General features: G+C 34.4%; 4 protein-coding genes and 2 long non-coding RNA genes across 22 annotated transcripts; 3 read left to right on the top strand and 3 right to left on the bottom strand.

The window, feature by feature from the left end:
* Positions 1-20493: 20493 nt before the first annotated feature.
* On the top strand, positions 20494-25515 carry LOC112275962 (uncharacterized). 10 transcript variants are annotated; one of them, XM_024506802.3, is made up of 5 exons: positions 20520-20839; positions 21935-23244; positions 23362-24623; positions 24778-24820; positions 24919-25515. In XM_024506802.3, the coding sequence occupies exons 2-3, from the start codon at positions 22129-22131 to the stop codon at positions 24619-24621; spliced, it is 2376 nt and encodes a 791-aa protein (XP_024362570.1). In that variant the 5' UTR covers positions 20520-20839; positions 21935-22128; the 3' UTR covers positions 24622-24623; positions 24778-24820; positions 24919-25515. The 10 variants fall into 10 exon arrangements, 4 of the variants coding, with proteins under 4 accessions (XP_024362570.1, XP_024362572.1, XP_024362569.1 ...); XR_016500265.1 differs by having other exon boundaries at positions 20494-21751; positions 23362-24820; positions 25085-25515; XR_012216574.2 differs by having other exon boundaries at positions 20496-21751; positions 23362-24820; positions 24998-25515.
* A 9556-nt stretch (positions 25516-35071) lies between these two features.
* Positions 35072-36114, bottom strand: LOC112275801 (uncharacterized). Its single transcript, XR_002967865.3, has 2 exons — positions 35976-36114; positions 35072-35559 (listed from the first exon to the last, which is right to left on the bottom strand). It is a non-coding gene; the product is annotated as an uncharacterized LOC112275801 (long non-coding RNA).
* On the top strand, positions 35390-38471 carry LOC112275796 (uncharacterized). 4 transcript variants are annotated; one of them, XM_024506439.3, is made up of 12 exons: positions 35390-35530; positions 35628-35764; positions 35889-36038; positions 36157-36258; positions 36368-36532; positions 36692-36802; positions 36912-37006; positions 37180-37303; positions 37511-37600; positions 37740-37784; positions 37893-38207; positions 38309-38471. In XM_024506439.3, the coding sequence occupies exons 1-12, from the start codon at positions 35518-35520 to the stop codon at positions 38351-38353; spliced, it is 1392 nt and encodes a 463-aa protein (XP_024362207.1). In that variant the 5' UTR covers positions 35390-35517; the 3' UTR covers positions 38354-38471. The 4 variants fall into 4 exon arrangements, with proteins under 4 accessions (XP_024362207.1, XP_090102849.1, XP_090102848.1 ...); XM_090246723.1 differs by lacking the exon at positions 36692-36802 and having other exon boundaries at positions 35894-36038; XM_090246722.1 differs by lacking the exon at positions 36692-36802 and having other exon boundaries at positions 35449-35530.
* Positions 38472-38906: 435 nt separating this feature from the next.
* On the bottom strand, positions 38907-40481 carry LOC112275798 (uncharacterized). Its single transcript, XM_024506446.2, has 3 exons — positions 40229-40481; positions 39446-39528; positions 38907-39216 (listed from the first exon to the last, which is right to left on the bottom strand). Exons 1-3 carry the CDS (start codon positions 40464-40466, stop codon positions 39175-39177), a joined length of 363 nt encoding a protein of 120 aa, XP_024362214.1. The 5' UTR covers positions 40467-40481; the 3' UTR covers positions 38907-39174.
* Positions 40482-41382: 901 nt separating this feature from the next.
* On the top strand, positions 41383-46308 carry LOC112275797 (uncharacterized). Of its 4 annotated transcripts, XM_024506442.3 has the most exons (11): positions 41383-41420; positions 42149-42369; positions 42934-43029; positions 43303-43387; positions 43831-43952; positions 44199-44223; positions 44441-44524; positions 44925-44954; positions 45225-45330; positions 45663-45764; positions 45993-46308. In XM_024506442.3, exons 2-10 carry the CDS (start codon positions 42280-42282, stop codon positions 45727-45729), a joined length of 705 nt encoding a protein of 234 aa, XP_024362210.1. In that variant the 5' UTR covers positions 41383-41420; positions 42149-42279; the 3' UTR covers positions 45730-45764; positions 45993-46308. The 4 variants fall into 4 exon arrangements, with proteins under 4 accessions (XP_024362210.1, XP_090102850.1, XP_090102852.1 ...); XM_090246724.1 differs by having other exon boundaries at positions 45663-46308; XM_090246726.1 differs by having other exon boundaries at positions 41383-41584; positions 45663-46308.
* A 58-nt stretch (positions 46309-46366) lies between these two features.
* LOC112275800 (uncharacterized) lies at positions 46367-47783 on the bottom strand. 2 transcript variants are annotated; one of them, XR_002967861.3, is made up of 3 exons: positions 47590-47783; positions 47126-47200; positions 46367-46827 (listed from the first exon to the last, which is right to left on the bottom strand). It is a non-coding gene; the product is annotated as an uncharacterized LOC112275800 (long non-coding RNA). The 2 variants fall into 2 exon arrangements; XR_016500402.1 differs by having other exon boundaries at positions 47126-47195.
* Between the last annotated feature and the right edge of the window lie 24306 nt (positions 47784-72089).

Below are 72089 nucleotides of genomic sequence, written 5' to 3'. Positions count from 1 at the left end.
AACTTGGATGTTCCCGAAATTGGATCAAATTGGTCCTTCGCATCAGACTGGCTGAGGCCCGTAGTAAGACCTGGAGTTTTCCATAATTAGACTACATTGGGTTGCCCGACCAATGCAGGTCTCATATTGGGTAAGAGGACCCGGATTGGATTCTTGAAATTGGATCCAATTGGCTCTTCGAACCAGGCTCACCTGTCGTGTGAATTGGTCCTTTCTCTTCCTGCTGAATCCCGTTATTGGAATCGAATGGAACATTTCAGTATGCCCCGGCTGACTGTAACGGGGTGGCTGAACCTGGCCACTCAGTATTTGTACTGGAGTTGGTCGTTGCTCCCAATATTCGAGGTAACTGAACATTAATAAAAGTCCTCTTTCTTTATATTTTCACGATATACTCGTGTTACAACACGACATCCACCTCCTCTGAACCTGTGCATCCTCCGGTATATACCAATTTACCCGATTACTGTTTGACTCAGAATATATCCTCTACGTCTTTGTTCTGTTTGTCTTCGTCACCTTCATTATCCAAATCACTTTCATCTTCTTGCTGCTGAATCTCTACACCTTCATTAAGGTCTTCCATATTCATCTCCGCGTGTCTTCGTTTAAATATTTTTACTCGCTTCCTTGCAATTGGTATTTTCAATTTTGTACCATCTAACTTCCGTAACGAGTAAGTCGCATTATCATGAACTGTTGTTACCACACATGGTCCAAACCAACGTTTTGAAATTTTTTGCAAAGTACTATGTTGATTATCCACACTATTGTCATAAACAAGTACCCAGTCACCTTCCTCGATTGCTTTTGGTCTCAATCGATGTTGCTTATCGAATCGCGCCTTGTTTTGTAACCTTGTTCTTTTTAACCTTCCCAATGCTATCTGCACATCTTCCGTTCTTTGCTCCAATTGTCGAATCCTAATAGCCAGAAGTTCTTCTCTTGTCAATCCATCTTCCTATGGTAGCATACTCCAAGTAAGTACCTTTTCTTCAATCGGCATAATTGATTTTCGACCTGTCATAAGTTCTACTGGTATATATCCTGTCACCGAACTATGTGTTGTTCGATCAACCCATAATGCAAATGACAAAAGCCGTGGCCACTCTTTAACTTTCTCATTACAAGCTTTAACCAATGCTTTCACAATCGGTGGGTGACCGCGTTTGCTTTTTGCATTCCCTTCTGGATTATAAGCAGTAGTCAATGATAGTTTAACTCCACATCTTTCAAAGAACTTACAAGCTTCTTGTGCATTTAATTCTCCACGATTTGCAGTGATTTTTCCTACGCATCTGTAGCGGCAAATGACATCTTCAAGCAAAAACCTACAAATCTCCTCTGTAGATTTTGTCCTCAATGCTCTTCCTTCTACTTGATTTGATAAATCTTCACGAGCTAAAACCAAATATCTCATCTGCCATAATCCAACCGGCATAATAACCAAATCAACAACCCATTTAAAATGAATAGCCAGAGGGTACGTAGGATGAAGACCATCTCGATGTCGGATATTAGAATACGATTGACAGATTTCACATGACTCTACAAATGAGAGCACATCTCGATACATATTTTTCCACCAATATCGTTCCTTGAGTTTAGCAAAAGTAGCCCAGATTCCTCTATGCCCTGCCCATAAACTATTATGAAACTTCTTTAATAATTTTAGTTTTTCTTCCCTTTTGCCTATCACTCGTTGTGGCATCCCAATTCCTTTCTTCGGTCTCTTTCATAAGAATCCATCTCGAAGTAAAAATCCATATGCTTTTTTTCTTATTTGTTTGAATTTTTCTGTAGACCAATTCCCTTGCTTAGTCAAAGTATTCAAGTAATGATCAATATCCAATAATTCTCCTTCATAAGATTCTTGAAGAAATAGCTTGTCTTCTCTGTTGAGATTTGATATTGAATAGAATTTCAATCCGACGTCATCAATGTCTTCAACCATTTTGTCCTCTCTCTCGTATCTTGCTCGAGATAGCATGTCTGCTACTACATTGTTCTTACCAGTAATATGCTTAAATTTTGGATTTAGTGACTTAATATAAGCAATCCATCTCAACATTGCAATATCTGGCGTTGAACAGTTAATAATCATTCCAAGCAATGGCAAGCAATCTGTTTCAACTACTACTACTACCCCAATCAAATAATCCCTTTCAACTTTCATGGACGAAACGACTCCCCAAAGTTCTCTTTTGACTTGCGAATATGCACGCTGACGAATACTTAAAACTTTAGCCCCAAACCGAATTGCAAATCTATTCCCACTAGAATCATCTTGATCCACAGCCCATCCAATGGCAATTGGACTAGCGTCCACAGTAAGAATCACTGGTCTATTGCACTTATAATCAACCTTCCTCAATATTGGAGGTGACATCAATAATTTCTTCAATCTTTGCATTGCCTGAATATGCCTTTCTTCCCATTTAAATCGGTAACCCTTGCGTAACAGTTCATATAATGGATCCGCTATGTGAGCAAAATGAGGGATCCAGATTCGATAAAATACACATGCACCCAAAAACCTGCGAACCTCTGTTAAAGAATCACAATCCTCTTTCATCCTTCCAATTGCATCAACTTTAGTCGGATCTGGTTTTCTTCCGTAAGATCCATATAAATGTTCAATAATTACAACCTCTCATACTCCAAATATGGACTTCATACCCGATAATGTAAGATGAACTTCTCCCAGCCGAGTTAAAATCTTTTCACAATCTTGTATATGATCAAAAACATATCTACGACACCCCCTCGTATCTAAAGTTTCATCCTTGTCTCCTTCTCTGCACTCTTTTATAGGAACATCATCCAGAAAAGGCATAGTCTTTTCCGGAATAAAATCTCTCAATACCTTATTCATCCCATTCATCATATGCGCAACTGAGTTGGTCACACCTTGAGGAAGAGTGCACATTCTTACCAATCCAAGTGGTGTCCTTATCGTTGTCATATCTCTACTTCCTTCGGCAAGTTGAAATTGATCATAACCTGAATACAAATCACCCGTTGAATAGATCACCCTTCCAGCAAACGCCTCAGCAAATTCATCCACAATAGGTCCAATTCCTGCATTCCTGACAGTTACAGCATTCACCGGCTGCATAGCTTGAATAAACCGCAGTGACCCATTCTTCTTAGGTACCGTAAACCATCGACTAGAATACGACGCAAATCAAGGTTCCAATATTTTCATCTTTATCTTTTCTTTCAATAGTTCCACCAATTTAGGTAAATGTGCCCTCGGTACTGGAATCGGTCTTAGATTCGAAGGTACATGCGGTACAGTGAAGATAACCATAGGTGTTATAATATTTGGATCTACACACCCAATTTCATGAGATTCGAAGGCAAATGATCTACCTTGTTTAGCCAACATCTTTTTGAAGCAAGTAATTTCCTCCGACAATAAAGAACCATCAGAACTAATCTTCAATTCTTCAAAAGTCTCTTCAGTAAACTGATGTCCAATACTCATTGGATCTCTTAAACTTGCTTCTTTTGATGCTTCTCCCATTTGTTCTTTAGAATCCTCTGGAAATGGTCCTGCAATAGGCTTTACCTTCTTATCTACAGTTTTATATCTTGTCTCTACAGTGACTTCTGGTGCTTGAAAAGATTCAAGTATGGTATAAACCTCTCTCGAATGAATCTCAACAATCTTATCATTATTCCCTAACCCAATAGATGTAATCAATTCCAATGAATCTTCCAGTCCATTTTCTTCATAAACACCTAAAATCCTCTCATCATCTTGTAATGTACCTAACTTGCGTAATTGTCCTTCAATATCATATAATCTTTTTCTTTCTCTCTTTTAAAATCATCATCTTTCTTATACATAATATTTCCATTCTCCAATATACCAATAAAACTCGCATCAAAGGCACCTTCATCTCGCGAGAGTACCTCCTCTTTTGTACCTCCATAATCTCGCTTTACAATGGGTACCTCCCCAAAATCCTTAAATCCTTCAACAATCTTTGGCAATGGTTTCTCCCTCAACCTATCTCGATTCCGTTCATGGTTAGGACGTACTGTTAGAAATTGTATAGCTTTCCTCCCATCCTCGCTACGTACCCTTGCATAAGCAGAATCATCGTCAAATACTTTTATTTCCATCTGTGTTGCTGCAATATAAGGTTGTCCTAAAATCAACGGATAAGATGTTCTATCTTGAACGAAGAAATGTTGCTCCGTCGCAACATCTCCAATCCGAATTTTGACATTTGGACAAGCTCCATATAATTCGCCCCGTGAGTTATTAGCTGCTCGTATTGCCCATCCATGTTCCATATCAATTGGCCATTTTTGCTTCTTATAAAGATCTTTAGACATGAGATTTATTTCAGAACCATGGTCGACTAAAGCAACTATTGGTTCTTCTATATCTCCTACTTTCACCAATACCTCAGTAGTTGCTCTTGCCCAATGCTTTCGAGTATAATGGCTCAAAGTTTCCATTTCCTTGTCACTAAAATCTTTGAAACGTACTCGTTGATTATACCCATTCTTTTCATTTGTTGATTGCTTGTAACCAATATCAACCTCTTCTTCATCTCTATATATTCTTGCATCAATAGCATGACTCATTCCAGTTTCGTCCATTAATTGCCTCTTTCGCTTAATGTTGTCAATGATAACATCATGAAACTCCTTCTTTGCAATTCCCAAGACTTCTTTCAATGTGAATTCCACCTTAGCATTTAATATACGTTCTTCCAACACCCCTTTCAAATTTGTTGCCGCTTCAATGTCAGAAAGAAGTTTATAAGCAATTGATTTGCCTTTATCTTTTATCTCCTTTGTTGTTTGTCCCAATGATGTTGAGGTATCTTTTACAGGCAATTCTTGTGAAGCTGCCTCCCGAGCCTTGTCTCCTCGAGTTTGCCTCTTAGAAGAATTTCCTTCTCTAGTATCATCAAAATTTCCTCGTCTCTTTTCTTCCATCAAAGCTTCATGTTGGCTCTTAGCAATATATGCATGAACTGAAAGAGACTCAACAGGATCCTCCCAACTTGTTCTACCTCGTATTGTAGCTGCAGTCCTTAATAACGCTTCTTGAGGTAATTTCCCTTCTTGCATTGTAGAAACGGCAGAACCCCAAAACTCACTAGTTTCCGTACTTCCACCAATTTCATCATCTACTCTAGCACCATAACTTGCACTTTCTCGTGCTGCTGTTTCATGCTCTTTTAGGTAATCTTGAACCCATGCTCTCATTCGTCCTTTGCCAAAATTGGTTTGAAGAAGATCCTCTCTATTTTTCAATGCTATCTTCCCATCTTTCCAGCAAATAATTCCCTGCCGTATCATATTATTAAATTCATTGCAATCTTTTCTAGTGTGTGAAGCATCATCACACCAAATGCATCTTTGTACATATCCTTATTTTGAAACATTCTTCGAATTGTTTATAGAAGTATTCTCTTCAAGTCTTGCCAATTTGATTTGAAGATCTCGCATTCCTCGTATAATTTCTTCCATCCCCATATCTGCTTTCTTTGATAAGGATGTCGAAGGTTGAACTGTAGGCATTGTTGGTGGTGTTGTACGTACTGGAGCTTTGGGTACTTGTACTGTTTTTAGAATATTGATCCTATCCTTCTTCCTTTCTTTTTTTGTAAGCAACCCCACCGCATCTTTAACGTTCTTCCACTTCGTTGTCAATCCTTCATCTTCTTCTTTGTCTTCAAGAAGGAGTTCTAATTTTCCTTGCAATTCTCCATCAGCAGCTTGAAGAAATAGATCAACTTTGTTCGGCTCCAATGTCAATTTTTCTACCTTCGACAATTGAGAGTACTGCCTCTCAAATTCCCTTAGTAGCTCTCTTACTTACAAATTCTTATTGGGCCGTTCAATCCATTTGAGAAACAGCTTCTTAGTAACGCGATCAACATCTTCCAAGAAATATTCGTCTTTCAATGCATGTGAAAAAACCTCCCATGAATTCCCATAACGATCCGTAATCGATGTAATGTGGTCTCTTATCTCCGGTATCATGGCAAGTCCAAATAATTCAACCATTTTCTTCTCAGAAATCCGATTTAATTCCATTTCACGAACATAACATCTTAAATACCTTGAAATATTCCTTCCATCAAATTGATCAATTTTATTGACCACTGCTTGCAATGCTTTGGTTGCCAAAGCTTCCTTTTGATCATTGCTTTGCTGTTGCTGCATTGATAATGAGAAGGCTTGAAATATACTAGCAATAGATGGATCCATGTGCATACCTTGTCCTTTAGAAGAATCCCCACCAGAAACTCCTCCCAAAAATCCTTCAAAATTTTTATTTTCGTTTTCCATAAAATAAAGATAAAATCAACCGAAGTCTAATACCTTCCTCCTCAAGCTTTCATGTCGGGTTCACCACTTTTGTCGTATTACATGCTTTCCTGCTCGAGAATGCGCCGGACGTCTGGCTGTAGAAGGTAGTATGCAGATTTGCCAATATTCAAGCGATTTATCGGTTTTTGTCTGTTGGAATACAAACAACTGCAAGAATAGACCGTAAATCTATACGAATGCCCTTCGACTGCTTGTTGAAGTCCTTTTTGCCTCAGCGGGTACGTCTCTAGACATTACAGAGAACCCTAAACAACCCAAACTGCTAATCTTCGATACCGCTTTATACTCACGATCTTGTATCCACTGACTGTCTTCTTAGATTAACCCAATTAATTTCATTCACTCCGCATACTCAACCCTATAGACACCCTTTTAACTCTTCATCATAGACGTAACTCGATTTCACAAAACAGTCAAGAGTAATCAAACCCACTTCATTAAAAATCCCGATTCACTATTACAACACTAACTTCAGCAACGATTGCCTCAGTCTTCCCAAAACCCTATGAAGAAAAAAAATCCAATTCTTTATCTTCTTTCCCCGCCCGAAGCATGAAGCTAGCTCTCTGATTCTTCAAAAAAACTCTCCAAAAAATTTATTCCCTCCCTTAACCTTATCCTCTGAATTTCTTCAATCTTCCGTCTTGGATCCGAAATTGGCTCCCACAGTCAGAGCTTTCTCCCCCGTTTTTACCTCTAAGAGATCCTTTTACCGAAAACAACATTCTTTAAAATGGCATAGAGAACAGGACAGCCTGAAACAGAATCGAAACCCCATAATCGGGACCACATTGAGTCGCCCGACCTATTCAGGTCTCATATTGGCTAAGAGTCTAGTAGTAAGACCTAGATGTTCCCATAATTGGATCAAATTGGTCCTTCATGTCAGATTGGCTGAGGCTAGTAGTAAGACCTGGATTTTTCCGTAATTAGACTGCATTGAGTTGCCCGACCAATTCAGGTCTCATATTGGGTAAGAGGACCTGGATTGGATTCTTGAAATTGGATCCAATTGGCTCTTCGAACCAGGCTCACCCGTCGTGTGAATTGGTCCTTTCTCTTCCTGCTGACTCCTATTATTGGAATCGAATGGAGCATTTCAGTATGCCCCGGCTGACTGTAACGGGGTGACTGAACCTGGCCACTCAGTATTTGCACTGGAGTTGGTCGTTGCTCCCAATATTCGAGGTAACTGAACATTAATAAAAGTCCTCTTTCTTTATATTTTCACGGTATACTCGTGTTACAATACGACAGCGTCATTATTAGGAAGGTGCCTTGACTCTAGTCACTATGTATATAAATTAGAAGAACCACAAGTATTTCATGTCAGCATATATTTTAAATCGTTGCCAAGCTTGTTAGAATATGTCTTTATCAAGGTTTGATTTTAAGATCACTTATTGATCCAAATAACAATAAGATTTGATAGATGTCTTTTTTGGATATTTTCATCTTGGACCAAAATAAGAAGATGTATCTTTTGATTAATTAAGAACAATTCTCTTGAAGTGGGAGTATTTTCACCTTTGAGTAATAAAATCAACATTGACTATTAATTCAATCTTTATCAAGTAAATTCAATCAACTATGTCCTATGATCTTCTTATCCATGATATCAAGAAAAATTCTTCTAAGTCTCATGATACTTCCAAATTCAAGTTCAATAATAACCTACTCTATTTTAAGGAACAATTATACGTTCTAAAAGGTGGGACATAATTATGTGTTTTTCAAACTCATCATGACTTTCTAGCAGCCGGACATTTTGGATACAACAAGACTTTGGAGCTAATATTGAGAGATTTTTGGTGGCTTCAAATATGGAAGGCATTCAAAGACTTTGTATAATCATGTGATATTTATTTAAGATCCAAAATTCCTTGCCATTGATCTTATAGACTTCTTCAACCATTACTTATTTTAAAACAATCATGGTCTTTTGTTTCTATGGATTTTATCATGGATCTTTCAGTTTTAAGTTTGTATGATTCTATATTCATGGTAGTTGATTTTTTTATAAAGATAACACATTTTATACTATGTACAAAATCAATCATATGTAAAAAAATAACTAAGTTTCTTTTTAATAATATCTATTTCTATCACGGATTGCCTGAAGATATTATATTAAATAAGAGGACTTAATTTATATCAAGATTTTGAAAAATCCTTTTTAAAAATTTAAAAGTAGAAATAAAACTCTCTTTGGCTTTTTTTCTTCAAATTGTTGGACAAATAAAATGAATGAATTAAGTTTTGAAGCAATACTTGAGATGTACCATTAAGTATCATCAAGATGATTGGAAAACTCTTTTATTATTGGCAAAGTTTGTGTACAATAATTTACTACATTCTTCTACTTGATAAACATATATTTTGATTAATTATAGTTATCATTGACAACTCAAAGTAATTTTACTTGATTGAGGTGCAATCTGATATTGATGCCCCAACACTTGTATGAATCATCTTTAACACTATCTTTTGTCACCATAGGTTATCTTGTGTCATTGTTTTAAATTAAGATCCACACTTTATAAGGAGTTTTTGACAGGCCTTATTCAGGCTACTAGGTATACGACTTGCTATGTCTACAACCTTTTATCTTCAAATGGATGGACAAATAAAGTTGATAAATCGGACCTTAGAAGATATATTAGGGGCATTCATGGTGGTTCACTATAATGACTAGGATGAATATTTGATGTTCTTAAAATTTGCTTACAATGATAGTAATTAAACAAATATCAATTATTTATTATTTTTCTTTAACACTGGTCAACATCCAATTATATCAAGAACTCTCTATTACTCCATTGATATCAACAAGCTAACAACAAAAGAGTTTATACAACGGCTTACAATTGCCTTGCAAGAAATATAGCATCACTTTCTTCCTGCATAAAATTGACAGAATTAGTATATGGATAACCATCGATATATAAGATCTTCTGAGAAGGTGACCAGGTATTATCCTTCAATGCCAACTTTCGGCTTATTACATCAATCCAAGTCTATAAGCTTGGACCTTTCCACATTTTTGCAATGATTTCTAATGTTGCATACCACCTCGAGCTTCCACTACATATTTGGGTCCATCTGGTCTTCCATGTTTTTTAGCTTAAGAAATTTCATATTGAACTAAGATGCTTCTCATACCAACATCAACTACTACCACCATCGGTTGTGATTGATGACCAACAAAAGTATGAAATAAATATTTTGAAGCATTGTTACCTTTGTTGGAGCAATGAATGTTCGTAATTTCAATATAAGGTCCTCTAGAAAGGCTATTCTATCTATGATGTAACAAGAAAACTTCTACAGAACCTCACCTATTGTTAAGAAATAATTTGGAGGTACCATTAGGAACAAAATAAGGATGTTTTATACTAGTGGAAGGAGATTAATTGTAATGGAGCATGGATAAGATAATTATATTATTGATGTATAGAGATAGTTAATTGGGGTTGTTTTTGAGAAGTTTCTAGAAGTTTTTAGAATTAGAGCCAAGTTGGTGGTCTATGTGGGACATACTATGGAACATCTTAGAAGAACTAAGGGCAATTACTTAAGTAGAGCCCATCTCTAAAATGTTCTAGAATCTTCTAGAAAGGCAGTTACTAAGGTGAGACCTACTTCTAGAATCTTTCTAAAAGGCAATTATTTTCATAGGATCGACCATTGGAGACATTCTAAAAAGTTCTAAGATAGTTGAATAAAGTATAAATAGGTTTGATCAAGGCCATTTGAAGCATTTGGTTAAGTATGGCTTTGGTTCTTTTTTCTTGATAAAGTTTGGTTTGTATTTTTTTTTTTTTTTTGTTCTATTTTTTTTTGCTATGTTTTATCTTTTATATTTTATTCTATTTGATTTTATTCAATTTTATTTTAATTTGTATTATCCTAATTTTTGATGGAATTTATATTGCTATAGATTAGAAGATTTTTAAATCTTTAAGAGAATGCAATCTTGTTCTACTATTAAAGTACAATAGTCTTCAAAAGACATGATGCAAATTCTTTTGGATTGTCCATAAACAATATTTTGATAGTATAATTGAAAAAATGTACTTGAAAACAAATAATCATAGATACAAGATTGACAAATACCAAATTTTGAGTTGATAATAATGAAACATGTGATTTTTTGCATAATGCATCAATAAAGATAAAAAAAATAACAAAATGGTCTAAATATTAGATTAATAGGACCACAAATATCACCATATAACCTTTCAAGTATTGGTGGTAATTCTCATCGAAGTTTTCAAATTAAAAGGCAAACAATTATTTTTCTTGGCACACATATATAACATAATTTTATAGAATTTATATCTACAAGTCTTAAATTATACTCGATTATACATGGAATTATCTTCCAAAATAATATAGATCTTAAAAGTTCTAATTATCCATGCTAAGAGGAATATAAGTCTTTGTAATAGATGATGCAAAATTATATATAATGGGATGTTAGATTATAATTTGGTGTGAACTACTTGTTGTAATAAAGGATTTTTTTTTAATAGTTTTATAGTTTTGTGTAACAACTAAAATCTCTCACCCATCTAAAATGGTAGTTGAAAGGTGATAACCATTGACATGCACATCTCAATAGCTGATTAGACTCCAAGGTACTGAAGGTACAAACATTGCATGTTTACATTTTATGATGGAGTCTGTAGGCAATTTTACCATTCTTGTTTCTTTTTACAAATAAAATGCATTTGTTCTAGCCATGGTTATTAAATTTCTACTTTGCAAAGTTGAAGATTTTTCAATAAAAAACCATCTATCCTAAATGATAGTATGTATTATTATAAAATCAATGAGTACAACATTTGATTCATCATTAGAGGTTTTGTCATTCATATAAACAACTAAAACATCAACACCAATTGAGTCCATGGATACATCTATAGTATGAATTTCATTAGTCTCAACTTGAAGTTTCTTATTTTTTTGTAATATTATAAAAAAGTATTATGAAGTATGGCATACATGTGCTAAATGTCCAATCATTCCATATTTATGATAAGAACACTTCTCGAATTTTTATTTTTTACTGTAATTAATAGTAAAATATTTATTCTTTATACATAGGTAAAAATGGTCATGACTATGACTGTCTGTCAAGGACAAGAACTCGATGAAAGCTAAAGAGTAAGTGAGACTTTTCTCAAAGAAATAGGACAAAATAGAAATATGTATATTAAGAAAGAAATTAGAATGGCTATTGCCAAAATACAAGAAAACTAGAGACCCTTGAAACTAGACTAGAAGAAAGAAAGGAGTTGACAAGAGTGAAGAGGGCTTCACTCTTGCCTCTATATATACTATCTAACTAGAAGCCACATGGCGATGTTCTATAAGACCTCCAATATATGTTGACTTTCTAGGCCACATGCCTTTGCTTACAAGGCAAGTTTTCTATGGATGGACCACGTAGTTAGCTTGTTCTTTAAGCTTCCAACATGTGTGGCACATGGCTAACTTGTTGACCAAGTTTCAAGCCTAAAAGTCAACTATAGACTCCTATAAAGTCAAAGCAGCGTCTATGAAGCTTCTAAGAAGCTTCTCTAGAAGATATTTCACAATTAACCTACTTTTATCTACTTTTACATACTTTTATCTATTCATATAGGTAATTATATGTATGTCCGTGACATTACCCCCCCTTCTAGGGACGAGTTCCACGAGGAGCGGTGATTATATATTGAGAAAATCTAATATGCGGCGAATTGTATTTGTTACATACTCTGATCTTTGTTCTCTTCGAAGATAGTTGATGGGTCCTCTTAGCCATCGATAGTGTCCCATTCCAGGGCGAGAAGACCACCCTGTTATTTGATCACTGTTGAGGCCTTCATAACTTCCTTCAAATAATACATTTGAAACACTATCAGGAGTCGTTCCTATCTCCAATAATATCACCAAACATCAAGAATCTCTTCCAAGGTCGTGATACCAAATGCGTTGTATCTCACCATCTATTCGAGGAAGAACATGTCGTTCTTGAGGATCTTCATCTCGGTTGCGTCGTCTTGAAGGTTGTGACAATCGCAATGTCTCATCCGGTAAGTCAGCAAACGAAGGTTCTTGAGTTGAATCCGCTGGTTGTTGGCTCTCCATCTAATTAGCGTCACAAATGCAAAGAAGTTACAAACAAGGATAGGAAATTGAATGTTATCTTGCCTCAATCTTGTCTCTTTTATAAGAGAGGTTTTCATCTTGGTTTTGATGGATGTCGTTGATGAAAAACTTTGACTTTAGCTGATGCATTTGCTAGATTCCTGGATGGCTCCCATGTGCGCTCACTAATATCATATCCGCGCCAATGAACAAGATATTCCAGCTTATTTCGGCGCCGCCTTGAGTCTAATATCTCTTCCACCTCAAATTCTTCATTATTATCTACTTCTATAGGAGGCGGTGGCATTTGTCTTCTTCCTTGTATATCCACTATCTTATATGGTTCAAGAAGAGACACGTGGAATACAGGATGGATCTTCATTGACTCCGGTAGATGTAACCGATATGCAACTGGGTTGATCTGTTCAGAAACAGAAAAGGGGCCAAGCCTACGATAGTCCAATTTGTCACAAGGTCGAGTGGTCTTGATATTGCGACGAAGTAGCCATACCTTATCACCCACGTTGAGTTGTGGTTGCTCTTTACGATATACATCTGCATTTATCTTTTGTCGTTCTTGAGCTTTCTTCAACTGCGCCTTCATTATTGCATGTAACTCTGACAACCGATTTGCCATATCTTCTGCTGCAGGATTATCAACTTTTGAAAAATCAAAAGTATCAAGTCGTGGATGATAGCCATAATTGGCAAAAAAAGGTGTTTGTTGCGTGGAAGAATGTACTGTATTATTATAAGCAAACTCTGCCAATGGCAGAAGGATTGTCCAATCATCTTGTTGGTAGTTGATGGTACACCTTAAATACTGTTCCAAGACTTGGTTTACGCGCTCTGTTTGTCCATCAGTTTGAGGATGGAAAGCTGAAGATAGCTTTATGTCCACTTTTAAAATCTTGAAAAGAGTCCACCAGAATCTCGACACAAATTGAGTTCCCCTATCCGATATGATATCTTTAGGTAATCCATGATAGCGATAGATATTATCAATGAAAAGCTTAGCTGTTTCTTCACCTGTGATAGATTTTGTACATGGCATAAAATGTGCCATCTTGGTGAAACGATCTACTATCACAAATATAGAATCATAAGATCTTGAGTTTGGAAGATCTGTGATGAAATCCATAGAAACAGAAGACCATGGTTGTTCTGGTATAGGTAATGGCTGAAGAAGTCCGTAAGGTCGATGTCGAGGAATTTTTGATCTTGAACAAATATCACATGATTGTACAAAGTCTTTGACTGACTTCCACATTTGTGGCCACCAAAAATCTCTTGATATGAGTTTCAGAGTCTTATTATATCCAAAGTGACCTGCTGCTGGAAAGTCATGACGTGCTTGAAGAACACGCAAACGTGCTTTTCCTTCTGGAACATATAGGCGTCCTTCAAAATATAATAGATTATTCTTGAACTCGAACTTAGAAGAATCATGAGACTTGGAAGAATTATTCTCGATATCATGAACAAGAGGGTCTGAGGACATACTGGACTGGATTTGCTTGAGAAAAGTTGAATCAACAGTCAGTGTTGATTTCACTGCTCGGAGATGAAATTGCTCCGATTTCAAGAGGACTGTTCTTTGTTGCTCAAAAGCTGCATCTCCTTCTTTTGGTGCAAAATAAGAACGTCTAGACAGGGCATCAGACAAACCTTGTTGTTTTCCTGGCCGATAAGTGATAATGAAGTCGAATCTTGACAAAGACATACTCCAACGAGCTTGACGACGATTCAATACGTGTGCTGACATGAAATACTCGAGGTTCTTGTGATCTGTATACACAGTGACTGGACTAGAAGCACCTTCTAGATAATGACGCCATTCTTGAAAAGAATCCACGATTGCAAGAAGTTCTTTATCGTGGATCTCATAATTGATCTCGGCTGCTGAGAATTTTCTTGAATGAAAAGCTATCGGATGAAGTTTGTCATCTGTTCCCATTTGTGATAAAACTGCACCCAAGGCAAAATCCGATGCGTCTGTTTCCATAAAATATACCTTGGAAAAGTCAATACGATATAAGACTGGTGCAGAGACAAACGATGTCTTCAAGGCTTCAAATGCTGCTTCCGCTTCTTGATTCCATTGGAATTTATCTTTACTAGTCAAGCGTGTAAGTGGAGCTGCAACTCGTGAGAAGTCTTTGATGAAGATCCGATAGTAATTGGCAAATTCCAGGAAACATTGGACATCTCTTACAGTCTTTGGAATCTTCCAATCCATGATTGTTTGGACTTTCTTAGAATCCATCATAAGACCATCATTTGAAATGATGTATCCTAAAAAGTCAACTTGAGTAGTGTGAAATACACACTTTTCTATCTTGGCGTACAATCCTGCATCTCTAAGTTTTTGTAATACTTGACGAACATGTATTTCATGTTCTTCAACATTCTTAGAATAAATAAGGATATCGTCTAGGTAGCAGACGACAAAATTGTCTAAGAATTCACGAAATACATCATTCATGAGATGTTGAAAAGCAGCTGGTGCATTCGTGAGTCCAAAAGGCATGACATTGTATTCAAAGTGTCCGTACCTGGTTCGAAACGCAGTCTTCCATTCATCTCCTTCTTTGATCTGTACTAGATTATATGCTCCTCTTAGATCTATTTTTGTATAGATCTTAGCTTGATTTAACTGGTCAAGGAGTCCTGATATCAAAGGTAATGGATACCTGTTCTTGATTGTGATCTTGTTGAGTCCTCGATAGTCAACACACATTCGTAAAGATCCATCTTTTTTCTTTACGAATAAAATTGGAGCTCCTGCTGGAGATTTTGAATGGCGTATGAAATTCTTCGCTAAATTCTCGTCAATATATGTCTTGAGTTCAGCCAACTCATCTTGCGATAAACTGTAAATAGGTCCAAATGGTGGCTGAGTTCCTTCCTTGAGATCGATTGAACAATCGTATGGGCGATGCTCAGGAAGAATATCTTCATTCTTTTTCTCAAAAACGTCTTGATAATCCTGATATTGACTTGGAATGCCACTTGAAGTCTTTACGCTTTCAGAAATAGGTGCAGCATAAATAGCAAAAGTTGATCCTTCTTTTGCTGCGTGTATAAATGCTTTTGCACCTATAAGTGTGGGTTTTACTATACTAGACTCATGGTTTTTTACTTGATTAATAGAACTGTTACTAATGCTCCGAGGAAAATCAAGTTTACGAGAAATCCAATCTATTCGAGGATTATACTTTTCTAACCATGATAAGCCTAAAATTACTGGATTAAAGGGAGATCTAATTATATTAAAAATTACGCAACTACTATGACCATTTATTACTACATCTACAGGAAGTGTTTCGTGAGTTACATCTCCAGAAGACAACGGACGACCATCTATGACTTCTACGTGTACAGGTTTAGTTTTTTGTATTAATGATATTCTATGACATCTAGCAAATTCTTCATCTAAAAAACAAGATGAGGCTCCTGAATCTATCAAGGCAGAGGCTTTGTAATTATTAGGTCCTAAACGCACATCTATTATAAAACAAGGAGATGGTTCTGAGGAGAGGATAGGACCTTCATTAGAAGTTGTACAAGATTCCAGCCGCACGGTCCCTATTGTAGCTGGACGTACTCGTTTTCCGACATACTGTCTTCTTTGACAGCCGTACTCTTCATTTTGTAGTTACGTCGCTTCTTTGGACAATGTTGAGCAGTGTGCTTAGGTTCTCCACAATATAAGCACAATCCTTCTTGTCGACGACGAGACTTTTCTTGCTCAGTAAGAGGTTTGAAACGTACCGCATCAATTTGCATATCCTCTACTTCTGAAGGTATGTGTTGAGGAGACGTCGGTGTTGCCATTGAATTGTAGTAACGTTGAGGCCTACTTGTGTGACTCTCGGATCGAAATTCAAAAAGTCGATTGTCGCACTTCACAGCAAAGTCAATTGCTTGACTCAATGTTTGAGGATCAGGTAAATTAAGCATCAATTTCTTTACCTCATATTGTAATCCGTAGAGAAATTGACTCACAAGTGCGGCATCATCCCACTTGATATCAGTTACAAGTTGTCCAAATTGCGAAGCATATAATGTTACTGATCGATTGCCTTGTCGCAAAATACGGATCTTGTTGGTTGCAACACGAATTGCATCATGTTCTCCAAACATGGATCGAAACTCCGCCAAAAAAGCCTCCAGATTATCCAATATTGGATCTCGTCGTTCAAGAAAAGATGAAAACCATGACAATGTTGAACCTGAAAGAAGTGTACCAATGAATCTAACTTGTGACCCTAGAGTTGGATAGCTCTGGGGTTGAAGTTCAATCACTAATTGGACCTGATTGATGAATCCTCGAAACTTGGATCTGGTACCATCAAACTTCTCGGGCAAGGCCACTCTCGGTTCTCTAACACTCGAAGGGTGTTCCATTCTGGGAGAAGGGACATGGTTTGGTGCAGATGTTGAAGCAGCCCCAATCATCTCTATATCTTCACTTCCTACCATTCTTGTTGCTCCTTGTGGTGGTAAATTGAGTTGATGCATCGCAAGCATTAACTCCCTCAATTGTTCTTGCATCTGTGCCATTGCACTCTTCATTTCAAGAAGCTCTGCCATAATAGCACTTAGAAAAGAGAAGATGTCTAATAATGCTCAAAACAAATAGAAGAGAGGAATTGATAACAAAGAAAATACTAAGAACAATATCAGTTTAAAAGAGGGTAATCCGCAACTTCTAATGCGCTTATGTCTTATCAAGAAAAAGGGGTAATCCACTCTTAATCAAGAAAAGACAAAGCTCTGATATTGTAAGTGTACTCTTGTCAATCTGTCAAGGACAAGAACTCGATGAAAGCTAAAGAGTAAGTGAGACTTTTCTCAAAGAAATAGGACAAAATAGAAATATGTATATTAAGAAAGAAATTAGAATGGCTATTGCCAAAATACAAGAAAACTAGAGACCCTTGAAACTAGACTAGAAGCAAGAAAGGAGTTGACAAGAGTGAAGAGGGCTTCACTCTTGCCTCTATATATACTATCTAACTAGAAGCCACATGGCGATGTTCTATAAGACCTCCAATATATGTTGACTTTCTAGGCCACATGCCTTTGCTTACAAGGCAAGTTTTCTATGGATGGACCACGTAGTTAGCTTGTTCTTTAAGCTTCCAACATGTGTGGCACATGGCTAACTTGTTGACCAAGTTTCTAGCCTAAAAGTCAACTATAGACTCCTATAAAGTCAAAGCAGCGTCTATGAAGCTTCTAAGAAGCTTCTCTAGAAGATATTACACAATTAACCTACTTTTATCTACTTTTACATACTTTTATCTATTCATATAGGTAATTATATGTATGTCCGTGATACTGTCTTGGTGTATATGAGCACATTTTTCATATTTGTATAATTTTTTTCTTAGACTTTAAAATACTAAGTGTATGAAATTTTGGAATTGTGGTTCCAACATGATGAACTTTTGCATTATACAAGAGTAGCTCATTTTATTTCTTTGCAAGAATTAGATAAGACATGAAATCAAGATGACTCTAAAATTTCATGTTCCTATATTATTGTGTAAGCATAGCGGATGCAGGAGGAAATGTAGGAAGAATTTTTTCAATCATTTCTTCTTTAGAGATTCTTTGTCCACTCAACTGTAATTGTGAGATAATATAATATATTTTATTATTGAAAGCATTTAAATTTGGAAAATCTAAGACATATAAATATATCCAATCATGATATGTATGAGGAAGAAAAATGGTCTTTTGATGATCAAACTTAGATTTAAGATTCTCTCAAAATTCAACTGAATCTTTTATTTCTAAATATTGACATTGTAATACAGGTACAAGGTGACAACAAAAAAAAAATACTTTTCAATAGATAATAAGAAGAATAGAAGTACTTATAGTAAGAGATTTTCAAATAGAATTATATCCAAGAGTTGTTCTGCAAATAAATTTATTTTTGCCATTTTTACCTATAATAGATAATTATTTCCATCAATAGTCAATGGTAGAAATAAAAAAACTTTAAAATATTGGGATGCAGTGGTGATAATTTGAACTATAGTAGAGATAGTTGAGGATGTTGAAGTACTTATTATAAATAAATCCATAAAAAAATAAGATCAAATAAAAAAATTATATAAAATTCACCTTGAAATATAAATCCAAATAAAATAATAAAGTTAAACTTGAAATCAAAAAATGTTAAAAAATTTAGAGAGTTATTTATTTATTTATTTATTTTTTTAATACAAAAATAAAGGTTTGCAATAGATTGCAATAATAATAGTAATAGTAGTAGATAATAGTGACAGACAACGAGGTACAATAATCAATAGCAGGATGCGGTAGGATGCAACATCTTGGCAACATGGTCATAAAGGCAAGCAAGACATGAGGTATAGCAAGCAATGCGTAGGATACAAAGTGATATAGTATTTTTAAAAAAAAAAAAAAAAAAAATGAAGAGAAGGGCAAGGTGCACACAAGTTTTTAAGAACTAAGACTAGTGTATAGGAGCAATTATGCTGATAATATGTTTAGAATATTTAGAAAGACACAAGAGTAGCTCAAAGTAATATGTACACATATACATATATTCAAGAGAGTATATAGAAGGAAAGAGAGTTTCTTATCTATGTATTTATGTGGTTTGTCTCTTATATACAAAGAAAAAAGGAGAAGATAAATTGTTTCTTCTTACTACATTCCAAATATTGTAGTTACAATATTTATAGTAAATATTATAGAGAGTATTTTTTCTTTATATACAAAAGACAAACCACATCAATACATAGATAAGAAACTCTTTCTTTTTCTATATACTCTCTTGTGTATGTGTGTGTAAGTATGTACACATTACTTCTAGCTATTCTTGTGTCTCTCCATAATATTTACTATAAATACTATAAGTATAGTGTTTGGAATGTAGTAGAAATTAACACCTCTTATGTGTGTGTATGTAGATCCACCTCAATGTAGATATTGTAAGAAATTAAAATATGTAGATGTTTGATCTGAAGTTTTTTGCCAAAATCAAATCCAAGTTGTAATTGGTTTGTCATATCCAAATTGATTTTTGGCAATTTTATTATCATTTTTTTTTTATGATCAAATGCAATTGTTGTCTCAAGACATTTAATACATGTATTAAAAACATGACATCCTTATTTGAGGGGGTTTCAATGTTGTTGAGAGCATTAAATGTAGCCAACGCTTTCTATAATATTTATTGTAAATATTGTAACTATTTATGTATTAAATAATAATTATAATAATTTATTATTATTATTCATAAAAATTTATATTTTTTGAAATTTTTAAAATAAAAATGGACATGACAATTGATCAAAGTTCTTATTCTAGTTACCATTAATTAATTAAATTACTAATTGGAATGAAATCAAATACATGGAACTAAAACAAATACTAAGAGAGACAAAAGCAAGAACAAAAACCAATCAAAACATTACTTAATAACAAGATAAGATATAATCTAGCTCTAGTCTACTAAGTGATGCAACAATTATATGCAATATTTGGATCTTATCATTGAAGTAATGATTTTTACTTACTTACACATGCTAAATAGTGTATACATATATTGAAAACCTAAAGTGTAAATTTTATGGCACTAAATTAAAATTAAATTAGACATACACATAAATAGATGAATGATAATTTTAAGTGAGAAGATTACATAATCATAATCATTTTTTTATTTTTTAAATTCAACAATTTCAGAACCAAAAAGTAATTTGATTGAAACCTCAAGCATATGTTTGTCCTTTTCAGTTAATGTTATTAACAAAGTTGTCCCTTTTTCCAAACCTTGAGAAAATCACTCTGACAAGGCATCAACCAACCAGTGTGTAATAGGCTCCAAAAAGCAAAGCAAGAAACCAGGTAACTAGATCTCACATAAAGGCCCCGGAAAGGCGCATCGTACTAAGCAGCTATTTATAATAAGGAAGGGCAAGGCTCACTTGTGTGTGATGCGTCACTTGTGGGCTCTCTTCAATGGAGCTTTCCAGCTCGCGGGCGCTGCCATATCCGCGCGACCCATCTCGCCTGATCCTTGCTCGCTCGCTCGCTCTATCTCGCTCTCTGCCTTCAATCCCTCGTGGCTCATGCCGTGCAAATCTGCTCCGCCCCGGCCTCCACCATGCCGCCGGTGAGCTTTTGTTCTGGGTCCACATTGCGCCCAGGTAGCGGAATCCAAGCTTGAGCGACGGCAGGAGTGAGATTTACTCCAGCGAGCAAAATGCAGTCGCTGTGGCTGCGTTTTGAAGGTTCCGCCAGTGTGGGGACAAGCCGCTAGCTTTTAGCTGGGGTTGAATCCTGGGTACGTGGGGTTAAAGGCTCTGGTGGTGGTTGTGGTGATGGTTTGGGGATTGGTGAGATGGCCGACGAGGACACTCTGGGTAATGTGGTGAATTTGTGGGGCTCGTGAACTCAAATTTTGTCTGTTTGGAGGAGTGTGGGTCGAGGGGTTTCGTACATTTGATGTTGGTTTTTGTTTGTGTGTGTGGGTGCGTGTGTGTGTGGTAGAGTAGCGTAGACTCAGTGTCTTCGTAAGCTGAGATGGAGTGGAGTGAAGCTCTGGGATTGAGCGTGTTCCTTCAGTAGCAAGATTATGAGCTGCTGGGCTACGCATTCCGTTTTTTTCTGGAGGTTTACGCTCCGATGATGGGTGGTTGATTCCAGACTCTGGCGTTATTGAAGCCTCGAGAGTTGGATATAGCCCTTCTGGAGCATCTTGCGATCTACAGTTTGTGACTGTTGTAAGAAAAGAATCTTGCAGGGAGGATTAGGTGTTGCAACGGTGGTGAGGGTTTTGTTAGTACATTGTGAACTTGGGCCTGTAGCAGCTTGCAGTCGGTATTCTAATTTCAAATGAAATTCATTTTCGTAAATTATCTTGTTAATCGCCTAGATCATCTGCCGTTGTGCTAACTTCCAAGTAGTTATTGAGGTAATCAAGTTCGCGTATTCTTCCACTCCGTTTAAACCTTTTCAGGGCGCATACAGACAGTGGCAACACTCTACCGCACATGCTTTTGCCACGGAGACTATAGCCCTTCGATTATCCTCTTCCGCTAAGTTAGCTCATCCGAAGTTCTACTCTTCCCAACTACAGTGCGAGCTCAGCCACCAACAAAATACAGGATCTTCCCCAATCTAAATAGCTCCTTCCAATTTCGGAAAGATTAAGGCCCTACCTGTGCTGTTCGTCGAAGGCACTCACTTGGATTAGGTTTGAGTTTGATTCCTAGCTCATTTGTTATTTACTGACAGAATTTGAGCATCCTCGGCTTCACTCTGGGGATATAATACTGGTGGAATGAAGTCAATTCATGTAGTCAATGTGCAATTGCCACCAAAGCCATCCAGTGTGCAAGTGATGGAATTCTGACCCATGTCAGTTCCGATGTTTCAGGTGATGCCTGGAGTCTGAAGCGTCCTGAGCATGAATTAAGCGAATTCATTCTTTGATTTTGATGCAGCAGGCATTCCAACAGGCGGTACTGCTGTTGGGTGGGGATTCAGAAATCTTATTTTGACATAGACGTTCCCAACGAACGTCAGTTTTCCTGATCATCTCTCGAACAATTTAGAGGTACAATTTTCGAAATGGAGGATCTCATGGATGCTGCAAGGCGCGGTGATGTTGACACAGTGCAACAGTTCCTGGAGACTACAGCTAGATGCGTTGACACTGTGATGGCTCCCTTCAACATGTCGCCCCTGCACGTTGCCGCAGCAAATGGTGAACTCGACATGGTGAATCTTATTCTCAGGGGCGAAGTTAATCTGTCCATTATGGATGACCTTCACCGAACGCCCCTCCATCTTGCAGCCTACAACGACCACGCAGAGGTTGCGAAAGCGATTCTGGCGAAGGAAGCAGGTCACTTAGACATCAATGCACCTGCCATGTTTGGCATTACCCCGCTCCACCTCTCTATCATGCGGCGCTCACTTTCTGTAGCTGAGATTCTTGTATCTGAGCACCAAGTCGACAAAATGGCACAGACTGAGGATTTGTTGAGTATACTTCACATGGCGGGCGATGTGGGGCAGGATAATATCGTCACGTTTTTGGCACAAAATCTCGCCGAATCCGACATAAGCAAGCTGATGAGCCCTTCCATGGTTGATCGTATCCAGAGAACGCCCTTACACTACGCAGCCCGCGCTGGCCACGTCGACATCGTCAAGCTCTTCTTCCAACAACCATTTTACGAATATCTCGACGTGAATGCCAAAGACGCAGATGGGCTTACACCTTTGCACCTGGCAGCTCGCGTGGGTCACATCGGCGTAGTGGCGGAGCTTCTCAAGAGTGCAAACCTCTCTGTGAACGCGAAGGCAAGGAACCGAAACACACAAGCAAGCCTTGCTGCTCCCACGGATTTGGAGCTGGAGTACCTTCCTCGACCGTCTCTTGTAGACCCGAAAACTGAAACCAGTAATGGTTTCACTGCCCTGCATCTAGCGGCGCGCGAGGGCCACAAAGGGGTGGTCTTCAGGCTCCTGCGGTGTGCTTCCATACTTGTGAATGTGGAAGACAGTGAAGGCCTGACGCCGTTGCATTACGCTTGTATGCATGGTCAAGCTGAAGTTGTGAAGATGCTCCTGGAGAATCCTAAACGGAACGTGAATGTTGAAAGTCATGATAAGTCGACGCCCTTGCACTTGGGAGTCAAGAGTGGTCATATTCCTACTGTCATCGAACTCCTACGCCAGGTATGTTGAATGCCTTGATTTTAAATTGCACCAGAAAACTAGCCATAGAATTGATAGCATTCGATCCTTTTTGATTGATTGGTTCCCTCAATAGCTGTGCAATCGCATTTCTTGCAGACTGACATCAATTGCAACTGTGAGGACGGAACTGGCTCAACAGCGCTCGACATAGCAGAGAGAGAAGGTCACATAAACCTTGTGTGGCTGCTTCTAGAGCACCCAGTGGAAGTGCGAAAGGACCCGGGAGCAGAGCATTTGTACAGCAAGCAGCTAGAGCTAGCGGCCAAAGAGAAGCACACCGACATTGTGAGGCTCCTCTTTCAAAGAATTTCAGACGAGGTCGCGTTTACAGGGGAAACATCCAACCGCGGCCAGAATTTGCTACACTGGGCGGCGGAGATGGGCTATAAACAATTAACTGGTCACCTTCTAGTGTGGGGCTCTGCGCGGGACATAAACATCCGAGACTCTCTCTACAATACGCCCTTACACTATGCCTCCCAGAAGGGTCATATTGATATTGTTAGAATGCTGCTTGCTCGTCCAGATGTGGATATTAACGCAGAGAATCATAGGAAGGAAACACCGCTACATCTAGCTGCCAGGGAGGGATGGTTCGAAGTAGTGAAGGAGCTCAGCTTGGAGACTTCTGGCCGGTTACGGGCTACTGAGGAGGATAAGTATGACAGAACAGCGCTCCAGCTCGCAGTGGAAAATCGCCACAAGGACATCCAGAAGCTTCTCCTCGAGCGGCCTGATGTGCAAGAGTACGTGAATGGCCTCTACAGGGACAGGCAAGTCTACGTGGATGCAGCTAACGCCATTCTCGTGGGTGCAGCGTTGATTGCTAGTGTCACCTTTGCTGCGTGGTTGCAACCTCCCTTGGGGTATGCTCCTTACGTTGGTGGCGAGGCGGGCGCCTCGCAGCCTACTGGTAACTACGAAGTGTATGCCAATTTGCAGCAACATCCAAGCCTTGAAGTGTTTTGGATCTTCAACACCTTGTCATTTTTTTTCTCCATGGCTACTGTGTTAGCGGGTGCTGGGGGTGTTTTGCCCATGCGTGAGGGGTTTATTAAGGATGCTGTGGAGAAGGTGAGAAGAGCACTTCTGTGGACGGCTCTTCTACTGGCAGGCTCCGTTATTTTTGTTCTGGGGGCATTTGCAACGGCGGGATACGTCGTGCTGCCGCCAATTTCCAAGTATCGCCATAACATGATCGTCGCTATTGTCTTTGGGGGGCTAGTCTGTGGCATCGCGCTTAGCGTCTTCCTGCTCAACCTCTACCAGCTCCTCCCTGAGTGGTGGCGAAACAACGTCGATAACAGAATTTTCCTCAACTGGGAAGAGCTTCGCAGGAGGAAAGCCAAAAATTAACTGTGCGTGGCATCTCAAGAAATGCTGCAGATTTCCGGGTCGTTGCACAAAATGGGTTTTTTTTATTAGTTCGTGATCAGACCTCGGTGACTAATTGTTTGCGGTGTCTTTAGATGATCATTTCATGATTTGATCGGTGTGAATTGCGTGGTTCAGCTCCAAGTCCGCTGCCAAGGACACACTCATTTTGCTTGATCAGGTACCTATTCGTTCCTCCTAATCAATTTTGAGCTTATAGTACTTAACGCTTATGTTCCTATTTCAGACTCCCTCTCGACCGTTTCTGCTTGTTTACAGGCTCTACTTATTATACTTCATCCCAGTTCTGCATGGCCATCTACACTTTGTAGACCGAAATTGATTCATTGTGGTGTAGAGTCCACATGGAGGCAAGCCTTCAATTGGAGTTTTGCTGCATGTTGTGGTAAAGCTGAAAGGATTTACGCGTGACTATCAAACACAGGTATGGAATTATGATGGCCAGTGCTCGGTGGAGGGGCCGTTCTTGACGATCATATACCCAGAGCTTTGATTTAGAATGACAAGTTAACAGCACAATGAGCTATTGCCAGCATTCCCTCTTAGTGGTCACAGAACGTTTAGAAGTGAGAGCATCTTGTATTTCAAACCTGTGACACTCTTTATCTTAACGCCATGGTAGCATTGGAATCAAAAATGTGACGCTCAACTGCTGTGATACACATATACAATCTGTGGGTCCTCAAGCAAGTGCACATTTCCTGGTCTCCCCTCAGACCGGTTTTGAAGTCCAGGTCCACTTTCAGAGCAGAACGTCTTTACCTCAAACTCCTTATTTTTTCTCGCTTTACTGTTGCGATGATTCAGCACACGAAAAAATAAACTTGTAACGTTAATCACCTTTCTTTTCTGAAACGCCGCGTCTAGTCTGAGAAATTGTTCGGGTGCTTGAGCAAAATGTATGGAGAAATGAAGATGCCAAATCTCAAGAACTCTTTTCTAGCCACTCACAAGTCTTGGGTTCAGCGAATGTCTCCTACGCAAGTGAATCCACTTGCCGAAGATTCGTCCATGACTGATCGCCATTATGCTTGGTAAGACCAATCGCTGCCGCCAGTGCGTCTCGAGACAGAACCTGCAATCACATCTGGAACATAGACCATTTCCAAAGAAGACTGACGCTAAACAATTCAAGTGCATTCTAGACTCCAGAGATATGCAGCCAGCCACCCCGTAATGTGCTTAAAAAGTTCCACAGGTTACTAATTTACCGAAATTGAGAGCTCACTTGCTAACCTCTTGTCAGTTTCGGGATTTGCGGATCACGTCATAAACACGGCACGATTATTCTCATTATAGTTTGGCTCGTATTATGTGCTACTGGAGGTGACATGCCGCAATATGCTCTTCGTGCCGTTCAAGGCATGTGGACGAGAGCGTATGAATGAAGCTTGAAATTATGAATCAACAGTGATCCAACCTTGCCAATACCGCGCACTTCTAATAAAACACCGAGTAAAACTGCTCAGGAGTTATAACGTGCCTAACTTCACCGAAATGCAAATAATTGGGAGACTTAAAAAGTTACAAAGTTGCAAATCTGCGTTCAAGTATTCAATCGTCTTAAAACATGCATTGTGAAACGTACTGATTAGGCAAACTTCCCGAGGTGCCAGCGATGGTCAGTACAAACACCATTGCAAAAGATAGATCTCGGATTTCACGAATCATCCCCAGTGATGATTTCATGTATCTTCTTCTGTGAACTTTTTGAGTACATGCAACAAGTTCAATCTCAAAATACATGTGTTATTGATAAAACGTTGTATTTGCAGTATTCATGAGCAATTTCTATGTTGCTTTTTGAATGGGTCGTTAATTTGCTTTTCTTCCATTGCTAGTTGGAACTATCCTTAATGAACCATTCTAATCATGCAATATATAATAATTATTAAATATTTTTAAATTAATTTAAATTTTAAATTTAAAAAAAATATATCCATTGAATTCTTTAAAAATTAAAAAATAATGTCCTATTTACATCTTAAAATTTACCTTCATGTTTCAAAATTTTACAAAAATTGTGGAAATATGTAATATGTATAAACTTGTTTAGTCCTAAATATATATATATATATATATATATATATATATACATACATACATATATATATAGATATATTTTATCAATATTTTATTTATTTTTTCTTCTTTTAAAAATATTTCTTATACATAATTGATTTTTTTAATAAGAATTAATATCAAACCTTGTTTCTAAGCTAATTTAGAAATATTAATACTTATAAGAATTTTAAAAGAAAATTCTTATATATTAAAAATACTAATATAATGATAATAGATTTAATTTCATTGATTCTTTTAATAGAATTTATATATTATATGTTTTGATTTAAAATATTATTTTTTTATATAATTAAATTTTTATTATAAAATTAGAATTGATAAATATCTTTGCATAAATTTATTTATTTATTTATCCTTAAAATTTTAAATTTATATATCTTTACAAACAAAAATAAAAAATAAAGATAATATTACTAATTAATAATATAATTGAGTTATTATTATTATTATTTTAATCTTTAATGATTCAAACTAATTATATATAAATTTATTATAAAAAGATTTATAAATTGATAAAATCTAAGATCTTTCAAATGAAATAAGAAATAAACTCTAATCTTTGCTCTTATCAAAGGTGATTGATAGATTTCTTTAGTTATCAAAAATGTCCTATTCTAAGGCAAGAAGATCATTTAACTATTGAATAATTATTGAGGTTTTTATAACTACCTCTAATTAATATGTTTTGCATGCCATCAAATATAGTATCCACCTCTAATATTAATATTAAGTATTAATTTTCTCTTCTAAGATCATAGTACCATACACATTGTATCTCACCATTTATTTAAGCAAGAACATGTCTTTTTGAAATATGATTTTAAACCAATAAATAAATACTATGTTTAAACTTAAAATATATTATATAGGAATAATAATTTATAATCTTCAAAGAAATTCAAGTAATAATCAAGTAAAGTGGTATTAAAAATATTAAGTTAAAACCATTTTAGCAATTTAAGAAGTATTTGTAAAGCTTATATCTATGAACTTAAAAGCTACTTAAGTTTATTTAGAAATAAATAAAGGGGTTGTAAATAATATTAATTTTTTTTTAAGTAATATCATTTAGAAATGTAATTAATATCTATTATATTATTTTATATTAATTTGTTATCTAATTCTTCTCAAATTATAGGAAGAATTAGATTTATGGTTGGATGTAGCAATTTGCTTTATAGATTATGTTTTAAGAAGATAATTGTGCATAATAAAAGATCTAATTGACAAAATAGAGATATATTATAAATCCTATTATGGTTAAGGAGTATTTGACCTATCAACCAAATGATTAATATTTATCACTTGTGAATTTAGAACCCAATTAGAAATAGCCTTAGAAGAATTTGGTCAAAATAAAAAAATCTAGAAAATGTACTAGAAAGCACAAAAGACATAAGAAAAATGAACTAAGACCAAATATTCTTGTAGCATATGGAATTCATTATCTATATTATATGATACATATGTATTTTTTTTAATCCATATTTTTATTATAAATCCAAATACAAATCTATATAAAAATCTACAAGCTAATGCGAATTTACAGTGTACCAAGTAATATGAGACTTTCTTTAGCTCCAAATTTGCTTGAAAAAGTGACAATAGAAAAAAAGTGGTGTCAAAAGAAGAAGAGGTAGAACTCCTAAGATATCTAAATTCACTCAAGGTAGAAGAATTTGACCATTTCTTATTAAAAGTGGAAATTGGTGGATCTATATTGATTTACAATAATGAAGAAGATGTAGCTTTTATTTACAAAGCCACTTTAGGCTTAAAGAGACTTGATAGAGTGATAGACATAACTGAAATTGATGACTTTCTGATTAAATTTGAAACATGATGTAATAGTTAAGTTATAAGAAGATCAAGGTTTAATTCCTACAATATATAGTAGACACTCTTCTAATACTTAGAAGGTGCTTTCATATACAACTATTTAAAATTTAAGACCAAAGAATAAAGTTGAAATTGAAGAATTCAAAAATTATTGGATAATGGATTTTAAGAATTTATTTGGAAAACAAGTGTAGAAATAAGGATGCAAAGTTGGTAGTAATAGTCACACAAGTGAAGATTGATGGTGGATTCAAGGCAATTAACAAAAACTTAAATTTTATCTTATTATAAAAATATTTAAGGTACTTCAATTAAATTACTAAAGCCAATATTTTGAAAATTTTTTAGGATTCTATTAGTTTTGATTAATAATAATAAAAACAAATACCTTGATGTTTTTTACTACCTATGAAATTTGGTAGAAAGAATTAAATGAATAGCTATTTTTTTAAGCTATCTTTTATTAATATATTATTCTAGACTTACATCTAAAAGAATTGATTAGAGCTAAAGTATTGAATTTATCTTCTAATAATCCTTCTACTTTAGAATATGTGTTTTTGCCCAAAAGTTCTATTTCAATTAATTTGGCAAAGAAAAAATTGATAATATCTATGATAAAAAAAGTTCTAAAATCTATAAAAAAAAAGAAGAAAAGAGGATAAGTTTCTTCTTATCAAAAGCCCCATACTAACATATTATAGGCAAGAAGATACATATAAAATAAAGTCCAAGCCACTTAGGAAAAATATTATTTATGGTAGAAATCTTCTATTCTTCGTATAGCTATTTATGGCAAGAAGATAGATAGCTAAAAATATAGAAATAAAGATCATTCTTATTTAAAGATAATTGAAGCTTAATTGGCATTGATTATAGCTTCATTTAAAACCAATGACATTTTGACTATAAAAAAAAGAAGAATTCCATTATTTTATTGAAAATAAGATGATTTTTTATGAAATATGATTTTATGGAAAATAAAGTTTTTATTGTAAGAATCACCATTTATAAGACATCTTTATTTTTTCTTTAAATGATTGAATCACTTGAATTTAATATAACTAAAGTATTAGAGATTGCAACTTTATATAAGACTAAAGAAAATTGACCTATAGCAGCAATGAAAATAGTGGCATTTGATAAATGTGACTTTGCAAATGAGTCATTAGAAGGAGTTAGTCTTTATGCTTTAGCAACTTAAATTCAAACCATACCACAAAGATCAACAATTAAATATTAAAATATTAAAATATTTAATATTTGTTGTAAATTGTAGGACCTAGAGATAAGATTTTCATACTAATATGATAAAGTTGCATTTAATATTTTAGATTTGCACAAAGATACATTAGATTTTTTTTATTTTTTTTATTTTTTATTATCAACACATTTTTAGATAGGTCAAAGAAGGCCATTGGAATTATAATTCAATTATTTTTGATTAAATTGCAACTTAACAATGTTATGGAAGAATAAGCAATTAAAATTAAGCTTCTACAAAACCTAGTTATAAAAAATATTATTTAACTAAAGTCCATAATATAATGTTAATATAGAAATTTAAAGAATTATTACTTTAACAAGCCAAAGATACATTTTCAAAGATATGGAAATATCAATCCTTACAACTTAGAAATTGGAGGCCATCATAATATTTTAAAAATCTTATTTAGTAATAACAACATCAATTATATGGCAACTTCACAAGCAAGGTATTTATTTATTAAATTTATTTGGTGGTATTAGTAATCTCTTAAGCAAATTCTTATAGTTATTTTTAAATCTCAATAATAATTAATTTAATTATTTATTTCAATTAAAAATATTTGCACATTTCAATCTTTAAGCAAAAAACAAGCATACAAAGTTTGAGATGAAATCTAACTTACCAAATAAAAGAAAGAGCTCATAATACTCACAAATATTGGCTATCTTCCTTCTTTAACCTTAATGTTGATCTTCATGAAAAATCACTCCTTATTGAATAGTTCAATTATTCTTTGAATTGATAAAAATATAAATATATAAGTACAAAATGATTTCACAATTTTTTTCTTCAATTGAACTAATAGATTTTTGAAGATCATAGAAAATCTTAGTGATCCTAAAATTCAAATATTTGAGACTCTAATTTAATAAAAACTTCCAAATCTTTTAATTAAATTAAAATTTATAAAATATAATTAAGAAATACAATAAAAAATTCACAAAATTTTACTTATAAATTTTCTATAATATCCAAAAATTCCTCAAATATATAAGCATCTTTTAATTTCTCAAAATCCAAAATCTTTGAATACATTTTTTACTTTGGAAAGCTCTCAAAAGTTCAATATGCATCCAAATCACTTGAAACCAATGTTAAAACAAAATTTTTGAATTTTATTCTCAAATTCTTCTCTTCAATCAGCAAAAGAATCTCAAATTACCATAAGTATGCAGTTCTTTGCATTGAGGTTTGATTTCGACTATGCTTCACAACTAGTCTTTTTTGGATATCAATTCTTGCTTTCTTAAGGTAATTTTTGCTACAAACAACTCTTAATTTTTTATAAAGATGCCCACATTATTTATTTTTCTAATTTACTTTATTTTTCCTTATTTATGATTATACAAAGTAAATATAAGTTTTTTTTTGAAAAAGATATTATTAACACCAAAAGTTTTTACTACCTTCTTATCTATTATCTATATTTTTCTACTATATCTTTGAAATAGGCACTTCTATAATAAAACCTAGATTTTTATCTTTTACCATATAGTTGTGTTACAACATGAGAATATTTATAATAGTTATTATATTCATTGGTTGTATATCTTGAATAAATTGTAGTGATCTATTTTTTTTTTAAGCACTAAAAATCAACCACTAGATTGTGGAGAAAAAAAAGGCTTTAAAATCTTTATTTTGATCTTTTCTTTTAATATGCCTATAAATTTAGACAAGTATACCATTGGCACTAGAATTAGCCTTAAGTTACAAAGCACATGTGGTATAATAAAGATAATTATAAGAGCTAGAATACTAGAATTCACACATCTTCATGAGGTTGAAAAAAAATGATATACTTGATTTTGTAAGTATCTTTTTGAAATATTTAATTTCTTTTTTAAACTCTTATTTCTTGATGCTTCTTCCACCTATTCTAAAAACTTTTCTAGCAAAGGTTTGGCAAATATTTTATATTCTTATTTATTATCTTATATTTTATTTTGATAATAAATTCTAATGGTTAAAGAGATTTAAACACATAATAAATATCCCTTGAATAAATTTATACAACATTTTTACCATTTTTTAATTAAATTAATGCAATCAATTCTAATAAATTTTCTAATCTATTTTCTTCATAAATACAAAAAATCTTTATATCATCTTCTTATGTTTCTAATTCTTGTAATATTAAAAAATATATAAAAGTATATTTAAATTTTCAACTTTCTTAAACATAATACTTTTATTTTTAAAAATACTAAGAAAGCTTGTATTAAAGGCACATATATCTTAAAAGAATATATTCTCTTTTTTACCTCTAATATCTTGTTTTATAATGGTACTTTTATAAAATCCTTAAATTCTTCAGCAATTCTTGGTAATGGATTCTCTTTTAACCTATTTTGATTTTTCTCAAAATTGAGAGGCATAATTCAAAATTATATTGCATTTTTTCCATCATCATTGTGTATCCATGTACAAGCTAAACCATTATCAAATAATTTTGTCTCCATTTGTATTGACGTAATATATAATTGCTCCAAAATAATTAGATAAGATGTTGTAATTTAGAAAAATATTATTTATTTATTTATTTATTTTTATTGAAATATCACTAATTCAAATTTTAACATCTAAACAAGGACTATACAACTCACCTTGTATATTATTACTTATTCATATTGTATATCCACACTCTATATCAATTGGCTACCTTAGCCTTTTATAAGATTTCTACATCTAAGATTTATCTCAAAACTATGGCCAACTAAAGCAACAATTGGTTCTTCTATTTTTTCAACCTTCACTAATACTTTTGTAGTTGCAATATCTCAATGTTTCTAAGTATAATGACTTAAGCCTCTATCTCTTTGATTATGATTCTCCCTTCATTTATTAATTGCTTACATTAATTACTAAATTCTTTTTCATTTTTGTATATGCTTATATCAATAATATGATTTAATCTAACTACATCCATTAATTGCCTCTTCTAGTTAACACTATCAATAATAATATTATAAAATTCTATCTTTGCAATTTCTAGAGTCTCTTCTAATATGAATTCAATCTTAGTATTAAGTATATAGTTTTCAATCACATCTTTTAAATTTGTGGTTGCTTCAGTATTAGAGAGTATTTTATAAGGTATTGATTTTTTTTTTTTTTTTTTTTTTTTTTTTTTTAATCTTCTTCTTTTTTTAAAAAAATTTGTTTTCTTTCTCCTCTAATTTTATTACAGCATCTTTTGTGAGTAATTATTAGAGATTATCTTGTTTTATTTAAGAAAAAAACATAACCAAATAAAATCTGATATCAAAAAATTAAAATTTAAGCACATAAAGCATAAAATATATATCATACTTGAATTATGACAATATCAATTCTTTGCTCTCTCTCTCTCTTTCTATATATATATATATATATATAATTATAATTAAAAAAAATTATAAAAATTTATACCAAATTACATCATGTTTAATAAAATTTGTATAAAATACAAAAGTTATATTATGTCACTTATAATACCAATAAAATACAAAAGTTATATTATGTCACTTATAATACCAATCAATATTGCTAAAGTTTAATTTAAAAAATATTTCCTTTAATTGCAAAATATACTTTTTTTTTTTTTTTTTTTTTTTTTTTTACCTTTTATGTTATTTATAATACATTTGTCTTATACTAAACTAAAATTAAAAAAAAGAAAACAACTTTACAAATTCCATAACTTTGAACTCATCGTTAATACCTAATTTAATATTCTCCTAAAATTATAGTCCATCTTCCTCTTCTCCCACTAACTTGATTTGTTTTCACGTAAATTCTACATTATTGTATTTCTCATTGGCTTCTCTATTCTTTTAAAAAAAAATAATAATAAAAATAAATTCTAATCTACTCACCTAGTAAGGAGAGTTGATGTTCAGCATGTTGGATGGAAAAGTGGCTCATGGATGGATGGATGGATAGATGGCTTGATCCATTTCTACTTTTCCCAGACATTAACACTGCATGTTGTCATCGTATTTAAATTCAGTGCGAAATTCATCCCACATTGTTTAAACGAAACCAGGCACAACCTCATCGATACATCGTGTCGTGATTGCAGGATTGGATTTCTGAGAAGAGATTCGCTGGTGATCCTCTTTGTTGGCAAGGTGATTCTCAGGCCGGCTGCTGTGGATCGGAAGCATGTGCGCGATGCACACAAGAAGGGTTTGTTGAGTGGTTCCAGATCCGCTGCTAGTTGCACAATTTTGTTTACAGTGCATCGGTGATGATAAGGAGTGTAACTTGGTGTCACAGTGATCGAGTCAGAGAATGTTTTCACTCCTTGATTTCACGGGATGGGAATAGAGACTGAAACCTGTTTCATGTGATGTGCCAATCTCACAATTCTACATGACGTAGTTAAGTGAGGAAAGTAGTTAGTTAGGGTGTATTTTGAGAAAGAGATGGAATGCGTTGTGTTTTGAAGAGTTTTATTTTATTTTATTTTATTTTTTCATTTCCTACCTGCGGAGCCTCTTCGACTTCAGTGGTGGGATCCGTGATAGCTGTCATTAATTCAGACGAAACCCTAATCCTGCCCACCCAACCCTCTCCCCACTTGTTGACAAGCCACACAGACTTCACTGTCGTGAATCATTACTGGATGCTCAGTAATGTAATCTCCTAAGTCACCAGCAGAAAGGCAAAACGGTCAGTTGAAAGTGCTTACAGTAGCAGGCATCCAGCCACAGATGTGTTGTGTTGAGCTTAACAATTGGCTCGACCACAATATAGTTTGGACCACCCACCTGAAAGGTGATATTTGAAAAGAGATAATTAATTGTCACCGCCAGTGTCAAACATCATTCCTGTTCTTCCAGTTTCAGGAATCGCCGGGTATTCACTTAAATTTTTTATTTCTGCTCTAAGACCTCCGCTATAATCAGAGGGGTTCTGCTTCATATTTAATCAGATGTCTAAAAATTAGGGCAAAACCTGTTTTATCACACCACATCGACAAAGAGAAATGAGAGAAGTGTACAAGATGCTGCGAAAAAAGATTGACGGATGGACGCCGACTTTTTGCGCGATCGACCTGACCCCTCGCCCGTCAGGAGGGGGAGGTCAAGAGTTGGTCAGGTTCTTCTCTCCCATTCGTTGCAATCAGTCTCATTTACGACGTTTTTCCGAAATTTTCTTCTGCATAACCACCCTACCAATTGCACTGAAATTTGAGGCAAACTTGACAGCCTATGACAACAGCACGTCGTAGAAAATGAACTTGTCAAGGATTTTGCGTTGGTAATAGCTGCTGTCCATATCTGTCCCCTTAAAGTAGGCAATAAAATTACACGTATACGGCGATGAGCGACGAGGTACAAGCAAACTTTGAGGTTGTTGTGAGGAAGTGATTGCGATAGACTTAAGGTGGGGACGTGTATGCACAGCGGTCCCAAGATACAAAAACAGAGCCCAGAGACGGTTTAGCTGCCATGGCTATTCAAGGTGGTGAGAGCGGTGGGAATGGTGACCCCGTCTGCCGTGTTCAAAGAGTAGTGAGTCATTCCATCAGCCTCTCCCCTGCCGAGAGAGAGGGACAGTACGCACAGAATCCTGGAGAGCTTGCAGTCGGAAATTTGGTGGAGCTCAAAACAGAATTTGATCGCGTCAAGAAATCGTTTATAACTCTCCCGGACCAGGTGGCATAGCTCCCGAAAATGAATCCCTGCGGTAAGGACTTGATTCTCTAATTCTGCAACCTTGTAAGAATTGAACACAGTAAATCTCATCAGTGACAGAATAACTCTAATCTTCTCTTCGCATGCAGGTGTTTATGCAAACCATAACGTGCGACTTGCAAAAATTAACGTCTATGGGTTCGATTACGATTACACGTTGGCACATTATACTCCTGCATTGCAGTGCATCATATACGATCTCGCGAGGAATCACCTTGTGGAGGAGGTGAGCTCGTGATGCAAATCTCCTTTGCAGAGACTGTACATTGCATATATTATCTAATAAGCAAGTCAGTCGATTCTGCTAACTGAAGCTTTAATAGGAAGATTCATGGATGTATGTCAAACAGCACAGGTACCCGGATTCCTGCTTAAATTTCCAGTATGATGCTAGTTTCCCCATCCGAGGTCTATACTATGACAAGAAAATGGGGTACCTGCTCAAGTTAGACCTCTTCAACTCGGTCCAGCCCGGTGGGTGCTTCTTCGGCCGGCGCAGGGTAATGCTTAAACCATCTCAGCATTTGAAAAATAGAATTTGTCCTACGCTTGTTTTTAGTACATTCCCTGTGAAATCAATTCATTCTTACAAATACAATCAATTAATACCGTTTGCAGCTTGACGAGGATGAGTTGGAGTCTTGTTATCCTGGGAAGCACGTGAGTGCGGAACATATACGCAACCTTGTACCTCTTATGGATCTCTTCTGCCTCAGTGAGGTATAAAACTCAACTCGCATACTCCTACAAGTAGCGTCCTGTTCTTGCTATGCGTTGGGATGTTTATACAATTGGACTGAATGTGAAGCCTGCGATGCGGAGAACGCAGGTATGCCTGCTAGCAGATGTTATCCAACACTTCGTAAACCAGAAGCTACGCTTCGACTGCACCTACGTGTACGAAGACGTCCAGAAATGCATCAAATACATCCACACGAGTGGAAACCTGCACCGTGAAATCTTGAGCAATCCAGCCAAGTACCTGCAAAAAAATGTGTGCTCAAGTCTCATCATCTGTATTGTAGCATCTGCAACTCCTCAGTTATACACACATACTATGAGGCTTTATAAACTCCAATCTCGACCAAAGTTTCTTTGAATGTCTAGTCTTTGCTTCACTTCTTCAATCCTTGTAAGGTTTGTTAATCTGCAGCCAAAATTGATAGAGATGCTTCATACGTTGAAAGAAAGAGGAAAGAAGATGTTCATATTGACCAATTCGCCCTTCCCTTTTGTCGACAGTGGTATGAAGTTCCTCTTTCAGGTAATCTGCTTAGGAATATGTTTCCTTTAGAGGACATCTGTTGCCTTGGAATAGCGTAAATGATCAGAAGAGCCACGAAAGGTGAAAATATTATCGTGGCTTGAAACAGGAAACAGGGCAGGCACAAAACTGGAGGGACCTGTTTGAGGTGGTGATTGCTCTTTCAGATAAACCGAACTTCTACCATTCCCAAAGACCTTTCAGGTTTTCCTTCACTTAGAAAAGTCGTACTTTGCTGATTCTGTGCTCTTGTGACGACGCTTGTAGCAAGGAAAAGGCACCTGCACAATCACATGATTTGAAGTATTACCCATGAAGTACCTCGCAATTGGCTTCGCAGTCAGGTGTAAAATTAGATATTTGCATGACTGTTCCAGAGCTTATCATCATAAAAAAGATGTCCTGTTGTTCACAAAAGTGGAATCCTTCGAGCCACACGGTGTGTACTATCATGGCTGTCTCAAAGACTTTGCAGAGATTACTAAATGGAAGGGGTCTGAGGTAAGTACTTGATTCTTCGAGAATCTCTCATTGGACCATCCAACATGGTCCCCATAACTATAACACAGTCAAATATGTGCCCCAAACATCCTCAGCTTTGATGCATCATACCTGTCAGTTTCTGTTTCTCATTTAAATGTCCACTTGCATCTGCTACTAGGTGTAAGCCAATCTCCTCTCATTCTAATCTAATGGGAGTCTGTGCAGGTGCTCTATTTTGGGGATCATTTGTTCAGCGATCTGAGAGGTCCTGCACAAGCCGGATGGCATACCGCTGCTGTTATTCGGGAGCTTGAGGTACCCAGTACTTGATCTCTGCTATCCAAGGTTGAGAAACTAAGTAAATTGCAAGCTCATGTGCAGGCACTAGCATTATCAAAAACAGGAGGGTAATTGCAAGCACTTAGAACTCATTTAAGTTTCTTTCGTGAAACAGAGAGAAATTTCAACACAGAATGAGACTGAGTACCGATTTCAGCAGGTAGGTTGGTCCTTACATCGCCACTCTATTACCATCTGAGCCTGCAGTCTTTAGCAACATAAAACCTGCAGAGGTACTTCACCTATTCACACGGCGAAGTGCTTGTAGGCAAGATACAACAAGTTGAAAGAAGTGTTGGGAAAGTTTCATGGACGATCCGCTGCCATTACAAAGGAAGAGAACAACATCTTAGGGGAGTTGAGGGAGCTTCGTAGCAAATCAAGACAAGCTATGAAGGAGATGTTCAACACAAATTTTGGGTCCACGTTCTTGACAGACACCGGCAAGGAATCTGCGTTTGCATACAATGTACAGAGGTATGCAGATATCTATACGAGCAGGCTGGAGAATTTTCTGTTCATCTCAAGTGATGCGTGGCTCTTCAGTCCTCTGAATGTGAAGATATTGCCTCACCACATCAAGGTAATACTTTCTCCCTAATGTATGACTCTTTCTATAAATGGTGCGAAAAAATCGGTTAATATCGATCTTCTCTTATTAAATTCCTGCATTACATGATACAGGTATTTCCTGCCGAAAAGGAAGGAGGCCAATTAACAATACAGTGACTACAGACTTCTCGTGAAGTCAAGCACTCAAGGACCCTAACAACCCTCAATGTTTATATTGAAATATAATGTATTTGCAAAGAAGCCCAGCACCACTTCATGTTTTTGAAGTATGAAATCTATCTGCGCTGATTTAACAATGAAACAGAAGATCAACTAAAAACTTGATTAATTAGTCCGAATAGAAATACGTTCAGATCAAAGACATTAACTCATCAATACCAAATTTGAAGCGAAGAAAGTTCAACTAACACGAGATAACCACAACTACAGAGTTGAGTGTATGCGTACACGCTTCGACATACAGAATGGTCCTCATCCATGACCATCAACGAATCTCAAAAAGTAAGGGCAATTACTTTCTACAATCAAAATTATTAAAACGTCGTGATTTTAGCCAAAAGACTTCACTAATTTAATATATATATATATATATATATATTAGGATAATCCATGTATTAACGAAAGGTTAAAAGGTTGTCATTACAAGCTTAAACAGGTTATGTTCATTGACTTACATTAAACCAATCAAATCAGGCTTAAAAGAAACCTCCACAGTGAAGATAGAAAACTTTCATAATGCAAAAACGTCAGTAGCCTATGAATTGTAAGAAACGCTCGGTAAAACAATACATTGAACTACATCACATCACGTCACAAACCTACAAGATGTGCTAAGTGACAGATGAAGAATGTAGGACAGAGATGACTGATAGAAGAGAAAGCGAGCCCTTCACTTCCAATCTCATTCAATACTCTGTAAAGCTAGTGTTAAGTCTTTTATTCGGTGGAGAATGAGTGGCATCACTCGAAATCGTCAGTCACCCTGAATTCCTAGGTTTGCCAGTCATGCCCTCGACAACCTGGTATACGAGAGACATAAGAAAGAATGTGAGTGTATGAAAGCACCAAATATACAGTACTGATGTTAGGGTACTCATATAGACACATTTTGCAGCCTAAAAAGAAATATTCGCTGAGACGTCGTTTCTATGCACCTCATCCTTCTATTCCAACGACTTACTCGCTAAGATTGAATTTGAGAGTAGTAAAATAGAAGCTTATGCCAAGGATCAATTACAAATAACATACATCTGCTAGCTTGGGTGGCGGAACCACTTCGGGCCGGTTCATAGCATTCCTAATGGGAGGAACAATCAAAGGTGCCCCGATCCCTGCGAAAAATTGAAAATAATTTAAGGTTAGAAAACACAGCCAACTATCACAGCATTCATGTCAACTCTTGGTCCATAAAACTTGTCATAATTTTTACTTGAACGAGCCAATAGAGCATTCAGTAAACAAGTCCCTTATCAGCCTAGATCCTTCATCAAACGCTCAGAAGAGTATTCATCTTTATCCTCAATATTCTCTACTTGCACTGATGCAGATATTTCGATTTCAGTGAGCTAACACTGTTTGACCTCTCGCTTCTTCAACCTCGAAAAAATCTGGAAACGAAATATTTCAATCCTCAGTTATTTTCACGCCCTCTACACCAAAGACTCTAACCCTAAATATTTGGCATCCAGGTTAGAATGACCTGATTACATAATCAAGTTTATCAGCTCATGGCAAGCACAAGCACTTGACTTCAAAGTTGAAACCACCTGTTGCAGCGCTAAGATTCGGGCCCCCTGTTCCACATCATAAACCCTAAACATGCAAACGCTGTCCGCATCGTACACTACTACTACCGCAGCAACGCACATTCGCAACCGAAACTATCTTCGCCTCCTTTGTTCTTCGAAACCAAACCTGAACCTCGCGAACTGAACCTCTACGAACACAATGCACAATTAGGTTGAAATTCAAATCAACCTCGAAGAAACGCGATTCGGAACAAGAGGATGAAGATCTAAGTCTATGGGTTACCAATGGCAGAGAGCACAGCGCAGGCAGTCAGGACAGGGTCCTGCGCCATCATCCTTCGCAACGCAGCAGAAGCGCCCATATCGATCAAGCTCAATTTCAGACCTCTGCAACTATGGTCTAAACTTCCGAGAATCAGTGTTCCAGAGCCACCCCGCCCCCAAATACCACGAGGCTCTAGCAAACGGCAACGATGGATGACGGTAGATGAATGCGGGTATTCATTCATGGGTATTGTCATTTTGGGCTTTCATAAACTCTGCTCAGTCGAAGCCCTTTTTCAAATTGGTCGTTTCGAAGGTGACGCAAAATTAGTCGTTCACGCATTACACCACTACACCAACAGACACAATTTTACAGGTTCTTTCACGCACAGTGTTAAACAACGAATAAAGTAAAAACAGGAGACAAGGAAACGAGTAGGACTTTTTCCAACACCAGACTTTCCTTCTGTCTCAGACAAACTTGAAGTCATCCGCAGACTGTAAATTTTTAGCTCTTGTTCAATGTTTGCATAGCCACTAGAAAACCATGCCACACGATGTTTTATCTCGAATTGACATATTAGTATGTAAGCAATTTCCAATGCGAAACATTCACAAAAATTACTATTATTATTATTTTTTTTATTTTGCAGACTTTGCGGACGGTGTAAAAATGTTGAACATCGGAGAGATCCACCAACAAAATTCATCACCAACTGTGAATGACAGGTTGTGAGAAAGTTCGCGCCACCAACCAGTCTCAGATATCACCAGCTGCTTGTTAAAAGCTCCTTCGAGCTCATGTACCCTCACGAACTCTGAATTCAAAATTCTCAAGTTGAAAACCCCAAAATAGCAGAATCACTATTTATTTTCGAGTATTGTTATCTCGTGGTTCTCTGAACGTAGCGAAACCCATGAGGATGGGACCCAGCGGGCCACACGCCCCATCATAATGTAATCTCGAATTCCTCCTACTTTTGGCTCATGGTAGAGATTCAAAAAAATGATGAAAAGTCGTAGATACGTATTCATCGAAGGTGTTGAAGAAAGCACGAGATTGTGGGAGTTCAATTCAGCCGAGCTGTGGTAGTGTGGGGTGAAGGAACGTTGAAGTCCTGTTTCAGACAAGCATATAGACCTCACGCTCATTGCTGAGCTAGCAACGAAGACTGCCAAAGGCTACACGGTCGCGTGATCATCTCGTCCCGGTGCGCCTGGTCTTCCCTAACGCATTGGTGTTGATTTTCAAGCAGAATACGCTGCTTTCTTGCGTTTCTAGGGACTGCATTCTCGTTCCGGTAGCCTTGTCTGCTTGCGCCCTTACCTTGGATCTCGTGCGCGCGGAGAGAGAGCTAGAGCCTGGAGTCGCGTGGTTAGTCGTGCCAGATGCTGGATAGATTGAGCATTCGTGGTCTTCGTTGAGTTTTGGTGAAGATTTTTGGGGTGTGCGATTTGAGTTTTGAAAGTCTTGTGGAGCGAGTTTCATGTGAGTTGTGTTAAGACGATCTCGTGTGTTTATTTTTATTTTTTATTTTTTTTCTCCTTGTGTTTGTTTTTAGTTCATTCGGGAGGTGAAGGTTTCATTTTCTAACTTTTAAAAATTAAAAATTTTGTTTCTTTTTTGGGTTGTGTTTATAAATTTTAAAATGCTGATTCTGCTTGTCGTGTATTCTAGGTCCGACTTGTGTTTGTATCTTCATGGCTTGTGGCAGAGAGGTTGTGAGGGTGCTGGATCGGAGTTTGGCACTGAAATTGTACAGAACTTACCATGATCCTACGTTTAATGTGACGAGAGAGTGTCAATAAGTTTTCCCTCTTCGGAAGCCGCATGTTCTTTGGTCCGCCCGTCTGTCCATTAAACCCAAGCTCTTTGCTAACCTGGATATGTTTTGGTGTTGCACCTACGCATGGTACGTTCTAAATGTATTGCAAACAGATTTCGAGCCGCAGTGACTGTCGGGATCTGACCTACCGACTATTTGCGAAGGTGTACTATTGGTCTACGATAGAAGCTAGGAAGAGTTGTAGGGTTGAGCCAAAGGGACAGAAGAGTTTGCATCGAGCAAGATGGCGAACTGGTACCTGCAAGGTACCTGGAATCATGGCCAAGTTGCATTCATTGCAACTATCGGCGCGTTTTGCTTCATCATCCTTGCTGTAAGTCTGCCACTTGATCTAGTCGTGCTTTGAATGGATCTGATTCAATTTCTTTGTACGTACATCATGAAGACCTAAGAAACTGTCGCCCTTTCGTTGGAATCATCGACTCTGTAACCTCTCCAGGGTTAGGAATTCGGAATTATTTTCTCATTTTCATTCGAAAGATAGGAATGTGTACACAAGAAGAATCTCTCTTTCCTCTTTGAGTTCTTCCACAAAATGCTCCAACCTATGATTTCCTTAGTAGCAAAGTTGGGGCGTCGCGATTATGTCTATGAGTGGTTCTGACGGTTGGCAGACCATTTGTAAGTGATAGTTTGGTTCTAATGCTTCGAGAGTAGTTTTGTGCCTTGGATCACAAGACTTTGAGTTACTCGCCTTTTATGGGCTTATCTTGGGGAAAATTCGAGTAGAGGATTTTACCTTCTTGCAGTTATATGCACTCCTCAAGTGCTTTGTAGACACTGGATAACTTGAGGGATCAGCATTTTTCAAAGACAGGAAGGAAGCTTAACAATATTGTTGGCTGCTTACTCAGTAATAGTCTCTGTCATTATGCAGTTGTGGAGGACACCAGTGCTTTTGCCTTTTAAACTAATTACGGTCTTTCTTCACGAGGCAAGCCATGCCACAGCATGCAAGCTCACGTGTGGTAAGGTATGTTATATAAAATTCGCCTTTCCGCTTCGTGGCTATTATATTGCTCTCTTCACATGTACGTATTTGTAATACATGTTTCTTACCTGGTGTGAAGTCGCATCTTGTTCTAGTTTCGAATATTTCTGGCCTTGTGGAAGCGTTAATCCAAGGTGAATTAGTTTGGTGGTAATTCGTTAGGATCCAGATTAGTATTTCTCTTAAATGATCTTATTCATGACCTCGTATTTGCAACTTGTGATCTTTACATGAGATGAAATCTGGTGTGGACAGGTTGAGGGCATGGAAGTCAATGTGAATGAAGGAGGTGTTACACACACACGGGGTGGCAAGCAATGGTTTATTTTGCCCGCTGGCTGTAGGTCACGAAGCCTTTTAATATCTATTTCACGAATTGCTGAAAAATGTGGAATTGTCCAAACCTCAAAATTATCGTGACCAGTTGAAATGAATCCTTTTTACAGAATCTTTAAACATTTTTTCTCGAAAGTGATAGGAGCGTTTTGGAAACCCTCTATTTTAGGACAATATAGATAGGCACAACTGTTTATGACATCTGGTTTTATATAAAATGTCTAGTTGCAGCATGAACTAGACATGTGCAGCCGTTGGTGATTAGTAACATCAGGGAACGTATTTGCATCTGTATGGTACATGGATCTGAATTCCATTAGATTAGTGTGTAAGTTACACATTACTACGGCCTACTAGTGCTGCAGCAATAGGGAGGTGGTCGTAAGGAACGTTGTTACCTTGAAATGTTTTTAAGTTGCCGCGTGGGACTTGGTTACATGGACGCAGATCTCGGATCGTCTTTCTGGGGTATGGTGTTGGTGGTCGCTTCAACAAATTATTTGACACTGCGCATCGCAGCTGGTCTTCTCTGCGCTGCTCTTGTTGTTGTCTTGGTGATCGCAAAGAATGTGAGTTCATCACCCTAATTATAGTTCGTGTGTATGTTATTACACCTCCCAGTTGCAATGATTCCTGCTGGCGATATTTCTATTCAATCTGAACCTCTTCTTTATCACCATTAGTGTCATAGTCACCTTTAGATAACTGTTAGGTTTCTCTCAGTACCTTCGGTATGTGTCGCAGAGGCATGGTATAGCTTGAGCATCACCTGACGATATTTCCTTCTTGTGATTGTTCGTGAACCCCAATTGCAGTGGTTTCTCCGCTTCTTATGTCTTGGTGAGCATTACTCCTCTTTCTAGTTGCAAATACAAGCTCTTGACACTGCAAATATATCTGTAGATTCGCGGTACAATTTCCGCGGCCTACTTGTTGGAGGTTGTGTGCTTGATTATTGACTAATATTTCAGGTTTGTATAGTCATATTTCATAATTCATACTTGCAGTTTCAGCACTTTCATGGATCCTAAAAGTCTTATCTGTGCCACTATGACAGGGTTTTTGGCCTTTTTGATATTGATCTGGGTGTTACAAGAGCTCACTATCATCAAAATCCTCCGCTATGTGATTCTTTTCATGGGTATGCTAATTGCCTCTTCGTTTGATCGTGAATCACAGTATGTACATGTTATTTAGTACCCTTCATTTCAGGATTTTTAAAATTCTGATATCTCCCTTGACTATTTTGGCAGCTGTTGGTTGATATTATGCTGTGCCTGCTTCTTCACTTTTTGTGCACAATAATTGTGTTTTTTTCTTTTCTATCCAGCTTGATTCTCTTCGTCTTTGCAACAAATATTGTTCTTGCAGTGTGTAACACATAGCGGTGTCCAAGTACATATACAAGAAAATGCTACGTTCTTCATTTGGGTGGATATTGTATCAAGGGAGTTACGGGATCTCGATGTGCAGTTTTCATTAGCAACGTGGTGAACTGCAAGTAATCTGGAAATATTAATGTATATCTTTGTTGTCTGCAGGTGTTATGAACGGGCTCTTCTCTATTTATGGTAAGAATCAAGTTTCAAGTTCACTTCCCATCGCAAGTTGAATTAGCAGTGGGGCTGAGTCCCCTGTTCTTTTCTACGTGGTAATCCTCAATTGTCTTGAATGAGGGCATCCGTAGCAAGGTATATGTTTGGATGTGGGATGTCCTGCGAGGGTTGCTCTTTCGAAGTGAGCCACCTCAATTTGCAGATTAAAGTTATGATAGTTCCTTGTCATTTTTTATGGTTACGGTGGTGCTGAAAGCTGCTGGTGGTTTGGTGTTAACGCTCCAGATATTTACGATGACCTCATTTCAAGACGAGTGAATTCAAGTGATGCGGAGAAGTTTGCTCAACTTTGCCCTTGCCCATGCAACGGTGTGGCATGGGGTGTCATTTGGTCAGTGATCTTCCATGCAATTTCCCTTCTCTTTGTTAGCATTTTTCTCCTATCTATCTCCCTTTGTTTGAACCTTCTGGTGAAACGGACAAGCGTAGGTCGTTACGTACAAAACCTCCGCTTGATGCCGGTCTCTTTATCGATTGCTGTATACTTGCGCGTGCTCAAATGTTCATATGTCAGAGCTAAGGTCATGTTGATTGCAAATGTAATACTAAACTACTTCGAGAGATGATAGTTCTCTACATCAGAGGTTACACAATCACATACATATTGTCTCTTCAAGTTTTAGAATCGGATAATGATGCGAGGCTTTGTTGTTACATGTGCAGGGGATTCTTCTCTCTCATCTTCCTTCTCGCTGCAGTATATCTCGGCCTAGTGAACCTTTCTTCTTAGTGAAGGACGTCGCTCTCTATGCACATTCATTCAGTGTAATTTTCTACTAGGTTAAACATTTGAGGAGTTGTTAAGTTTTTTTCTTTTTCTTTTTCTTTTTCTTTCATTTCTTTCTTTTACTTTTTCCCACGCGTGGCTGCAATTAATGATCGTGAACAGATTAGCCCTCTGTACTTTTGCTAAATGTTGCCTCTGACTGCAGTACACCAATATTTGACTCTTGACATAGATTGGTCTGCTGTAACTGGGATTGATTCAAATAGGTTTACTGTTGGAATTTGGAAGTAGCGGAGATGCAGCTCTTCAGGTGGAGAGAGAAATTGCAGTCAAGGGTGGTGCTCCACAACACCCTTAAGCGGAACTTCCCTACTGTAGCACATTCTAAGTTGTTTTAATGCTCTGGGAACGCTTGACCACGGAACTGTAATGTGATCACACGTGCCAACTCTTCCCCAGCATTTGTAGACGACAAGAAAAAACGATTCTGCGTGTGTTGTTCTACGGATTCACTGACATGTACTCTGTCTAAATGAGATTCGGTCGTGAAATCGGATTCACTTTGATTATTGCGAAACATAATTGTGACTTCTGTTCCATGTATTTCCTATGGATGAAATTTGATCCATAATACTGGAAGTCTGAACATATCAGTGCAATTATAAAATAGCAGAAGTAGAAACAGTTACTGTTGTTAGCCAAAATGATCGCGGAGGAGAGAACAGGTTTATCTGCTACGCTAGAAATCTGTACTACGCTATTATCCTACGTATGCTCAACTTCGCCCTTCAAAACGGACATTCTCAAAACGTGGTACATATCCAATGCAGTACACCTAGCAAGATTTTCATTAGCGATATGTGACGCTCTTCTAAGCTGGTCGACCAAGGAATTGTCGAGAGGCCGATCACCATCTCCAACCGCAGGCAGAACTTCCTCAGACGTTTCTTACGCAGGCCTGGGATTACCCTTAAACTTGTGTGACGTCGGCAATGAGTTGATTAGCGCCTCGATGAACTTCACATTGAGGATCACAATGCTCATAACGGCTGAGTACAAGTTCTCTGATGCCTCTACCACATCCTTCGTGGATAAATACCCCTGCCACTCGAGAAAAGGACAAGTCAGTGCCTCATTGAACAAATCCATTGCCACGTTTTCAACCGACTATAACAATATTGTGGCATCGCAGTCCTGGTTCCCTTGAGTGACCGGGTAGCACCCAACAGCCAAAGATTCCACCCATTGTGAACACAATGTCTATTCACTATCTCAACAGAAGGCACAAAAAAATTCATCAACTCGTTAGTTTTTAGATTTTTCTATTCAGTTCTAAATGCAGTATTGAGGAATTCAGTCGACAAAGAGGCTAGGGTTATTTAGCAAGTTCAAACTTTACCATGTTACGCTGTTGAGGAACCTAATCGGTGTGAAAGTCGCGTTTAAGATTTCACAATCAGCGTTGTCACCTATTCTGACACAACAAAATAATTCGTTTAATCCAAGACAACAATTCGATTAATCTCGGTGCATGAGCAACTGTATGAGAGTGCTTTCTTCTAACGTAATCGCTTTTGATAAATTTACTCAATCAAAACCTAACGTCGCTGGCCAGCCTCATTTTCCACAGCAACTCAGTGGAAGGCACCATCCATGGCAGACGATCTACTTCCACAGACACAGAGGCGAAGCATCCACGAGCAAAAGTGGTGGACACCAAAGTCTAGTCGCAATTCAAATCTGATACAGTTTCAAACGCCGGACTACATAAACCTGATGAACTGACTTCTCCGAGCCAATCCAAAACAATGCTTCACAACAATCACCGAAATCCAGCAATTTCGAAACACCGGGGGAAAATACCGCTCAAGTAGATCTAAGAAAGCAGCTCCTAAGTGATCGATCGTTCTGTGAATTCAACGACAACGGCAGAGATGGAAGGCAGGGATATCAGCGACAACAGCAGCGCAAAATCGAATCAAACGAGGGTTTCAGGAATCGCCGAGTGCAGAGAGCTGCTGAAGCTCGCAACGTTTGGGGATGACGTTGCGGAATTGGAACACAAATGCGGGCAACAAGGCTGGACAGCAGCTTTTGAATCTACTTTTACACTTTCATACTTTTTCATAAAAGCATTTTAGGTCGGAGAAAAGTAGCCAGCATAATATCATCCGTCGACACAGCACATGATCTCTGAACCCCAATTCATGTCTGTGAATTGTAATTAGTTCTTCATATTTAATTCATCTGAAGTAAGATTTCAACTTTTGCGATTACAATTTTTGTGTGCGTGCATACATATATATATATATAACTATAAATTTGAATCATATCTTCAAAATGTAATATTTGAAACTGGCTTTTTGAAGACTTTTTTGTTTTTTTCAGTATTAATTTTCCTAAATATTTTCAAGAATTCTCAGTAAGATCTTGGTAAATACAAAAAATCTCTTATGTCAACCAAAATAGAAACATATTAACTCAAATCTATTGTATGTTATTGAATGAGCGTTTCTTAATTTAATTTTTTTTTTCGTGCCTTGAACTATTCAACAAATTTTTAATTAAAATTTATACATCATAATAAGGATAAAAGCTAAATACAAATAATTTAATTCTTTAGATGAAAATAATAGATTTTAAACCAATAATATAATGATAGATTAAAAATAAGTCAATGATTGGTGCTCAAAAAAAATTAATATATTAACTTGGATGTACATAAGGACTCCAGGAAATGAGGAAAAACAAATTCCTTCTATTTCAATTTTTGATTTCTGATATTTTATTTTAAATTCTAAAATAAAATTGATACGTTTATTTATTTATTTTTTCCTAAAAACTACTTGCCTTATGTTTTCAAATTAAGTAAGTAATTAAATGATGTTTAAAAACAATTAATTAAGTAAGAAAAAGCAAAAGAGGAGAAGATAAGAGGAGCTGAATCTGCTCGGCCGACGAAATGCACCGAATCGCATGTATCTTAACCAACGGCCTAGAAACGCCACCTGCATTGCATCAACATCACACAGAAAGCAGAGCCTCGCGAACGTGACGCATGCAATCATTCGACGCTGACAACATGGCTCAAAGATATCCGAGATGCGCGAAGACCGACGATCTCCATAGGAGCAACGCAGTGCGACGCATCAGGGCGACCTTTCTTGACATCCGCATGAGCCAGTGACCTCGGGCTATCGATTCAGACCGTGCGACCAGCCTGCACTCTCTACTTTGCCACCAGACACAACGACGCTTCCTAACTCAGGTCGTCCAGGCCGCGATCGCCCTTAAACACTCCGCCCCACCCATGTCAAACGGGTCCATGCGAGAGCTCAGACGAGCAAGTCGTCGGCCATGGATGATCGACGTTCCGAACGCACCAGACGTAACGACGTGCTGCCAGTTCGACGTTGTGATGGCTGTTTTTGCGACCTTGTCACAGGTGCGCAAACCTGAGGACCCTGCTTTCGGAAGGAGTAGTAGCTGTGCACAGAAATTATGGCCGTGAGGAAATCACCATTGTGCTGAACATCTCACTCGAAGTGCAGTTAGGGGGAACATTAATATTCTCCCCTGAAATGAGGCCCCACGGCGGCTGCACTCTTCCGCCTAGTGCGGCCGCAACCCGAGTGGCCTTCAATCCCACGCCAGGCCACTCCTCGGCAGTCGGGTGACGAGCTCGATTCATAAAAGGGCGCATCCGTCGTCGCAGATTCCAATGCCATTAGCACCGTGGGCGCCGCGGACTCGACTCCACGCTTCGATTTCCTTGGTTTACTAATTCATTCAGTTACCTTCCGCTGGACCTCGTGGTTGCGAGCTGTGGCGGGCGTGACAGTGCTGCTGTGTTCAGGCGAATTTTGTGCCAGCCCAGTGTACCTGCAGAGATGTCGACAACAGCTGTGGTCGATCTTCATTCTGCAGCGTCTGCCATGACGCCTTTGGGAGCCCTCAGCACCTACGCCTGCGATGGTTCGGCCCACCGTGGGATGCTTTCGCCGCAGCAGCGGTGCGGCCAGGACGTCCTTCACAGGGGTCGATCTGGGGAAATGCAGGGCGGGGAGGAGAGGCCTGACCGCCCCAATCAGGTGCGTGGCGACGCCAGAGCGACGCGCCTCCAGCGTTGGCAAAACGGTATCGCAGGATGCCTCCCGCCTCCAGTTTCCATTCTCCTCCTTAGACTACCCCGATTTCAACCGAACCGCATTCGTGGAGCCGGATGTATCTGTCAGGCATCATGGGGACCAGAGTGTGGTTGAGAAGAATCCCCCATCGACGAAGCTGGTGCAAGCGCCGAGGAGATCTGTCAAGCCCCGGGTGATCCTTATCGCAGAGCCCACTGCGTGAGCCCACGCATTCACTTCTTTACGTTCGGTTTTAGAGCTCTAACGTGAGCATGCTGCGATCGATCACAATCGACCCTCCACTGCGTCCTGGTCTCACTGCATTCCCTATGCTGAGTCCACTGAGAGAACACGTGCGCTGTGAATGATGCTTGTTACTGTAAGAGAAAGAATACTAAGAATGATAATAAAGCGCGAAGTATATTAATAAATAACTTGATTACATTATAATAAGAGTTTTTTATAATGTCTCTCAGAGAGAAGTAATTATAACTTCTCCATAACTTCTTTGTAATTATTTAAAGGTAATTCTATATTTACTAAAATGTATTAATTAATCTAATATATATTAATAAATCTAGCACCTCCTCTTAATCATCATAGAATAGATTTTATTTGAATTGTTGATGTTGATTAAATCTTTCATAAAATAGTTGTGCTTAGGCTCCAAAAGTAACTTCGTCATTATATTTGCCTTTATTTTATTTGTAGGAACAAATTCCAAGAAAACTTCATTTGCATTAACTTTTTCTTGAATGTAATGGTACTTGATATCAATATGTTTTGTGCAATTATGGAAACATGGATTTCATGTCATTACAATATATGATTGATTATCATAACAAATTATGCTTGATAAACTTACTTGATGTCCAATTTCTTTGAAAATAGTCTAAAGCCACATCAATTCTATTAAAGATGTTGCTACCACATTATATTTTGCTTTCGTACTTGATTGTGCTACCATGGGTTGTTTCTTAGAATGCCAATTCAAAAGAGATGAGTTGAGGTAAAAAAAAATATCTGAAAGTAGATTTTTGAGCATTTAGATCTCCCGCATAATTTGCATTACTTCAACCATTAAGTTGTGGTAGAGATGTAGAATAAGAGCTTGAATAATATAATCCAAAATTTTGAGTTTCTTTCAAATATCAAAGTATGCATTTTAAAGCCATCCAATATATTGGATTAGGATTAGCTATGAATTGTGCCATGTGATATATGGTAAATGCTACATCATATCTTGTACAAGTGACAAGATATTATAAACTCTCAATGAAGCATGCATATGGAATTGATGCCATGAATTTAACATCCTCCCTCTACTCCTCCCTTATAAGGTTGGAACTTTGAAAAAAGCAAATACCAGCCTCAAGAAAAATAGAAATGGCATGACAATCATTCGTTAAAAAATGATTTAAAATACTTGATACATAATTATCTTAAGAAAGAATTAAAGTATAAGTAGCATGATTACGAAAAATTTGAATACCTAAGATATATTTAATTTTGTTGTTGTCTGTGATAGAAAAATGAAAAGAAAAGAACACTTTAATTGAAATGAGATAAGGTAAATCATTTGAAATTAAAAAAAGATCATCAATGTAAAGTCTAAGGTATATAATTGATATAGATAAGTCTTTATAATAAATATTTATATACAAAATCCATTGGTAATTAAAAATTCATCAAATGGATTATACCATATGCAAAGAGCTTGTTTTAATTTATACAAGAATTTAAATAATTGACAAACCTTATTTTTATGATTGAATATGACAAAGCCTTTGATTTGAGTGATGTAATTTTTTTCTTTAAGAACACTATTTAAGAAAGATATAGTAATATCTATTTGATGAATATAAAAGTTCTAATGAGTAGCTAAAGCAAAGAAAAGGCATAATGGTATTATTTAAATGATGGTAAAAAAAGTCTCATGATAATCAAGGCCTTTTTATTGCACAAAACCTCAAGCAACAAAACATGCCTTAAAGCATGCTAAAAAATCATTGGAATTATATTTGCAAATAAGGAGATATAATCATCTATCAATGAGATTATTATCACTCTAGTTTTATGCCCTCTTCATCTACTATTTCTTCCATTGATTTCCTACAAGATTCTTCAAAGAACAAACTACTTTGACAATCTACATGGATTATTTGTAGAACTTGAAGAGCACCAAAGACTAAAAACATTACTTTGTATATTAGTAGATAATCTAGCTACTTAGGTAGATCCACTTTTTATTTGTAAAGTACTTATAAGTGAAAATGCCCCTTATTGGTATTTTTTTATGAAAAGTGAATATAACTCTTTAATCAAGAATGACACATGAAAATTTTTATCTTAGATTTTTAATTCCTTTATTGTGAGCATTAAATGGTTCTTCTATAAATAAAGAGATATATCTTGTGGAATAAATGGAGCCACCAGTGAAGGTGAGATGACTATACGAACCACCCATGGAATTATAGGTAGTATATAGAGTATCCGTGGTGATCTTAGTTTATTAGATAGCACCATGTGCTCCACAATAGATAGGATGGGAGGATTGTGCATCTTCCTTAAAAAAAGAAGAAACTCCATTAAAGAACAAAGGTGTAATAAGGAATTTTTATTAAAGATCACATATTGACTCACAAAGAATTGATGGGTTTTTAAATCATAAATCCAATAGCTTTTAATATTAAGAAGTTTAGTATAGCTAAGAAACAAGCATTGGAGAGTGAAAAGATTAAATTTTGAATATTTAGCATTAGATATTTTAGCAAAAGCTAAACATACAAAAACTTGTAAGAGATAGAGGTTTGATTCAATGCCAATCTATTATTCATAGACAGTAATATTTGGAAAGGAAGAATGATGAGATATATTTTATAAATAATAAGCAGTAAAAATTACTTGAACCTAATAAATAGTATTGAAATTGGCTGCATTTAATATGATATGAGCCAAATTAACAAGTAACTAATTTTTATATTCAACTATATCATTTTGAGAAGGAATATAAGGAGTCATAAAATATTGATTAATACCATGAAGCTTACAATAAGTTAAAAATTCTTTACTTATAAAGTTGATATTATTATTTATTTTAAAGAATTAATAAGGATTGGCCAAATCGAATGGTAATTTGATAATAATATTTAAAAAAAAAATTAAAAAATTTAGATTTTTTTTAAAAAAAATTATTGTAAAGAAAGCGTAATTATCAAAAAATAAGATGAAATAATAAGCCTCTCCAAAAAAAGAATAGTTGTAGAACTACAAAGGTTGAAAGACCAAAGTCAAAAATTTTGTGGCACGTGTGGTATGTATTTTAAATAAAGAAATTTTATTATGTTTACCATAAACACAAATTTTACAAAAAAATAAATTATGAAATCATAAAGATAATCTAAACAAGGTAATGGCAGGCCATACATTATATGTTGAGGTGATGAAGATGCCTCAATTCATAATGCTTCTTATGAGCTTAGATCATATAGTTATGGATTGTGCTAACGGAGTCCACGACCAAGTTAGCCTTGACTATGTTACATTAGTTCATGATGATAAGGATTGCATTAGCCAGGATACTAACCTAGCAAGTTTGAAGCATATTAGGTTTATTGAGGGCCTATGCCATAGTATGACTACTACTAGCTGCAAGATTGCCTCTAAACATAAGATGGCCACAAAGTGGATTAGCTATAGAGATAATAAGTAATATGTGGGTATCAACAGTTAATAGTGCTATATATACTTTGATAGAAATCACAATTGCCATTGTCACTGTTATTCTATTAAGTTGAATAGTTGTTGTTGCCACCATAGTAGGGTGGAGCAGAGTCATTGCTGCAACTAGAATAGAATTGCCATTATCACTGTTAGAATACAAATCAATCTAAGATGATTTATTATTGATAACATAAGTATCATTATTAAACTTAATTTTTGTATGTTGAAACTTAGTGAGTAAGCCATTCATAGAAGATTCTTATAAAGGTGAATTTCATCCTTTAATCCAAATTATAAGATGGATTTAATTAAGAGTTTCTTGAAATTGGAAGTATGAAGTGGAAGTAGCAAGAATAAGAACAAAAGAAGTACAAAAAAAAAAAAGAAGTGAAATAAGTGCAACCAAGCAATTGCATACTACAAAGCTAGTCATAGTTTATTTATTAAATTTTTATCTAATAATATATACATATATTTTAAAAAGATGTTTTTTTAATCTTTTCAATGGTGTAAGAAACATAGAAATCTAAATTACTATGAATAAATTATGAAGGTTTAAAAATAATAAGTAAATAAATAAAAAATTAAGTAAATAATTTTTACCTCTAAGATAACTTGTTTCAAAAATTAGAAGTTTGAGCCTCACCAAGGCTCACAAGTAGTGTATATGAGTATCTACAAGATGCCACAAGGCCTTAGTCTTATCTTCCTAACTACCTTCAAGGTGCTACAACCCATATGAAACTTATGCACCTCCTTTCTCATAAGGACTATACTAGCTGTTGATCTTCCTATTTTCTACTAGTAAAATCAATATTTTTACATTTTTGACTTCATTATGATGTTTAAAAATATCTACTTAGCCTAAGAGTCTTTGGTGGCCTTCAAATCTTGCTCCATTTCTTCATAATGGCTCCCAAAGTGGTAAAATTTATTTTTACCAAAATCTTAAAAATTACTCTAAAAATTCCTAAAAAATTCTAAATAAATTTTAAAAATTTCTATAATATTTTTATACTATTAATAACAACTTAAAGCTATATTTTTCTATCTTAATAATTTTTACAGTAATAAAATTAATTTAAATCTACTATAGATCCTACTTTCTATGTAACTAACTAAAAAGACATGAGGTTCTTTCTCATGCTTCTTCTCACTATTAACTAATATTTATGGTTTTTTTAATAATTAATATATAGATAGAAGGCCAATATAAATATTTATTTTAATAAATAATCCTTAATACTCAATAATAAGTAATAATACGAAATCAACTAAGATAATTACCTCTAAGAATTACTAAGATTCCATTTCTATAACTAACATTCTAATTTTTTATTTGTCTAAGGATTTTTATACTATTCACCATATATTACAATTTTAAGGACTCTAAATATATCTTTTTATCCTAAAATAAGTAATGAATTAATTTGATGACTTATAATTCTTCTTCAATCCTTAAATATATAAGATGTCTAAAATTTGTATATATTGATCAAGTTTGATTTATAAAATGACAGATCCAATTTTTTAAGCAATATAAAAATTATTATCTCCTAATAAAATAATTTTGGTATAGTGAGTGGAATATAAATATTGAAAAAGTTTCACAAAAGAGACATATGGTTGCTAGCTTCAAAATCAAGATACCATAGTTGATGAAGAAAATTAATAGATATTACCATAAAGATATATAATAATGCCTCTATAGCATCAAATCTTGCAAGTTTTAATTTTTTCATTTGATTTCTTTATTACTTGAGACATTCTAGAATTTTTGTCATTTTTTTCTTAATAATAGATAATATATTTAATTGATAGATTAAAATATAAAGCATAAGAAAAATTAAAATAATTTGTCAAGAGAAATTATTACTTGATTTTGGAGTATGTAGAGGTCTATTATTCTTAATATATATATATATATATATATATATTTTACAAAGAATATATTAATTTTAGAATTATCATATTTTAAATAATTTATTGTTGTTTATTATAATATATTAGATAATAATATTAAAGAACTAAATCATTCCTATTATGGATAAATACATTTATTCTAATAATTACCTATATGATTAAGTAAAAATAAGTAAAAGTAGATTAATTTCATAATATCTTTTAGAGAAGCTTTCTAAAAGCTTTATAGGCACTGCTTTGATTTTATATATGTTTGTAATTAATTGATATGCTAGAAACTTAATTGATAAATTAGCCATATGACACATGTGTTAGTAGCTTGTTGAATAAGTTAACTATGTGATGCACATATAAATAACTTATCTTATAAGTTAAGTCATATTTCTAACAAAGTCAAAACATGTTAGAAGTCTTATAGAACATTATTACATAGCTCCTAATTAAAAAGTATATATAGAGATAAGAATAAAGCCTTCTTCATTCTTAACAGTATCTTTTTAATTCTTAATCTTTTTTTTAGACTTTCTAGTCTTCTTATCTTTAGCAATATCCATTCTAATTCAAAATATTACCATATTTGAGTGATTTTTTAGTCTTTTTGAATGACACAAGATTATATTAAGATTTTTTTCTTCAAGATTCATATCCTTGATAGTTTGATAAAAGTGCTAACTTATTATTCTTATCTTATTTTAGAAGTGAATAGATTATCTTATTTTTATTATTATATTTTAAAGATTTCAAATTATCCACTTTTAAATAAATTATTTAATTTTTAAGACTAATTTTTTTCTTAAAAAAAGTAGATTATCCCTTTTTGTAGAAATTTTCATTTAATATCAAGGTTATAGATTATCCTCTACTAATTTTACTTGTAGATTTGTTAAGTTATTTGAAATAGAAAGAAAAATTATATATGCTTTACTTAGTATAAGTAAAAATAGATTTGTAACTATTAAAAATCTTCATGAACTTGTCAATATTTAAGATACAAATTTCATGCATCACCACTGCTAACTTATAACGAATATATACATTTACTCTAATAGTTACTTATATTATTAAGTAGAAGTAGGTAAATATCGATTAATTTCATAAAATCTTTTAGAAAAGCTTCCTAGAAGCTTCATAGATGTAATTTTGACTTTAGATGTATTTGTAGGTTAGAAACTTCGCCAACAAGTTAATCACATATTGATAGCTTGTGGAATAAGTAAACTCCATGAATAGCTTATGGAACAAGCTAACTATGTGGCACATACATAGATAACTTGCCTTGCAAGTTAAGACATGTGGCTAGCAAAGTCAAGACATTTTAGAGATCCTACAAGACATCACTATGTAGCTCCTAATAAAGAGTATATATGGAGGCATGAGTAAAGCTTCTTCACTTTTGTCAACACCTTTTTAGTCTTTAGTCTTATTTCAAGACTTTCTAGTCTTCTTATTTTATGGTAATATCCATTCCAATTCAATATTATATCATCTTTGAGTGACTTTCTAGTTCTTTTTAGTGACACAAGAGTGTATTGAGGATTTTCTTTTTTCAAGATTCATGTCTTTGACAATTTGACTAGAGTGCTAATATATTATTTCTGTCTTGTTTTTGAAGTGAATATATTACTCCACTTCTATTATTGAGTTTTAGAGGTTATAGACTACCTACCTTTAAACAAAAAATCTTATTTTTTAAGAGTGATCATGGCCACATTTGAAGAATGTCATTGAAAACGAGTAGGAGAGACCAAACTCTTATCTTTATGACAAGGATCATGATCAGCCACTACATATGCTGATGAATTCCAAAACCTTGCTTGCGACGTAGATTGGAATGATGAAGCACTTATCAATCAATTTTGATATGGCTTAAAGAATAGCGTCAAAGATTTGTTATTAACAATGTTGAAAGCAAAATCTTAGGAATAATTTATTACTCAAGCTATTACATGCAATAATTAATTATTTGAAAGACGTCAAGAATAAAGACTTGAATAGAGAAGAAAAAGTCATGTAATGGTGGTAACTTCCAAGTATTTTGAATCATATTTATTAAGGTCAGAACCAATATAAATTGATACAATACATTTTAATTCTTTCACAGAGCAAAAAAATACTAGACGTCGCTAAGAGGGTTTGTGTTTATATTGTGGAAAAGCTACGCACACTGCTCAATATTATCCAAAAAAGCAATGCAATTACAAAATGAGGAGCTCAATTATCAAAGAAGATAATAGGATAGAAAACGATTTTTTCCAACTACAATAGAGATCATGCAACTAGAATCATTTGCAGCACTTAGTAAAGGTCCTATTCTCTCCTCAAATCCCTCACCTCGTTTTATAATAGATGTGTGTTTAGGACCTAAAAATCACAAAGTCTTTGTCTTATTAGATTCAAGAGCCTCAACCTGTTTTATAGACAAAGATTTTGTCAAAAAACCAAAAAATACCTTTAGTCAAAAAAACTAAATCCATACATATAGAAGTCATAGATGGTCATTTGTTGTCTTTTGGAAATAATATCCATGAGACTGTTCTTTTAGATATAGCAATTAAAGATTATAAAAATATAGTAGTATTTAATGTAATAAGATGTCCTTTCAATTTGGTTATTTTAGGATTATCATGGCTAAAAAAATATAATCCTCAAATAGATTAGATTTCTTGTAACTTTAATTTTTTTGATAGTATAATCCAAGATTGCATTAGTGAAATAAAAGTACGTAAGTCTAGTACATCCAAACCGTAATTAAGAGGTGTGAGAGCTTTCATGTATGCTGCAAAAGAAGGATCATCTTTTATTATATATGCTATGCCCATTTCTAATGGTGAAAAAATGTCAAGTGGTATTTCTAGCCAATATCAAGGATTTCAAGATATTTTTGAAAAAAAAAATATATATTCTTTCAAAGCATTGACCTTATGATTGTTCAATTGATTTGCAAGGAGGAGCTCAACTACCATTCGGATTAATCTATAGCTTATTACAGAATGAATTGGCTATATTAATGAAAACTTAGCAAAGAACTTCATACACCATTCTAAATCTCTAACCGGGACTCCTATCTTATTTGTAAAGAAGAAAGACAAATCTTTGCAGATGTATGTGGATTATTGACGACTCAATAAGATTACCATAAAAAATAGGTATCCTTTGCTTTTGATTTTTAGACTTCTTAAGCAACTCAATCAAGTAAAGATCTGCACCAAAATAAATCTATGAAGAGCATACAACTTAATTTGTATCAAAAAAGGAGATAAATAGAAGACTACTTTGTAAACTAAGTATGGGTATTTTGAATATAATGTCATGTCGTTTGGACTCACAATTGCACTGGCTGCTTTTCAACATCTTATGAATGATGTTTTTTGTAAGTTTTTATATGATTTTGTCATTTGCTATTTAGATGACATTCTAATCTATTATAAAAAGACAAAAGAATATGAACTTCATGTTTGTCGCATATTATAGAAACTTAGAGATACAAGATTATATGCAAAGTTAAAAAAGTATGTATTCTATACTACTCAAGTTGATTTTTTAGGATACATCATTTTCAATGAAGGCCTTATGATGGATCTTAAGAAGGTCCAAACTATCATAGATTAGAAGATTCCAAGAACAGTACAAGATGTGTAATTCTTTTTGAGCTTTAGTAATTACTACCAAATCTTCATCAAGAACTTTTTTCAAGTTGGAGCTCTACTTATATGTTTGATTTGTAAAGAAAAATTTTAATAGAATAAAGAAATAAAAGCATTATTTGATGATTTAAAGAAAAATTTTACTTCTATACCAATTTTCTATTGTATCAACTTCTCCAAGGCATTTTTAATCAAAACAAATGTGTCAGACTTTGCTATGGATGCCATGTTGTCACAAATAGGAACAAATGATAAATTCTACTCAATAGCTTTTTATTCCAAAAAACTTTTAGCAGCTGAGATTAATTATGAGATCCATAACAAAGAGCTCTTTGTAATCATGGATTCATTTCAAGAATGGCATCATTATCTAGAAGATGCTTTAAGTCTAGTCATTGTATATATAGATCATAAGAACCTTGATTACTTCATGTCAGCATATATTTTGAATTATTGTTAAGTCCGTTGGAGTATATCTTAATCTAGATTCAACTTGAAGATCACTTATCAACTCAAAAAATAATAAGATCTATCAGACATCCTTTCTACACATTCTTTCTTTTACCAAAAGAAGGAAATGCATCTTTTGATCAATAAAGAATGATTTTCTTGAAGCTCAAGCATTTTTATCTTTAAGCAATAAAATCAACATTAATTGTTGATTCAACCTTTTTCAAGAAAATTCAATCAAGTATGTCCTCTGATCTTTTTATTCATGATATTAAGAATACTTATTCTAAGTCCTATCACACTTCAAAGTTTGAATTCAAGAATAACCTATTATATTTTGAAGATCGCCTATATATTTTGGAAGGTAAGGCATGATTATGTGACTTTTAAGTATATCATGACTTTCCAGCAACGAGATATTTTAGATACAATAAGACTTTGAAGCTAATATGAAGAGATTTTTGGTGGCTTGAATTGTGGAAGGTAGTTAAAGACTTTGTACAATCATACGATACTTATTCAAGATCCAAAAATCTTTGCCATTGATCTTATGGACTTTTTCAATCATTACCAATTCTAGAACAACTATAGTCTTCCGTTTCTTTGGATTTTATCACAAATCTTCTAGTCTCACATTCATATGACTCTATATTTGTAATCATAGATTGCTTCACCAAAATGATACATTTTGTACCATATACAAAATCTATTTCATGTAAAAAAATAGCTAAGCTTTTTATTGATAATATCTATTGCTATCATAGATTACCAAAGGATATTATATTGAATAGGGAGATTCAATTTGTATGAAGTTTCAAGAAAATCTTATTCAAGATTCTTAAAGTGGATATGAAGCTCTCTTTGACTTTTCATCTTCAAATTGATGGGCAAACAGAACATGTGAATCAAGTTTTGGAGCAATATTTGAGATGTACCATCAATTATCATCAAGATGATTAAAAATCTCCTTTGCCATTGGCAAAATTTGTATATAATAATTCAGTACATTTTTCTACTCAACAAACACCTTTCTTTGCCAATGATGGTTATCATCTACGACTTGATACTTTTGACTTTTTAAAAGTTGATAATCCTACAATAAAAGATTTAGCAAATTGATTATCAGAGCTATATACAACAATGAAGACACAATTAAAAGAACTTAAGAATGAAAAAAAACCAACACGGATGTCTATTCCAATGAACAGCCATAATTCAATATAGGTGATAAGGTATGATTACTTTGTCACAACATCAAGACTACTCGTTCTTGTGATAAGTTGAACTATCATAGGCTGAGACCTTTTCTTATTTCTAAAAAAATCAATCATGTTGCTTATTGATTACATCTATCAAAGTTTGTAAAGATCTACCTTGTATTTTACATATCCCTTTTTGAGCCGTATAAGGCAGTGAATATCTTGAAAAGAAGACAAATATCACCTCCTCCTATAGAAGTGGATAATAATCAAGAATTCAAGGTAGAAGAAGTTTTAGATTCAAGATAGTACCAAAATAGGTTGGAATATTTTTTCAATTGGTATGGATATAATATTAATGAATATATATGGGAGCTAGGAAAGAATCTTGTAAATACAACAAAGATAGTTGAAGCATTTCATCAACAATATTTACCAAAACAAAGGTAAAGAATTATAAAGATCTATAAAAGATGATGACCACTCCTCTGTCATGGATATATATATATATATATATATATATATATATATGTATATATATATCTCAATATTTACTTATATGATTAAGTAGAAGTAGGTAAATATGGAATAATTTCATAAAGTCTTCTAAAGAAGCTTCATAGAAGCTTTATAGAGACGATTTTGACTTTAGATATGTTTGTAGGTTAGAAACTTGGCCAAAAAGCTAATCATGTATTGGTAGCTTGTAGAACAAGTTATCTCCGTGTAGTAGCTTGTGGAATAAGCCAACTATGTGGGACATATATAGATAACTTGCCTTACAAGATAAGACATGTGGCTAGCAAAATCAACATATGTTGGAGGTCCTATAGGACATCGCCATGTAGCTCTTAGTTAGATAGTATATATAGAGGCAAGAGTGAAGCCTTCTTCACTCTTGTTAATGCCTTTCTAGTCTTAGTCTTATTTTAAGACTTTCTAGTCTTCTTGTTTTTAGCAATAGCTATTCTAATTAATATTACATCACCTTTTGAGTGACTTTCTAGTTTTCTTCAATGATAGAAGAGTGTATTGAGGATTCTCTTTCTTTGAAATTCATATCCTTGACAATTTGATAAGAGTGCTAATATATATTTTTTGTCTTATTTTAAAAGTGAGTGGATTATCCTACTTCTATTGTTGTGTTTTAAATGTTGTGGACTACCCTCCTTTAAATAAAAAATCTTATTTTTTAATACTGATCTTTTTCTTAAAGAGAGTGAATTACCCCCTCTTTGTGGGATTTATTTTCAGAGGTTGTGGATTACCTTCCTCTAATTTAACTTTTGAATTTGTTTGAGTTGTCTATAGAAAGAAAGATTATAGATGCTACTTTCAATGGAAGTGAGAATAGATTTGTAACTATCGTAGATCTTCATGAGCTTGTCAATACTCTAAGAGTAGAAATGTCATGTATTTCTAATGTGAGTCATAGAAGTACTATGCGTATACCTATGGAAGAAGTTCAGAGACTGCAATAAGAAGTTGTGCAGTTGAAAGAAGCAAGTAGATCAATGTTACAACCAAATCCAGGGAATTTTTCTTCTACAAGTATGACACGGACAAGGATTAGTATGCTTGAGAAGTTTGATGGAACAAGATCAAAATTTTGAGGATTTTTGCAACAAGTCAAGCTCTATCTAAGGTTGCACCATTTCCAATATCCTGATGGAATTATCCAAGTCGAATTTATAGGTGCACTACTATCAAGAAGTGCTCTCTCTTGGGTTGCACCTTTAATGGAAAAAGATTCACGACTCCTCTATGATTTGAATTCATTCCTAAAAGTGTTTATGGCCACATTCGAAGAAAGTGATCGAGAACGAGTAGCAGAGACCAAGATTTTATCCTTATGGCAAGGATCATGATCAGCCACTATATATGCTGCCAAATTCCAAAACCTTGCTTGTGACGTGGACTGGAACGACAAAGTACTTATCAACCAATTTTAATATGGATTGAAGGATTGCATCAAAGATTTGTTATTAACAATGTCAAAAATAGAATCTTTGGAATAATTTATTACTCAAGCCATTGCATTCGACAATTGTTTATTTGAAAGGCATCAAGAATAAAGATTTGATTGGAGAGGAACAAGTCAAGTTATGACGATAGTTCTCAAGTTTTCTAAAATATATTTTTTAAAGCCGGAACCAATGCAAATTGATATGATATATTTTAAACCTCTCATGAAGTAGGAAAAGATTTGATATTGCCAAGAGAGATTGTATTTATATTGTGGAGAAGCTAAGTACACTACTCAATATTGTCAAAAGAAGCAACGCAATTATAAAATGAGGAGTACAATTACCAAAAAAGATAATGTGTTGGAAAACGAGTTTCTCCAAGTACAATAGGGACCGTGCAGCTAGAATCATGTGCAATACCTAGTAAAGGTCCTATCCTCTCATTAAACCCTTCACCTTATTTTATAATAGAAATATACTTAGGACCTAATAATCACAAAGTCTTTGCCTTGTTAGATTCAGGAGCCTCAGTATGTTTTATAGAGAAAGATTTAGTCAAAAATCAAAAAATACCTTTAGTGAAGAAAGTTAAATCTGCATATGTAGAAGTCATAGATGGTTGTTCGTTGTCTTCTCGAAATATTATCCATGAAACTATTCTTTGAGATGTAGTAATTAAAGATCATAACAATAAAGTAGTATTTAATGTAATAAAATCTCTCTCTAATCTAGTTATTTTAAGATTATCATGGCTAAAAAAATATAATCCTCAAATAGATTGGATTTTTCATAACCTTAACTTTTTTGATAGTATAATCCAAGATCGCACTAGTAAAGTAGAAGTACATAATTCTAGTAGGTCCAAACTTTTACTAGTAGGTGCAAAAGCTTTTATATATGCTGCAAAAGAAGGATTATCTTTTGCTATATATGCTACTTCCATTTCTAATGGTGAAACAACATCGAATGGTATTCCTAAGCAATATCAAGAATTCCAAGATGTTTTTGAAAAGAAAAAGAAAAATATTCTCTCCAAGCATCAACCTTATGATTGTTCAATTGATCTGCAAGAAAGAGCTCAACCACCATTCAGACCAATCTATAGCTTATCGCAGAATGAGTTGGCTGCATTAAAGGAGTGTATTGATGAAAATTTAGCAAAGAACTTCATACACCATTCTAAATCTCTAGCCAAGGCTCTTATCTTATTTGTGAAGAAGAAAGATGGATCTCTGCAAATGTATATGAAGTATCAAGGACTCAACAAGATTACCATAAAAAATAGGTATCCTTTGCCTTTGATTTGAGGACTTCTTGACAAACTCAATCAAGCAAAGATCTATACCAAAATAGATCTACGAGAAGCATACAACTTAGTTCGTATCAAAGAAAGAGATGAATAGAAGACTACTTTTTGCACTAAGTATGGATATTTTGAATATAATGTCATGTCTTTTGGACTCACGAATGTATCAATGGCTTTTCAATATCTTATGAATGATATTTTTTGTTAGTTTTTAGATGATTTCGTTGTTTGCTATTTAGATGACATTCTATTCTACTCTAAAAACATAGAAAAACATGAACTTCATGTTCGTCGAGTGTTACAGAAACTTAGAGATGCAAGATTATATACCAAGTTAGAAAAGTGTGTATTTCACACTACTCAAGTTGAATTTTTAGGATACATCATTTCCAACGAAGGCTTTATGATGGATCCCAAGAAGGTTCAAACTATCATAGATTGGAAGATTTCAAGAATAATACAAGATGTGTAATACTTTTTGGGCTTTGCTAATTACTATCAAATCTTCATCAAGAAATTTTCTCAAGTTGCAGCTCTACTTATACGTTTAACTTGTAAAGACAAATTTGAGTGGAATAAAGAAGTAGAAGCATCATTTGATGCTTTAAAGAAAGAGTTTATTCTTGTACCAATCTTATATTACTTTGACTTCTCTTAGGCATTTTTTTTGGAAACAGATACATCAAATTTTGCTATAGGTGTCATATTATTATAAATGGGAACAGATGACAAACTCCATCCAATAGATTTCCATTCGAGGAAATTTTTAGTAGCCAAGATTAATTATGAGATCCATGACAAAGAGCTCTTTACAATCGAGGATTCGTTTCAAGAATGGCATCATTATCTAGAAGGCACCTCAAGTCCAATTACGATGTATATAGACTATAAGAACTTCAAGTACTTTATGTTAGCACGTGTCTTGAATTGTCGTCAAGCCCATTGGAGCATGTCTTTATTTAGATTCAATTTCAAAATTACTTATCAATCCAAAAAACAAAAAAGTCTATCGGATGCTCTTTTTAGACGTACTTATCTTACATCAAAAGAAAGAGATGCATCTTTTGATTAAGAAAGATCAATTTTCTTGAAGCCCAAGCATTTTCATCTTTGAACTATAAAATCAACATTGATTGTTGATTCAACATTTGTAAAGCAAATTCAATCAAGCATGTCCTCTATTCCTCTTGTTCAAGATATTAACGATATTTCTTCTAAGTTTCATGATACTTCCAAGTTTGAATTCAAGAATAATCTATTATATTTCAAAGGATGCTTATATGTTCCAGAAGGTGAAGCTCGATTACGTATTCTTCAAGCTTATCATGACTTTTCAGCAGTAGAACATTTTAGGTAAAATAAAACTTTGGAACTAATATCTAGGAATTTTTGGTGGTCGTAAATGTGAAAGGTAGCCAAAGATTTTGTACAATCTTGTGATGTTTGCTCAAGAACAAAAACTCCTCGTCATCGACCTTACAGACTTCTTTAGCCGTTATCCATTTCAGAACAACCATGATCTTTTATTTCTATGGATTTCATCATGGATCTTCCAAACTCAGGTTCTTATGACTCTATATTTGTGATAGTAGACTGTTTTACCAAAATGATACATTTTGTACCATATACAAAATCTATCACAAGTGAAGAAATAACTAAGCCTTTCATTGATAATATCTATCGCTCTTATGGATTACCAAAGGTTATTATATCGGATAGGGGGACTCAATTTGTATCAAGATTTTACAAAATCCTATTCAAGATTTTAAAGATAGATATAAAGCTTTTTTCAACTTTTTATCCTCAAACTCATGGACAAATTGAATGGATAAATCAAGTTTTGGAACACTATTTGAGATGTACTATCAACTATTATTAAGATGATTAGATAACTCTTTTACTATTAGCAGAGTTTACATATAATAATTTGATACATTCTTCCACTGAACAAACACCTTTCTTTGCCAATTATGGTTATCATCCACGTCTTGATATTTTTGACTTTTCAAAAGTTAATAATCTTGTAAGAAAAGATTTAGCAAATCGCTTGTCAGAGCTACATACAACAATGAAGATGTAATTAAAGGAAGCTCAAGAATGACAAAAGACCAATGTAGATGCCTATTATAAAGAACAACTTCAATATAATATGGGTGGCAAGATATGGTTACTTCGTCATAATATCAAGACTACTTGTCCTTGTGATAAATTAGATTATCGTAGGCTGAGTCTTTTTTCTATTTGTGAATAAATTAATCTTGTTGCCTATCGATTATATCTACTATAGTCTATGAAAATCCACCTTGTATTTCATGTGTCTCTTTTGGAGCCGTATAAGGTAGTGAATATCTTGGAAAGAAGACAAATGCCACCTCTTCCTATAAAAGTGGATAATAACCAAGAATTTGACATGAAAGAAGTCTTAAACTTAAGGTGGCACCAAAATAGGTTGGAATATCTTGTTCATTGGCGTGAATAAGATATTAGTGAATGTACATGGGAGCCATCAAAGAATCTTGTAAATGCATCAAAGAAAGTTGAAGTCTTTCATCAACAACATCCATCAAAACTAAGATGAAGAATAACAAACCTTTGCTATAAAATAAACAAGATCAAAGGAAAATAACATTCTACATTCTATCTTTCATTGTAGCTTCTGTGTATTTGTGATGAAATGGAGTACGAACAACCAACAGATTCAACTCAAGAGCTTTCATTTACCGACTTACTAGACGAAACATTACGATTGTCACAACCTTCAAGATGACAGAATCGAGATGAAGATTCTTAAGAAAAACATGTCCTTCCTCGAATAGATGGCGAGATACAACGTGTTTGGTATCACGACCTTGGAAGAGACTTCTGATATTTAGTGATTTTATTAGAGATAGAAACAACTCTTGATGATGTTCTAAATATTTTATTTGAAGGAAGTTACGAAGTCCTCAACAATGACCAAATAATAGGGTAGTCTTCTCGCCCTGGTATGTGACACTATAGATGGTTGAGAGGACCTATCAACTATCTTCAAAGAGAGCAAAGATCGGAGTATGTAGCAAATATAATTTGCTACATCTTAGACTTTTTTAACATATGAAGATTGCTCGTCCTGGAACTCGTCCTTAAGAAGGATAATCTCATGAATATATACATTTATGTCAATAGTTACTTATATGATTAAGTAAAAATAGATAAATATAGAATAATTTCATAAAGTCTTCTGAAGAAGCTTTCTAGAAGCTTCATAAACACGGTTTTGACTTTAGATGTGTTTGTAGGTTAGAAACTTGGCCAAAAAGCTAATCATGTATTGGTAGCTTGTAGAACAAGTTATCTCTGTAGAGTAGCTTATAGAATAAGCCAAGTACATGGTACATACATAGATAATTTGCCTTGTAAGATAAGACATGTAGCTAGTAAAGTCAACACATGTTGGAGGTCCTATAGGACATCGCCACATAGCTCTTAGTTAGATAGTATATATGGAGGCAAGAATAAAACCTTCTTCACTCTTTTTAATGCCTTTCTAGTCTTAGTCTTGTTTCAAGACTTTTTAGTCTTCTTGTTTTTGGCAATAGCCATTCTAGTTAATATGACATCACCTTTTAAGTGACTTTTTAGTTTTCTTCAGTGATAGAAGAGTGTATTGAGGATTCTCTTTCTTCGAGATTCATATCTTTGACATCTTCATAAAACTTATTCCTAGAAGGGGGGGAGATAATATCATAGATATCTATATTTACTTCAATAGTTACTTCTATGATTAGGTAGAAGTAGGTAAATATTGATTAATTTCATGAAGTCTTTTGGAAAAGATTCTTAAAAGCTTCATAGATGCAATTTTGACTTTAGATGTGTTTGTAGGTTAGAAACTTGGCCAAAAAGTTAACTTTGTATAGTAGCTTAAGGAACAAGCTAACTATGTGGTGCATATATAGATAACTTGCCTTGCAAGTTAAGACATGTGGCTAACAAAGTCAACATATTTTGGAGGTCCTACAGGATATAATCACGTAGCTTTTAGTAAAGAATATATATGGAGGCAAATATAAAGTCTTCTTCACTCTTATCAATGCCTTTATAATCCTTAGTTTTGTTTCAAGTCTTTCTATTTTATTTTATTTTTTTGGCAATAGCCATTTTAATTCAATATTATTTCATCTTTGAATGACTTTCTAGTTCCTTTTAGTGACACAATAGTGTATTGAGGATTTTCTTCCTTTGAGATTCATGTCCTTGATATAACCATGGAAATACTAATTCTATGTTAATGGAAGAAATTCAGAGTCTATATCAAAAAGATATATAGTTGAAAGAAGTAAGTAGATTGACTTCACAACTAAATTGAAGAAGTTTTGCTTCTATATATATAATAGAAATAAGGATTAGTATGCCCAAGAAATTTCATGAGACAAGATCAAAATTTCAAGGATTTTTGCAATAAATTAAGCTTTATGTAAGATTGCATCTCTTTCAATATCTTGATAGATTTATTCAAGTTAGGTTCATAGGTGCACTTCTATTTGGAAGTGCTCTTTCTTGGTTTGTACCTTTGATGAAAAAGGATTCATAATTCCTTTATGATTTAAATTCAGTCTTAGAAGTATTGACGACCTCATTTGAAAAAAATGATGACAAAAGAGTAGTAGAGACTAAGTTCTTAAGATTTTACAATAAAAATTATAGTTAGCTACCATATATGTTGCTGAATTTTAAAACCTTACTTGCAACATGGAGTAGAATGATAAAGCTCTTATCAATCAATATGGGTTGAAGGATAATATTAAAGATTTATTATTGACAATACCAAAAGTAAAATCTTTAGAAGAATTTATTACTCAAGCCATTGCATGTGATAATCAATTATTTAAAAGAAATCAAGAATAAAGACTTGGCTAAAGAAGATTAAATCAAGTAAAGATTATAGCTCTCAAGTTTTTAAACTTATTCATAAAGGCTAGAATTAGTACAAATTGATATGATACGTTTTAAATTCTTCACAAAGTAAGAAAATAATTGACCATATCAAGAGGATTTATATTTTTATTATAAAGAAACTAAAGACATTGTTCAATGTTATCCAAAGAAAAGATAAAATTATAAAATGAGGAGCAAAATTGCCAAAAAAGACAATGTGTTGGAAAATAAATTTTTTCAACTACAATAGAGATCATGCAGCTAGAATCATGTACAATACCTAGTTAAGTTCTTATTCTCTATTAGATCTCTTACCATATTTTACAATAGATGTGTGTTTAGATTTAAGAACCTTAGCCTATTTTATAGATGAAGACTTTGTTAAAAAACATGAAATTGTTTTAGTCAAGAAAACTAAATCTATACATATAAAAGTTATAAATAGTTATTTACTATCTTTTAGAAATATTATCCATGAAACTGTTCTTTTAGATGTAGCAATTAAAGATTATAATAACATATTAATATTTAATATGATAAGATCTTCTTTTAATCTAGTTGTTTTAGAATTATTGTCGTTAAAAAAATATAATCTTCAAATAGATTGAATTTCTTGTAACTTTAAATTTTTAGTAGTTTAATCGAAAATCTTGTTAGTCAAATAGAAATACATAAGTTTAATATATCCAAATTCTTACTAGTAAATATGAAAGCTTTTGTGCATGTCACAAAATAAAGGTCATCTTTTGATATATATGCCATGCCCATTTTTGATGGTAGAAAGATGTCAAGTGATATTTCTAATCAATATTAAGATTTTTAGGACATTTTTGAAAAGAAAAATGCAAATATTCTTCTAGAGCATTGGTCTTATAATTATTCAATTCATTTGCAAGAAGAAGCTCAACCACCATTTGAACCAATCTATAGCTTGTTGCAAAATAAATTGGCTGTATTAAAGGCATATATTAATGAAAATTTGGCTAAAAATTCCATATGCCATTCAAAATCTCTAGCAAGAGCTCTTATCTTATTTGTAAAGAAAAATAATGGATTTCTATAGATGTGCATAGACTATTAAAGATTTAACAAGATCACCATCAAAAATAAAATTTTTTATCTCTGAATTTAAAACTTTTTGATCAACTCAATAAAGCAAAGATTTATACAGAAATAGATCTACAAGGAGTATACAACTTGGTTTACATTTAAGAAAGGAATGAATAGAAGATTGGTATTTGAATTAGGTATGGATATTTTGATTATAATATCATACCTTTTAGACTCATAAACATGCCAATCGCTTTTCAACATCTTATAAATAATATTTTTTGTGAGTTTTTTAATAATTTTGTTATCTATTATTTAAAAGACATTCTAATCTACTCTAAAAACATAGAAAAAGATGAACTTCATATTTTTTGTGTGTTACAAAAACTCAAAGATGCATGATTATATGTAAAGATGGATAAATATTTATTCTATATTATTCAAGTTGATTTTTTAGAATATATCATTTGCAACAATGATTTAATGATGGATCTAAAAAAAATCTAGGCTATGATAGATTGGAAGATTTTAAGAACAATAAGAGATGTATAATGTTTTTTAAAATTTGCTTATTATTATAAGATCTTCATCAAGAACTTTTTTCAAATTATGATTCTTTTTATATGTCTGATATATAAAGATAAACTTGAGTGGAGTAAAGAAGCTAAAGCATCTTTTAAAGCTTTGAGGACATCGTTTATTTCTACACCAATTTTGTATTATATCAAATTTTTAAGGCATTTTTTTGAAAACAAATGCATTAAATTTTGCTATAGATGCCATTATTGTATTGTGGTTTAGCTACCATTTAAAAATAATGCATCTATATATATATATATATATATATATATATATATATATATATATATAATTTATTATACAATGTAGTGAAAGCCATATTATTAGATTTTAGAAGATTATAAAATGTAATTAGATTGCTAATTTGAAATAATTAATTTAAAAATATTATTATTGAGAATCACCTTTATTAGACATTGGTGATTCTTTAAAACTTATTTTATTTCTTTTATTTAGTATTTAAAACACATACTATGTAAAACTTATTAAAAAAAATAAAAAAGTATTTTTGTATAGAAAAGAATAATTAGGCCAACTATATGGATGAATGGAGATAGATGATGAAAATCTCCATTCCTATTAGCCAAAATTTATGTCCAATGGGCCTCAAGGAGGCTGCATGAGGCCTTATTATGAGTTAGAATTATTCTTTCAATACCATTTGAATATTAAAGGTTAGAATTGTCAAGTTTAGAATTTTGGATATGGTTTTGGTAAACTTTTTGCATAATTTGGATTTTTTATGAAGGAAATATAGGTGCTCAAAGTCAAGGTATTGATTTTGTACCTACTGTCATTTTTTTGGACATAGCGTACACATATAAAAGACTTTTAAGGATTAAATTGTATGGTTGAAAGTTTAGTTTAAAGTGATATATTTTTCATATAAATATAAGTTTGGAATTGATTTGGAAGAGCATAAACTACTTAAAGCTAGTTCTTTCAAATTGAGTTTTGTTAATGAATCAATTTCTTGAGAGATTCAAATTTAGCCATATCATGGATATTTAGAAAAATCTTTGATTAAAATTTTTTTAAGTATATATTTCTATGTTATAAAGTTATATATCAAATTTTGTGGCATTTAAATTTTGGATTTTTGAGATATGAAGAAAATAGATTTTAGATGCTTATAAATTAGGATTTAGAGCACCTATTAGGGTTTCTAAGATGCCAAATGATTTGTATTAGATTTATAGTTTATTTTTTTACAATAAGGCTTAAGGATAAATGCTAAATTATCTAAAAATTTTAAAATATTTGGATCAAGAAATATGAAATTCTAAGTTCAAGGAAAAAAATCTTTTGTAGAAAAAAAATATTTTGAAAGGATTTTATATGATTTGAGCATTATATGTAAAATAAAAGGATTTTTGGTAGCCAATACTTTATATGTATATTGAAGATAGAGATATAGAGCTATAAAATTATTATAATATAAAGATGGATTTTTGAAAGGACATTATGGATTTTTATTA

Source organism: Physcomitrium patens, chromosome 23 (assembly GCF_059467195.1).
Source record: "Physcomitrium patens ecotype Gransden chromosome 23, ASM5946719v1, whole genome shotgun sequence".
Taxonomy (NCBI): Eukaryota; Viridiplantae; Streptophyta; class Bryopsida; order Funariales; family Funariaceae; genus Physcomitrium; species Physcomitrium patens.
This window is presented reverse-complemented; position numbering and strand designations above follow the sequence as displayed.

Coding starts and splice junctions, on each gene's coding strand:
- LOC112275798 (XM_024506446.2), bottom strand. CDS start 40,466: ATGACAATACCCATGAATGAATACCCGCATTCATCTACCGTCATCCAT. Junction 39,529..40,228: donor CGCTGTGCTCTCTGCCATTG/GTAACCCATAGA, acceptor AATTTTTCGCAG/GGATCGGGGCACCTTTGATT. Junction 39,217..39,445: donor CGCCACCCAAGCTAGCAGAT/GTATGTTATTTG, acceptor CTCGTATACCAG/GTTGTCGAGGGCATGACTGG.
- LOC112275797 (XM_024506442.3), top strand. CDS start 42,280: ATGGCGAACTGGTACCTGCAAGGTACCTGGAATCATGGCCAAGTTGCA. Junction 42,370..42,933: donor TTTGCTTCATCATCCTTGCT/GTAAGTCTGCCA, acceptor GTCATTATGCAG/TTGTGGAGGACACCAGTGCT. Junction 44,525..44,924: donor CTATGTGATTCTTTTCATGG/GTATGCTAATTG, acceptor TGTTGTCTGCAG/GTGTTATGAACGGGCTCTTC.
- LOC112275796 (XM_024506439.3), top strand. Junction 36,803..36,911: donor GTATGAAGTTCCTCTTTCAG/GTAATCTGCTTA, acceptor GGCTTGAAACAG/GAAACAGGGCAGGCACAAAA. Junction 37,304..37,510: donor CTAAATGGAAGGGGTCTGAG/GTAAGTACTTGA, acceptor GAGTCTGTGCAG/GTGCTCTATTTTGGGGATCA.
- LOC112275962 (XM_024506802.3), top strand. CDS start 22,129: ATGGAGGATCTCATGGATGCTGCAAGGCGCGGTGATGTTGACACAGTG. Junction 23,245..23,361: donor TCATCGAACTCCTACGCCAG/GTATGTTGAATG, acceptor CATTTCTTGCAG/ACTGACATCAATTGCAACTG.